The 72,089-nt window shown below is 37.5% G+C and overlaps 3 protein-coding genes and 1 long non-coding RNA gene across 7 annotated transcripts; 1 reads left to right on the forward strand and 3 right to left on the reverse strand.

Moving 5' to 3' along the window:
* Positions 1-388: 388 nt before the first annotated feature.
* On the reverse strand, positions 389-1,150 carry LOC110913243 (secreted RxLR effector protein 161-like). Its single transcript, XM_022158090.1, has one exon. It carries the CDS (start codon positions 1,148-1,150, stop codon positions 389-391), a length of 762 nt encoding a protein of 253 aa, XP_022013782.1.
* Positions 1,151-8,032: 6,882 nt separating this feature from the next.
* Positions 8,033-9,618, reverse strand: LOC110910491 (glutathione S-transferase T3-like). Its single transcript, XM_022155129.2, has 2 exons — positions 9,117-9,618; positions 8,033-8,767 (listed from the first exon to the last, which is right to left on the reverse strand). The coding sequence occupies exons 1-2, from the start codon at positions 9,601-9,603 to the stop codon at positions 8,034-8,036; spliced, it is 1,221 nt and encodes a 406-aa protein (XP_022010821.1). The 5' UTR covers positions 9,604-9,618; the 3' UTR covers position 8,033.
* Positions 9,619-12,209: 2,591 nt separating this feature from the next.
* Positions 12,210-17,080, forward strand: LOC110910490. Of its 4 annotated transcripts, XR_002576209.2 has the most exons (8): positions 12,210-12,714; positions 15,320-15,355; positions 15,459-15,560; positions 15,665-15,703; positions 15,788-15,858; positions 16,311-16,473; positions 16,611-16,707; positions 16,814-17,080. It is a non-coding gene; the product is annotated as an uncharacterized LOC110910490 (long non-coding RNA). The 4 variants fall into 4 exon arrangements; XR_004889732.1 differs by lacking the exon at positions 16,611-16,707 and having other exon boundaries at positions 12,212-12,714; XR_002576208.2 differs by lacking the exon at positions 12,210-12,714 and having other exon boundaries at positions 13,761-15,355.
* Positions 17,081-44,573: 27,493 nt separating this feature from the next.
* Positions 44,574-45,113, reverse strand: LOC110913242 (putative F-box only protein 10). Its single transcript, XM_022158088.1, has one exon. It carries the CDS (start codon positions 45,111-45,113, stop codon positions 44,574-44,576), a length of 540 nt encoding a protein of 179 aa, XP_022013780.1.
* Between the last annotated feature and the right edge of the window lie 26,976 nt (positions 45,114-72,089).

Here is a 72,089-nt window from a genome sequence, read left to right on the forward strand (position 1 = left end):
GCACAACAGTTTGGTTTTACAATACGTCGTATTTGACCAGCTCGAAATTTTACTTGAAAATAGCATGTCTACGTTATTGGAAATTCTTGGTGTGTTTTTCTCAATATCAATGGTTTTTTTTGGGTTATCTCTTTGTATTGAACTACAATAGAGACCTTATTATACAATCACTAACAATTTTATTATGGTAAAAGATCTATTGAAAAGTGAATGATCAGAAAGCTACATACCACCTATCTATATATAGGCATACATAAGAAAAGGAAATAAGACAAAATGGTCAAAACAAGCTAGGGAGAAGGCATGGGCAATGGAGAAGGAAAAATGGGTCAAAGAGAGGATTTGTAGGGATTAGGAGACCACATGTAAATTAGCACATTTCCATCTATTAAAATATATAAGGTTCTTTACTCCCCCTCAAGTTGGAGCGTGGAGATCCGTAATGCCCAACTTGCCAAGTAAAGTGCGGAAGCGGGTTGGTACCCAACGGTTTAGTGAGGAGATCGGCAAGCTGCATTGTTGTATCTATTTTCATGGTTTGAATTTCTTTTAACTCGACACGTTCACGGACAAAATAACAATCCATTTCAACATGTTTGGTGCGTTCATGAAACACAGGGTTGTTTGCAATGTGCCTGGCTGCTTGATTGTCACAAAACAATTGTGTCGGTCCTTCTTGAGGGATATCAAGTTCCTTTAAAAGCCATCTCATCCATATAATCTCATTAACCACGGCCGCCATGACCCGGTATTCAGCTTCGGCTGAAGATCGAGAAACCATCGATTGTTTCTTTGATTTCCAGGATATAGGAGCGCCTCCCAAGAGAAGTAAGTACCCAGTTCGTGACCTCCGTGTGAAAGGACAACCAAGCCAATCCGAGTCACAGTAAGTGATGAGGTTGGTGCCGCCCTGCTTTGGTAGAAGAATCCCTTGTCCAGGAGTGCCATTGAGGTAGCGAAGGACTCGATTGGCAGCCTCTAAATGACTAACTCTTGGGTCACCAACGAATTGACTCAAAATACTGACGACATATGCAACATCGGGTCTAGTAACCTGAAGGTAAAGGAGTCTTCCAATTAATCGTTGGTATTGGTTTGCATTGACTTGAGCTTCTTTATCACATTTATCCAATTTCAAATTTTGTTCCATTGGGAACTGACTCGGACGACAACCAGTCATTCACGTATCCTCCAAGATGTCTAAGATGTACTTGCGTTGGCTAAGCACAAGGCCTTCTTTGGTGCGAGCTACCTCGATACCCAAGAAGAACTTCAATACTCCTAGATCTTTGATGCTAAATCGTTTGTCTAGGAAGGTCTTGACATTTCCATATTATTCCCAACTAGTATGACATCCTCAACATAAATGAGTGCAGCCATGAATACTCCGTCTGTCTTCAATAGGAACAAGGAATGGTCCACCCCCGTTTGTTGGAAACCGATTTCAAGAAAGGACTTGGTAAACTTTTGATACCAATTCCTCGATGCTTGTTTAAGACCATAACGCGACTTCTTGATCTTGCAAACACGTTGGTCATTTTGTTTCACAAAGCCTTGTGGGATTTTCATGTATACGTCTTCATGAAGATCTCCATGTAAGAAGGCGTTGTTGACGTCAAGTTGATGAATGTGCCATCCCTTTTTGACCGCTACGGCTAACAAGGTTCGGACCGTGACTAGTTTGGCTACTGGTGCAAAAGTTTCATGAAAATCAATGCCTTCTGTTTGGGTGAATCCTTTTGCCACGAGACGCGCTTTGTGCCTTTCAATTTCTCCATTGGGTTTATATTTTATCTTGTAAACCCACTTCGAGTCGATGGCGCGCTTTCCTTTGGGAAGCTCTTCGAGGACCCATGTTCCATTTTCTTCGAGTGCTTGAACCTCTTTCTTCATGGCCTCGAGCCATTTTGGATCCTTCACCGCTTGGCTAAAACATTTTGGCTCATGATTGGAAGTTATAGCCGCCAAAAAAGCTTTATGATTGTTAGTAAACTTATCATAGGAAATGAAATGTGCAAGAGGATGTACCGTTGGGGACTCTTGATTGGAGGTGGATTGCTCATGGTCAATGGATGGGGGGAGACGGACTTCATAGTCATCGAGATGCTTGGGACGTGACCTGCTTCTTTTTTCTCTTTGTGGTTCAACGGTTTCGAAAGCTTTATGCAAGCCTTCTAGATTGACACTTTGATCATGGGTCGTACCAACTTGGCCCATAGGATTGGGGTTATGTTGTTCCTCGGTGGGATTAGTGGGCTCGGTTTGGGTGTGTTGATCAGTTGGGCTTGTGGGATCGGTTTCATCGGTGTTTTGCGGTTGTAAAGATGGCCCAGTTTCTGGGTCTAAAAGAGGCCCAGATGGATCTAGCTCAATATCCGGTTCCCTTTGTTGTTTCACAGGTTCACTATCCCACCATTTTGGGGGTATACAAATTTCTTCTTCTTCAAGAGTGGCATTTTTGAAAGGGAAAATGTTTTCAACAAATTTGACATCTCTTGAAATAATTATTTTGTTTTGTTTGACCGAAAAAATTTTATACCCTTTTGTGCCCGGTGGATACCCCACAAAAATACTCGGTTTGCCTCTTTCAACAAATTTGTCACCAAGTGTTTCGATGCTCTTATAGTATGCTAGACAACCGAAAACTAGCATATGTTCGTAATCGGGTTTTTGATTGTATAGAATCTCGTAAGGAGTCTTGTTACCTATAACCTCCGATGGTAACCGGTTTATGATGTATGTGGCGGTAAGAATGCATTCGCCCCAAAACCTTGTGGGTAAGTTGGACTCGAATCTTAGGGCCCGAGCCATCTCCAAAAGGTGTCGATGTTTCCGTTCCACCACGCCATTTTGTTGAGGTGTGTGTGGACACGTTGTTCCTAAGACAATTCCTTCCTTTGCATAAAAATTTAGCATGTGAGTGGATGTGAACTCTCCCCCATTGTCACATCGGATTCTTTTTATATTTTTTTCAAACTGCACTTGTATCATTTTATGGAAAGCGATGAGACAAGTGCTTGCCTCGTACTTGTGTTTTAGCAAGAAGACCCACACAGCTCTATAAAATCGTCTACGATTGTCAAAAAATAGCTTGCTCGTGAAAGAGAAGGTGTGCGATACTTCCCCCATACATCACAATGTATTAGATCAAAGCAAACATTGGTTTTAGCAGTGCTGATAGGAAACGGTAATCTTGCAAACTTAGCCTTAACACAAGAATCACAAAAAAATATTTGTTTCAAATGGGTGTTTTTAAGAAAATCAACATGAGTAAGTTTAGAATTCGAAGCATGACCCAATCTATTGTGCCATGTATCAACCGTGGTAGCCATCGCCCTTCTTTGTTCTCCCGTCATCCCCATCTTGTATAGACCGTTCTCGCAACCACCCACTCCGATCAACGTCCTTGTACTCAAATCCTGCATGATAAAAAAATCTGGAAAAAAGGTTATAGCACATTTAAGGTCCCATGTCAGTTTACTAACAGATAACAGATTGCATTTGAATTCGGGAACATGGAGAACATCCTTTATTTTCATGCCATTAGGTAATGTGAATTCTCGTCTTCCTCTTACGGCTATGGCATCATCGTTTGGTATGACAACCGGTGCTTCATAGTTTTTCTTTGTTGTATTCTCGAGCATAGAGTCGTTACAGGTAATGTTTTCGATGGCACCCGAATCAACAACCCACTTACCTCCAACCCATTTACCTTCATGGTTGATGTTACCTGCCATGTTAACGACCGACGTTTCTTCCTCTTTAGCGGTACTCATTTTTTCACCAAAGTTTTTTTTTTTTTGGGAGAGGGGGGGGGGGGTTGTTTTATGTAGGATCGTGTGTTTGCTCTGATACCATAACAATTTTATTATGGTAAAAGATCTATTGAAAAGTGAATGATCAGAAAGCTACATACCACCTATCTATATATAGGCATACATAAGAAAAGGAAATAAGACAAAATGGTCAAAACAAGCTAGGGAGGAGGCATGGGCAATAGAGAAGGAAAAATTGGTCAAAGTGAGGATTTGTAGGGATTGAGAGACCACATGTAAATTAGCACATTTTCATCTATTAAAATATATAAGGTTCTTTAATCACATCAAAAGAAATGGTTAAATCATTTAGTTATATTAAATGTAAAACTAAACGTTTAATGAAAAGTTACATATTGGTCAAACGAGTTGTCTTTAGTGACACACTTGTTGTACACATTGTTGGGCGCAATTCCCGTCCTCGAGCCGATGAGGCAGTTAACATGGACCGACAAATTCGAGTTATGGATTAGTAGCGTTATTTGGTTAAGTTAATTAGAGATAAATTAAATGAGTTATATTTATTTTATAATAGATAGGTTAGATAAACATGTGGGTTTATTATATTATTATCTAATTAGAAAGTTGAGTCCTACTCTAATCATAAAAAAGTCATGTCCTATATAAACCTAATCAAAGTTGTGATTAAGGTTAAGAGAAGAGTAATCAGTTTTGAAAGTTATTCAATTTAAATTCTTTTCTTCAACTAGTCTATTTGTTTACTTATCGACTGGGACTTAACACATAATTGTTCAGAAGTTCGCAACTTGGTCAGTTGATCAGACTACTCAGAATGCAATACTTGGTCGAATCTCAGAATCACTCAAAGCCGGTAACACCTTCGAGTGATCCCAAATATGAGTAGATGAGATCCTAGGATGCTTATGAACTTAACTTAGTTCAGAGACCTTTGGGTCTTTATGAGTTATGAATATAAACATATCTTCAGAACTTATACCTTAGTTCAGATATGTGAAAGTGACTACACAACCTACAACATTTACAACTTTTGATCATGTTTTTAAATGGTGGTTGACTACAATTCACTCGATTAATAAAGAATAAGACGGATGACCGTCATTCCAAATAAGCAAAAGGCATGAAAGTTGCATATTGTTTAACATACTTTGCCTCCTGATTAAAGCCAACCACCCCTTTTCGTTTAATTTATTTAAGTTTTATCTAATAAAGGACTGTTCTAAAACCTAAATGGCATTTTCCAATCCATATTCTTTGTTATAAAAGTATTTTTTTTTTCACTTCCGTGGGTTCTTAGAAGTCTTCCATCTTTCACAAATTAATTACATCTAGCTGGTTATCATCCGCACTTCGAGGCAGGTTTGAAATGTAGATGAAAATATGCAAAATGCGAACGTAATGATAAAAAAACCACAACTTATATTCAAAAGCCACGTAAAAGTTATATCGTTGTTGTACACGAAAGCCAAGTTATTCAAACATAACTTGCATCAAACCGTATATAAAGATAAACACAGCGGCCGCGGATTACAGTGGACCAGTTTAAACGTAGATAAAAAAACATGTAGCAATGGTGTATTTAGATACGAGTGTTGTGCATTTTAAAAAACCGAATGGTTTAAAAAAAAGTTTGAAAAACAATAGGTTTAAAAACAACGTTACAAAAATTCACGTCGAAACGTAAATAAAAATAACTTGCGTGGAATGTTGGTATAAAAAAAGAATCCCATAAATAAATTACGTAACTGGAAATTCATTAAAAACTCAAAATGGTAACTTTATTAAAGTTTAGAGGTTATAGTGTTAATGAGTTAATGAAAAAGAAAAATAAAATAAAACCATAACTATGTAAGACTTGAGGGACAAAATGTTAAACTAACTAAAGATCATAAGACTATCCGCATCAGTGAAAGGCTATCATTTCTACAAACAGTCTAATCAGCATGCCACATCAGCTTTTCACTTATTCTTCCCACAAACACTTTTTACCCACAACAATAACATATATATCCTTCCCACAAACAACCTTATTATAGTTATTTTATTAAATTTAAACTAAATTAAAAAAAAAGGACCCACCATTCCCCCATTCTTCCCCAAGAATCCTTAAGAATGAACACCCTCCATGTCATCCTCTACAACACCCACTAATCCATCTCTCTCACAAATGCCCTCCACATAGGCCAAGAATCACCTACAAACATCCTTGATGTGGCAAAAACAAAAAGATATAAAGTTAAACAAAAAGATATAAAGTTAATCAATAGCATACGTTTGGTATAATTAAACTCCAATTCAATTTAAAAAGATGACGACGACTCATGATGTTAGTTTAGAGAAGCATCCTTTATATTGTTACCAACGCTAATAAAAGAGAACATTGATATAGTGTGTCACTCACCTGTGTTGTTAAAGAACATTGTCATTTGTACTCTTACTTTGATAGTGTGTCATTAGTGTCATCATTCGTTTAACTTGTTCCTATACTTTACATGTATATACTTTAATACGAATGAATTGCGGCTCAAGCTAGTAGTTTGATAAGAATATTTAGCGAAGTTGAAGACAAGCTAAAGAAGTAACCAAAAGCCCTGAAGTGGTGTAACGTCAAGTTATAAATCAGCAAGGAACGCGTCCACTCAATCAAGGGCGTATCTTTGTGTGGGCGGGAGGGGGCGGCCGACCCCCCGAATTTTGTGCTCATTAGTGGAGAGTATGTGGTTTTCGTATAGAAATTTTTGGATATATACGTTTTTGACTCCCCGGTTTTATAAGAAAATTTGGTATATACTTTTTCGACCCCCCGATCGGAAATCTCAAGTTTCGCCATTGCACTCAATAATGGTTTGAAATGGCCTTATCGATCTGGTCGACCTATGCCATTGGTGCCTGGTAAAAAAACCTTTCTTTGTACTTTTTGTATCCGAAAGTGGATTGATACCGGTATATTTACAGACAATAACACATATAAGCAAGTTGATTATCACAATGTAATACAGCCATTGTTAAAATAAAAACGATGTTACACAACCGGTATCTTTGGTCTAGTGGTTACTCAGACCACCTGTAGTGGGACGCCCAAAAACGCCCCCCCCCCCCCTCAATTACAGTAGGCGTTATTTGGCGTTATTTTTGAAAAAAAAAATGAAATTGGCGTTTTAAATAAAACGCTGAAAATTGCATAGGGGGGAGAGATGACCGTTGCCAACGGTCAATTGTTTAATATTTTTATTTTTTTTAATTCCAAATTTTACCCACTATATAAATAATACCCACTTCTTCCTATTTTTTATAAAAAAAAGTCACACTTTCTCTCCTACTTCTTCTATATTTTATACAAATATGCATCCATTCCGACCCCCCTTTGGTGTTCCCGCAAGACCCATGAACCCCGAACACAACCCAACCGCAACACCCGTATAACCTTCAAGACATGGACCCGAGCGTTTTAACGTACGCGGCTTACTTGAGTGGCGCCACTCCGTTCATCACCAAAAAATTCGAGAAAAATATGGACTCTAGATCATCTTCTTTTTTTTTTTAACTTATTTTTTTTTTGGTTTTTTTATTTTCTGTTTTTTTTCGGGTTTTTTTTTTTATTTCAAGTAATGTAATTTTTATTTTAAATTAATGAAGATTTTTGTGTTTTAAATTAAAAAAAAATAATTGTGAAATGATTGCATGGGCGTTATTGGGCATTATTCCCATTACGCCACTTTTGCAATAATATCCCATGCTGACTGGACTGCCACGTGTCGCAAAACGCCCCATGATAGAGGCATTATTTGGCTTAACCACTACACATGGTCTCACGCCTAACCTGCACGCCCAAACATGTTTTATATATTTCCTATATTTTTTATTGTATTTGGGTCAGTCTCATGGCCTAGTTGCGACATGGCTAGTGCATAGTTTCGTCAAACCACTTATTTAAATCTAAGGGTGTAAGGGGCACTCCCCTAAGAGGGGAGTCCCCTCTCTTAGGGCATGTGTAGTCATAAAGCCCTTTTAGGGGCGTTATGTGACATGTGGCATGCCACGTCACCCCGGGGCTTTATGGGGCGTTATGAATTTTGAGGCCGTAGTCATAAAGCCCCTGTGTAATCATTACTCATTTTTTAATTTTTATTTTTTTAATTCATTTTGTAATTGTTTTAAAAATAAAATTCATTTCATTAAATAAAAAAAAGTACAATAAAATAAAAAAAACATAAAACTAGCATAAAAAACATTACACAATCAAAGATTATATTTTTTTTCAATCCGCTCCTTTTGTGCCAACGCCATTTTCAAAGCTTTTCCCGTTAAGTGGTCATGCGGTTTGGAGTAGAAGTCAAAGTCGTGAGCCCATTGTCGATCCCGCATAATCTCCGTAACTTTTTCGTTCTCCTCCAAACGTTTGTTACCGAGTTCGTGTATGTCTTGAAGCCGCTTGTTTATCTCCGAAAATGCGTGACTCATATCCGTTCCCATAGACATCGACGACGACTCGGGTTTTTTCGCCCGGCTTTTTCTTCCGGGCGGTCTTGGTAGCTCCTCCACCGGCTCGTCATCCGGAATATCCTCGTCCAAGCCGATGTTTCGAGCGTCGGAGGTTGGCGTTTCGGGTTCACCCGACTCGTTTGTTTTGGACCTCTTTGATGGCCGTGTATTTCCCGAACGACCACTAGGAGTAGTTACGACGGCCCATTTGGGGCTATGGCGAAGGATTTGCCAACACTTCATGTACGGGAAATGGCCATTAGCGTTCGTATACTCGACCACTGCCTCTTGCGTAATGTCTTCATCGCTACTTCCACTTTTCCATCCGGAATACAAGCGTTGGTACACGGTTTGAAAGTTTGTGCACCTCTTGTTTATATCGGTCCACTTCCCCGATATAGAGTCCGGTAGGCGGTATTCTCCCCTACCCATGAGCTCGAAAAAGAGTTCTCGTATTCGGTTCCAAAATACGGTTTTACTTTGATTGTTTGCTACACACAAAACAATATTAAATGTTAGCTCAAAATTTAAAAAATAAAATCTGGAAATAATAAAAAACAGAAAAAAAAATAAAAAACAGAAAGTAATTAAAAACAGAAAATAAAACTGGAAATAATAAAAAACAGAAAAAAAAAACATAAAATAATAAACATAAAATAATAAAACAGAAAATAAATAACAGAAAATTATAAAACAGAAAATAAAAAAAAACTGAAAATAAAAAAAACAGAAAAAAAATTTAAAAACAGAAAATAAATAACCGAAAATAAAAAAAAACAGAAAAAAAAATATAAAAACAGAAAAAAAAAATATAAAAACAGAAAAAAAAAATAAACATACCTATGACCGGGTCCTCCGAAACATCGATGAAAGCGCGGGTTAACGCATACTCCTCTTCGGGCTCCCACGTTTGCACATTTTTTTTCGTTCGGGTGTTGGTTTCAACTTTCTTTTTATGTGCCCGTTTTGCTTTTCCATTTCCTTTTTGCGTCTCCGGTTGCGTATCCGGTACCTCGGGTTGCGTCTCCGGAACAACATCGGGTTCGTGTAGTGGGGAGCCGAACGCTTGAGCCGACCCAAACGCTTGAGACGACCCCATCCCATCCATGTTTTGACTTGGGTTCCACCCGTAGAGATTAGGGTCCCATGATAGCGGTTGGTTCAAAAGATTCATGAACCCGGGACTTTGTTGATTGTAGTCGAGAAAACCGGAGCCGAAAGGATTGGGTCTAGTGGGAACCGGTGCCACGGGACGAGTAGGATTGCCACTTTGGTTTGTGTCCGCACTAGATCGCGGAGGAATGAAGCCCCGGTTGAATGGATTCATTGTATAAAATATGAAGAATTGTAAAAAAATTTGGGAGAGATGAGAGTTTGAATGTGTGTGGTAAAAAAATAAAGAGATGAGATTGATTTTAAAGGAAAGTTGAAAAATAAATTGATTTTTTTTTAATGAAATTGACCGTTTGTAACGGTCATAATATTCAAACCATTTCTCTTCACGCCGCTATTATTATCGCGCTGGACAAAAATATTCGAACATAGCGCCCGGGGGGGCGGTGTTCCAGGCGCCATAATGGCGCGATCATGGGCTAAAGCGCCCCAGTACACATGACCTTACGCATAAACAATCCTCGTGTGCCACGTCAACTCCCCTCTTAAACTCACCTAACACCCTAAATTGATGGCGGCACCCCCCTCTTAGGTGACTTGGTTTTTTATTAAAAAAAAAGCAAATTTTTCATTGATCCAACCCTTCCCTCTCTCCTCCCTCTCTTCGGTGAACTCCCACCGATTTTGGTCCCTCTCTCTACCTCACCGCCTTGATGGCGGCACCATCACTAATCGGCAAGCATGTCCCCGAAATGACTCCCCGCATACGCCCCGATCCCCCAAAGAGCTCATTGTAATATTCTTATGTTTGAATTTGTTAAATAAATTTTTAAATGTATAAGTTTAATATATGTATTTTAAAGATGTATTATAATTTTTTATATTTAATACAGTTAAAAAAAAATATGATTCTAATAACGGTTACAAAAAAAATAAAGAAACTAATCCTCGTGACATTTATCAATAAATAAATCATAATGAATAAACAAATGTTAATAAAGGTTCAATAATAAGTAGGGATATTCAAAAAAATCCGTATCTGAAATATTCGAAAATCCGTATCCGAAACCGAATCTGAAATTTTGGATATCCGAAAATTCGGATATCCGATAACCGGATAATCCGAATTTTCGGATTCGGATATTAATTTCAAATTTTTTTTTATATTTTTTTATAAATTCAGATATCCATTTGGATATCCGAATCCGTATCTGAAATTTCGGATATTCGAAAACCGGATATCCGAAATTTCGGATACGGATTACTATCCGAAATTTTCGGATATCCAAAAACCGGATAATCCGATCTTGAACACCCCTAGCCAGTAGCATAATTACGTTTATGTTTTACGAGTTTTTTTTTTTTTTTTGGATCACTAACGGACAACTAGAGTATCATCGTGCCACTAGCGAAACCACCCGATCATATCCATCTCCACTAGCCAATAATGCCTATACACCAATTCAAGACGAAACCCATGACCTAATGGTCATAAGACTTATCATATCACCAAGATGACACTAGGCTATAATGCCATGAACTCTATTTTATGAGTACAGTCTCATATTCTTTGTTGAACTTTTAAGTCTCCAACGAATGCTCACTGTGATCCAACTCCCATTTTGATTCGTCATTTGACTTTGTAGAACCCTTTCGTGAGCAGACAACCACTTAATTTCATGCCATTTAGGGCCAGTAGCATAATTACGTTTCTCGTTTTAAGTGTATAGTATCAAATTCTTTGTTGGTATAAGGACATGTGTAGTCGTAAAGCTCTTGTGGGGCGTTATGCGACAAGTGACGGATTGTGTAAGAGAGGGGCTTTTTAGGCTATACGGTATGGGGATCGGCTTTGGACCGTCCCCTACCGTCGCCGATCCAACCTCCATGCCGCCCCCCTCCGTCTTCATCCCGTCCCGTCTTCACCGTCGACATACCGACGTCCAGGACGATCCAAATGGTGGGCCCCCTTTTGTTTGTTTGTTTGTGAATGGGATTTGTACAATAGGCTTTAATACTTGTACATAATTTTGTGGGGTAGGATCATCTAGGACCATCCTCCCATACCCTCTAGTTTAGTGGGATGGACCATCCTTGGGAGGACTATGACGTGACGCCTACGTGGCGGATCATCCTCCATTGGAGGACCATCACCATACCATCTAGCCTTATAAATTGAGTGAGTAGGGGGTTATATATGTATGTATATGTGTGTAAGAGAGGAAAGATTCATTACGCTGCTATGCTCATCACACCGCTCCAACTTTCTCCCCCATAGTGCCCTCTGTATTGGTGTTGGCAGCGCTATGCCCATTTTTTCCTTGTGATGGCGCCCCATTACGGACGTCTAAAGAATGCTCACTGTGATCCAACTCCCACTTTAATTCGTATGAGTAGTTTGGGATTCTCGAGATCACTTGTCAGTGAAGACATTGAACAAGAGACTGCACAAACACATAATTTGTTAAAGGTACAATTGTTTCTTTATCCCTTTTCTTTCAAAGCGGGTGAGCACACTACTTGTTTTCTTGCTTCCTTCGAGTCCATGAAACAGAGAGTGTAAATTCTGTATCAACCAAAGTGTAACTTTACTCTTGAAACTGATAATGAAGTCCCTGTTGAGGCCCAAGAGATGAATATGTCTTGTTCTGGTTCTCTCTTTTTGTAATTTTGCCCAAAACCCAAAACCTATTTATTACTTTGGTTTGGTTGTAAATGAGCTTTTATTTGGCCTGTTTTTTTTTTTTTTTTCTCGAGTAAACTGCCATTTTGGTCCCTGTGGTTTGGGCATTTTTGCCATTTTAGTCCAAATCTCAAACTATTTAAATCTGGGTCCCTGTGGTTTCGTTTTTGTTGCCATTTTAGTCCAAAAGTTAAATTTGGCCAGATTCCTCAACTTAAACCCTGATATTTTGTCTTTATCCTCAAGGGTATTTTAGTCATTGTAGATTTATTATAACTCAATATTGATTAAAAATAATAAAACCCAAAAATCTTAAACCACTCATCTTCCTCATTTCACCCAACTTCAAAAACCCTAATTCATAACCAACCACCATCACTCTAATCATCCACCACCTCCACCTGTTGTGTCTTCTTCATCGTCATCAAACGTTTTCAGATCTACAACGAATCTGGTGGTCTGTGATGAACGAAGTAGAGAGGGGGAGATGAAGATTTGTGCAATTAACAAATCAGATCTGAAAGTTGTAATTTCCATATGTTTACTTAAACTAATGAGAGGAATTGCTTGCAGGGGAGCAATTGGGCAGCCGCGATTATTGGTCCCTGTTGCCTTAGTCATGATCTATAACCGGTGGAACGAGTAAGCCTTTGTTTCTACTTTGAATCCAAAAACTATTTTCACTTGAAAAAGACTCTTTTTCAGTTACCACATCATTGTACCTCTGTGGAACAAACCCATTTGCAAAACACAATCTTTACCAAACCCCAGATGAAAAAACAATTCAAAAACCAAAAAAATTACAAATTTCAAGAATCACACTTACAAAAAAATAGAATCTTGGAAATGGATTCTAGAATCTTGATCAGTTGAGCGAAATATCCTCTGCAAATCACAAATTTTGCAACTTTCTCTCTCTACAATCTCTCACATTCACTGTTTCTTGTTTGATAAATGATAGACTATTGGGTCATCTTGTTCCGTATTATAATGCAGACATTTGGTAGCTAGAGAATGAGTGATGGACTGTAAAAATACTTTTATGGTCGTGCGTTTTGAAGGTGGAGGTTTGATAGGGATCGTTTTGATGGTGGGTGGGGTTAGAGAGAGAGAAGAGAGAGAAAGAGGGGGGTTTAGAGAGAGAGGGGGAATGCATAGTTTTGAGTTTATTTTATTTTATTTATTTATATATTAATGACAAAATGACTATTTTGCCCCTATGCAAAAGGACAAAACTTAAGGGTTTAAGTTGAGGAATCTGGCCAAATTTAACTTTTGGACTAAAATGGCAACAAAAACGAAACCACAGGGACCCAGATTTAAATAGTTTAAGATTTGGACTAAAATGGCAAAAGTGGCCAAACCACAAGGACAAATATGGCAGTTTACTCTTTTTTTCTCTGAGGGCATGTTTGGCTAAGCTTATTTAAGTTATCGACTTTTGGAAAAAAGACTTATTTACTTATTACTTTTTGAAAAGGAGTTTTTAAAAAAAGTGTTTGGATTAGTTTATGAGGTGGGAAAAGCCAATAAGTCAATAAGTTGTTTTTTTAAAAATTGTTTGACTTAGTTTATTGATGTAAAATGAAGCTAATAAGTCAATAAGTTAGTTCAAAAAGTCATAACATTCTAACTTTTCAAAAATGACTTTTTCTCCTTCTCAAAAAAAGTCATTTTGAAAAGGACTTTTGCATTTGCCAAACACTAAAACTCCTTATTGGCTTTTTGATTAAGTTAATAAATTGGTTGGAAAAGCTTAGCCAAACATGCTCTAAAACATAACTATTATAGTGGCTTTTATATACAAAAGACTAGATAAAACTACATTTAACCAGATCCCTTTTTTACTCTTGTGTTGAATTTTGATTCTGAAGTTTGCTCCAATGTTTCTCCTGTGGATCGGTGAAATTTTTCCCCATTTTCGGGATGAAGTGTAAGTTTCAATTGAAACAACACGTGCTAGGGTTTAACACTGGTTAAAGGCGGTCAAACGTGCATGTGCTTTATACACCGATGTGAATTGTGAAGGCACTGTGGGGGAGGGTGGTTTGTTCCCCACCCGGGGGCGAGACTTCACAGGCTCTCGGCTCTCCCCGGCTGCCTTGTAGTTGTTTTTTTTTTTTTTTTTGAACGGCCAACAAAAACGTTTTATCCCTCGTGTGTGTGTGTCAGAATGAGGTTAGTTTAAAAAACTGTGTATTTGTTTGTTTGCTTATTCAACTTAACGGTGTGTTCCCGAGTTAAAAATCCCTCCCCTCCCCTCTATGTCTTTTCAAATTGGAAAGACTATTTTCAGGCAAAAAAAACCCCATTTTCCCTCCCCTCCCCTCCCCTGTTAAGTGGATCTCTGAAACACAGCCTAATAGTAATAGTAATTAGCAACCACGGCAGATAATTTACGCGTCAATTGAAAGTTTGCAACAAAATCACACCAGGATTGATTTATAACAGGAAGTCTAGTTCAGTTAAAACGAGCTCTAATCTTTTCTTGCTACTGATTGATAATTTGTTCTACAGGATGCATTTTTCCAGTGAAACCGCAATGCGTCACTGACCAACAATGCTAGTGAAATACCCCTGTTTCCCTCAGAATGTATACTTAAGACTTTTTGGGGTTAAACATTCTACTTTTCAACTTCACCGCATATATAAATCTTTTAGATTTTCTAGAAAGGATTTTCACAAACTGCATCAATATATGTAACTAGCACCAATTATATAAAGTTCTTTAATGATATCCACTTGAATCTTGAATCAATTATGTAGGCGAAGAAGACACTCCCTGGATTCCAGAGGAGGAAATATTACTGCAGGATGTCGTGAATAGCTAATATTACTGCAGCATCTGTCATAAATATTTATTCCTAGCTTAATCTTATATCTTTTTTTTTTTGACGCGGCACGAAGCTAACACGAAATCCGTAGGTTTGGGTTGACCCCATTACTTTGACATCTTTTTAATAGTCTGTGTTTTATGTCGTAATTTAAACCAATTAGGTATTTTATGTCAGAACTTGAAAGATAGAGAAATAAGCTGGGTATGATAATCTTTATCTTTATTCACATGCATATACACATGTAGCAAATTTGTTGATCCAATGTAGCAAGTTTGATGAATCTTGATTCTTCCTTTGTTAAAGTTTCTTATTTGATTTTACTTCTTATTTAGGATTTTTTTATTACAGTACCCAATGTTTGAAACCCTAATTACAAAGAACATATTAAAATTGGGCCCATTTGAATGCAGAAACTGAAGCATCTTGCGGTTTTAGGGATTCACCAGGTAATTTTGCTCTTTTTTTTGCATTTTCGGTGGGATTAATCAGCTTTTAGGATTTTAATTTATCATATATTACTTTAATTTCATACGATTTCAACTGTTCTAGAATCGGAATCTTCCGATCACCAGCAACAACTCGCCAACAAGGAGGCGGTTATCGGAGATCTGTACACTTTGGGCAGCTACTATATTCTCCATTTAATTTCAGGTAACTGCCACGAAAATTTTATGCAAAGGCATGAACCCATAAATTGTAAAGGGCTAAACATTTGGGGATATCATTTTTAAAAATGGTACTCGTTTCTTTTGTAGGTCATAAAAGGCACAATGTGAAGGCCATAGTTGTTACATGTAATGTTAATGCTTAAAAACTTGATTGTTTTTTTAAACCATTAGTTGTAATGTGAACTTAATACTTTAATATGATTGGCGCAGGTGCAAAAGGCAAATTTTCTGGTGGTTTTGACATCAGTGCATTTGGTGCACTGCACTGCAGGAAGGGAAAGGTATGAATATTGTATACATTGCGTCCTGTCTGTGTGTCAACTAGATATGGATATTAGGTGGTTTGACGGGTCAAAATGGGTCATTTATATATGAATCGGGCCAAGCTGACCTTACTTTTTGCAACACCTTTTGTCCTAGCTTTTGAATAATTTTTATAAGTTATGATATAGCTTTTGAATGAAATGAATTAGGAGGTTTAATGTTTGATGCATCAGGGGTATTTCCGTCTTTTTTTTGTTAACTTAAAAGGGAAATTCGGTCTTTTCAGGGGTATTCGGCATTTTTACATAAAGTGAAAAAGACTGAATTGTCCTTTAAAGTGCGGGGACATAATTATTTAACGTAAAATAAGCTTGACATTAAACTCTTTATTTATTTTTTTTTCCCTCTAATTTATAAGGGGTTTGTATTTGTCTTACCAAAGTGGCATGTGGTTCCTTCTGTTTTACAGAGATAAAAAGAAAGAATGTGCTTCAAATCAAGCTGCTTATTACCCTATTGGTGTTGACGTATTCTTATCTCCCCGTAAGATTGATCATATTGCACGCCTGCTTGAACTCCCAAAAGTTGAATCATCTGGAAAAATCCCTCATTTGCTTGTTGTAAATCTTCAAGTATGTCCCTTCTAACCATTAATTTTTTATTTCATCTCGTACATAAAAAAAAATCATAAGGTCAAATTTCGATGCGTATGCATTTTTAGATTCGTTTACCTTTCTACTTAACCAGATTTTTTATGTCTATAAATTAGATACCTTTAAACCCCCTACACTATTTCAAAATGAATATGACGGAAAAGGAATGAGTTATGTTTTGAACTTCCGCTTCATTTTAAAGAAAATATCAGGGTAAGATGGTCAATTGGTCATGTCTCATTTTCTCATCGTTCAAGCTTTCATATGGTTATGATAAACATTTTATTTCGAGTATTTATGTGTTTTATAATTTTGATAGAAAATAATTGATGATGAGGTGGAAAGGGTTAGAGGTTTCCCGGTAGATACAATTGCACCCTGCAGGGAAAGATTGAAGATCTTGGGCCGACTCACAAACTTAGAGGATCTTCAGTTGAGTTCCGCTGAAAGGAAGCTTATGAGTGCTTATAACAAGAAGCCCTTTCTCTCACGTCCCCAACATGAATTTTTCTTGGTAGATATATTTATTCCACGTTTTTTTTATCTCATGGTACTTTTTGACGTATATTAAGTATTTTTTTATTAATACTTAAGACCCCATTTTGAGTAACACAAAGAACTGTACATGTGGTAATACGGCACGAGGATTGGCTGGGTTACGGGTCAAAACGAGGTCAGGTTGTAAGGGTCAAACGTTTAAGTAATGTTGAAATGGGTCGGGTCAGCTTGTGCTGACCTGTATACACTTAGTCAAGTTTTATATTTTTCGGGGATGATGTGTTGATTATAAGTACTGTTAAAATATATACACATAAGGGTTAGCCGTAGGCTCAATATCTAAGCCTGGTAGAGTTCTTGGTTCATAGTCTATATGCTATATACATTTACTCGCCTCTCGGTAATATAGAATATAATTATGAATTATGATCTCATAAACACATCTTCACCAAAAAATAATATTATTGCAATAATGGCTTTAATTTAAGTCTTTTAATAAAACCCGTTTGACCCATTTGATATATTTTTGTTTCACCATCTACCCATTTACAAGTAGGTGGATGGATACCAAGTGTCACCTCTAAAGAACGAGTAAATTGCCATTTTAGTCCCTGAGTTTTGTCCAAATTTGCCAGTTTAGTCCAAATAGTTTTTTTTGTGCATCTGGGTCCCTGACTTTTACATTTTGTTGCCATTTTGATCACTTTGCCTAACTCCATCCAAAAACTCCATCTTTAACCAGGGGTATTTTGGGGATTTTCATTTTAAATGCTTTTAATTGCCATTTTGATCCAATTCCAAAAAATCAAAAAAATTCCAAAAAATCAAAAAAAATCCAAAAAATAATAAAAATTCCAAAAAATCATAAAAATTCTAAAAAATCCAAAATATTCTAAAAAATCCAAAAAATCCGTTTTGGCGCGAACCGTTCGACCCGTACCGTTTTGAAGCTGAACCGTTTCGACGCGAACCGTTTCGACCCGTACCGTTTCGAAGCCGAACCGTTTCAAGCCGAACCGTTTCGACCCGTGCCGTATCGAACCGAACCGTGCCGTATCGAACCGAACCGTTTCGAGCTGAACCGTTTCGCACCCAAACCGTTTCGAGCTGAACCGTTTCGACGCGAACCGTTTCGACCCGTACCGTTTCGAAGCCGAACCGTTTCGACCCGAATCGTGCCGTATCGAACCGAACCGTTTCGAACCCGAACCGTTTCGAGCTGAACCGTTTCGACGCGAACCGTTTCGACCCGTACCGTTTCGAAGCCGAACCGTTTCGACCCGTACCGTTTCGAGCCGAACCGTTTTGACCCGTACCGTCTCGAACCGAACCGTTTCGACCCGTACGGGTCGAAACGGTACGGGTCGAAACGGCACGGTTCGATACGGCACGGTTCGGTTCGAAACGGCTCGGTTCGATACAGCACGGTTCGGTTCGAAACGGTACGGGTCGAAACGGTTCGGCTTGAAACGGTTCGGGTCGAAACGGTTCAGTTCGAAACGGCTCTCAGTTCGAAACGGCTCGGTTCGATACGGCACGGTTCGGTTTGAAACGGTACGGGTCGAAACGGTTCGGCTTCGAAACGGTTCGCGTCGAAACGGTTCAGCTCGAAACGGTTCGGGTTCGAAACGGTTCAGCTCGAAACGGTTCGGTTCGATACGGCACGGTTCGGTTCGAAACGGTACGGGTCGAAACGGTTCGGCTTGAAACGGTACGGGACGAAACGGTTCGCGTCGAAACGGTTCAGCTTCGAAACAGTACGGGTCGAAACGGTTCGGTTTGAAACGGTACGGGACGAAACGGTTCGCGTCGAAACGGTTCAGCTTCGAAACGGTACGGGTCTAAACGGTTCGCGCCAAAATGGATTTTTTGGATTTTTTAGAATTTTTTGGATTTTTTAGAATTTTTATGATTTTTTAGAATTTCTATGATTTTTTAGAATTTTTATTATTTTTTGGAATTTTTTTTGATTTTTTAGAATTTTTTTGATTTTTTTGAATTGGATCAAAATGGCAATTAAAAACATTTAAAATGAAAATCCCCAAAATATCCCTGGTTAAAGATGGAGTTTTTGGATGGAGTTAGGCAAAGTGATCAAAATGGCAACAAAATGTAAAAGTCAGGGACCCAGATGCACAAAAAAAACTATTTGGACTGAACTGGCAAATTTGGACAAAACTCAGGGACTAAAATGACAATTTACTCCTAAAGAACCCACAAAATGTTTTAGTTTATTTTCTTTTCTTTTCGAGGTGTTAAAAAGATACCAATCTCTCTTTGGTTGCATTATTTTCATGTTGAATCAAATGTTTTATGTATAAATACTATGTTACTGTGCTGAAATATAGCTAATTGCAATTTAATGTCAAACATAGTTGTTTTATATGTTATTCATACATTTTGTTGTTTTGTTTTTCTATCATGTCTGGGCTAAGGCGTAATGGGCTTAGAGAAACTGAGTTGGGCTAAAGCGTATCGGGTTGTTAAATCATGTTCTGATGCCGGATGGGCTTACGGTAGAGGTGGGCATTTTCGGGTATTTTTATAACCCGGAACCGGTTCCAACCCGGAACCGGGTATGGGTACAAGTGAATGGAACCGGATGGTTAGTGGAACCGGGTCCGGGTATAACCCGGGTACACGTCATTTTTTTTAGAACCGGTAGAACCGGGTTCGGGTACTATAGAACCGGGTCCGGGTACTGTGCAGAACCGGTTACGGGTACTGACCAGAACCGGTTCCTCTGCGTATTTCAGAAAAAGTGGCTGTCGGCTACTGTTGTAACCGGTTCCGTCTGAAAAAGCTGTTTTTTTTTTTAAATTTTGACCGTTATAACCGGTTTTGAATTATAAAAATCGATTATTTCATCAAACTCTCAACACATTTCCAATTTTCATCTTCCATCACTCTTCTTTCCCATTTACATTCAAACAATCAAACCCGGAAGAACACTATGGCATCGGAAGAAGGAGTGGTTTTGATATTAGAAACCAAGCGTAACCCGGCTATTTGGAAAAATTTTGATTTGTGTTTGATGTCGGATAACCATGAGATGGCTCGTTGCAAGAATTGTGGTAAGTTCATGAAGGCGGCGGCAAACTCCACCCTCAAGAAGCATACCGACAAACATTGCCCGGTCACAAAGGCAAAAAAGGAAGAAAAGGGCGAAGGATCGGGTTCTTCTAATATGTAGTTTGGTGGATGCGTTTGTTTAGTTATGTTTGATGTGTTTGATGTGTTATGTTTTAAGTGTTATGTTTGTTTTAAGTGTTATGTTTTAAGTGTTATGTTTGTGAAATAATATCTCGTTTGTGGGAAAAAAAATCGCATATATATTCGTTTAAGTAGTACAAAAAGTCGGTTCTTTCGGTAATCATAATCGGTAATCAAAATCGTTTAACAGAACCGGTTCCGTGGGTCTGATCAGAATCGGTTCCTTCGGGACTGATCAGAATCGGTTACAATAATTTATTTTTTTACTCGTTTGCTTGAGGACGGTGCGACACTTTCACTTCCGCTACGCTTTGGTGCGGGAACTTCGTTACAATCGTCTTCGGAATCATTGGTCTCTACCTCGTCTTCCTCTTCATCCTCTTCTTCAATAATCTTGTGCTCCAACTCAACCTCGTCTTCGAGACTCGACTTATGTTGAACACGATCAACGCCGTCTAAATGGTCTTTTAGGCAAATTGCCATCTCTAGCGACTCCGGGGTTAATCTTGTTCTTCTAATCGACAATACCCTACCACTAAGAGAAAAAACACTTTCCGAAGCTACCGTGGAAGCTTGGACCGTTAGTAAATCACGAGCCATGGTGGCTAAAATCGGGAATTCCGATTCTTTAGACTTCCACCATGCCAAAATGTCAAAATTATTATACTCCTCGGCCGTCATAGTAAGTGCATCATCCCTTAGTTTATATCGGCCGAGTTCACTAGATGGTTCGTTACCCCTTTGTTGTTTCGCCGTTTCGTCTCTAACGACGTTCAACATGGTTATGATGGGGTCGGCAATTGTTTGATCTTTAGAATCCTTGCCTAACAAGGAGCCACAATGCTTGCATTGAGCCTTTTGCGAACCATCGCTCATCTCGACTAAATCCCAATTGCACCAAACATCCATATTGCGGCTATGCGATAATGTTCCCACCACAAATGGAGCATTTGAACCTTTTGGAACATTATTGACGGATGGGGAGTTTGTGCTTTTAGAGTTCTTGGAAGCCATTAGAAATTTGTAAAGAAGGTGAAGAAATAGATAAAAGAAGAAGATGAGTTGTGAAAAAAAAAAAGTGTGTTATTTATAGTATAACCGGTTCCAACGGTCATAAAGGAACCGGTTCCAACGGTCAGAATTGCATTTAATGAGTTACCATATTTCCAAGGAACCGGGTACAACGGTCTGATCCGCATAAGAATCGGTTCCAACGGTAACATACCGGGTACAGATAGGAACCGGGTACGAGTAGGAACCGGGTACGGGTAGAAACCGGGTACGGATAGGAACCGGGTACGGTTGACTTTTTTTAGAAAAAATGGGAACCGGGTAGTACCCGTCGGGTTTTTTAAACCTGGGACCGGTTCCTTTGAGCATCGGGTAGGAACCGGAACCGGGTCCGGGCCGGGTCCACTGGAATCGGGTAAGAACCGGTTTTTATGCCCATCTCTAGCTTACGGCAAGTGTGACCTGCTGCTATATAAATGAGGCATTGTCTTCATTCAAAAAGGATCTACATACCGCCAACTTCTCTCTCTTAAGTCAAATCCCTTATTTAGAGCATCGTGAGATCTTCTAATTCCTAGGATTTCAAGTCCGAGATCTTGTTTTGTTCATACTTCTTCCGGATCATTCGTATAGGGTTTCAATTTCTTTTTTCTCTTTTACAATCTCTTGACTTCTAGGTTTAGGATTGGTTTTGGTTCCAAGTGTTACAGAACCTGTTATCATTCGATTTAGTGAGAGTTGTATTTTAAATAAGTTCATTATTAATGATCTTTGTATGTTGGTGAGACATTATTGTGTGTGGTGATTGAATAAAATATAAGATATACCATTTTCTTGGATATATTGATGTACAAATTACTAAAATCCGTCACTCAACGGTCGCCTAAGAAACATAACTACCCGCAGCAACGCGCGGGCATTCCCACTAATCTTCCTATACTAATAAACGAAAATCTTTTTGTACACGTGTCACTCTCTGGTGCCTCCTCCCTTTTAATAATAGTATTACATATTAATTTTATACACAAAATATAATATAATATTAATAATATAGTTAGAGATAAACGTCTAAATTCAAATTTAAATAATAATTATCTATAACAAATATAAATATATCAAATAATATAATAAGTATAATATTATTTAATATAGTTAGAGATCAAACGTATAATTTCAAATTTAATTAATAGTAAATTACTTTTTGAGTCCCTATGTTTTAATGGTTTTAACCACTTGAATTCAGAATTAAAAAGTTTAACACTTTGAGTCTCTAACTGCTCATTCAAACCCTCTATAAAAAATTCAAAAAACTTTTTGTAAGGTTGAGTTCTCTAAGTTCTCACAACTTGTAGAAGTTTTCATTTTACCCTAACCATATATATTTGTTAAGATAAAATATATTATTTGGATATAAACTATAATTACTAATAAAGTATCAAATTACATGTACAAGTAGCGAAAATACAACTCTTCTTTATTTTTACTAATTTATCTAAATAAGTCATTTCATTATTTTTACTAATTTATCTAAATAAGTCATTTCATTAATAAGGATTATATATAAGTTTATAATTTACATTTTTCGTCACTCAACCCGTGTAATACACGGGGTTGTAAACTAGTATATACTAACTAAAAAATAATTCAAGCCGAACCGAACTGAGTGGACCTCTACTCATGCTTGGCTCATTTACAAACCGAACTGAGCAGGGCGGCTCGTTTACAACTGAGCCTCAAATTAAACGAGCATTTTATGAGCAATTTTCGAGCAAGCGACGAGCGGCAAGAGGGTTGGACGGTCCAAGGTGATAACCCATTTACCTAAGGGCAAAGGCTAATCAGCTTTTTACTTTTGAGTGAAATTACGGGCCGGCGTACCCAAGGCTAATTAGCTTTCATGTGTAGGTTGAGTCAGCTAAACCTAAGCCCAACTAAAGATTGGTAACAAACCAACCAGATATGATCATATGAGACTATGAGTGGTGAGCACGAGCCTGTTGACTGCTTAACATGATTAGAAAAACGATGTTTTATTATAAAAGAAAGTAATCTAAATCATACGGTAAAAAGATGTTATTTGATTATTTCAATCAAAAGTAAGTATACGATAAGTTCCGTAAAAAGATGTTATTTCAATTAAAAGTAAGTATACGATAATTTCATATTGTTTGACTCGCTCACCCCTTTGATCTTTTGCATTTACCTTTTTTAACGGGGGACAAGGTCGGCCCTGAGCATGTGCAGGGTGGGCGTCAGCTCGGACCCAAAACATAAAAGAGCCCGTAAAATATTTTATATGTTATATACATATATAATTAATACACTAGCTCCACATAAACAACAATCTAGTACAGTGATAGCCGGCTTTCCTCTTAAATCTCTGGTCTTAGGTTCGAGGCTGGCTATTTTAAAGTGATACTGCAGCTTGCTAATTGTTTTTAACATTGATACTGCAAAGCTTTACCATTTATTGGTTTATTTTAGTGATGCTCAACTATTTATAATTGTCATCCACAACCCTATATATTTCATTTTGTGTACAAAAGAACCATTGATATATTCTGCTTTTTCTCCTTTTTAACTTATACTTATCATTCACTTAAGTTTTCGTTTTCTTTTTTTTTAAACAACTAAATTCTTTTATTGTCCTAATATTATTATTTATATACTATTAATTTGTAACACACTTAGGCATCATGTTCTTGTACATTGTGTTTAAAAGGTGTTCTATGCTAAAGTATGTTGTACACTTAGTTTAGGTTCTTGTAAATAATAGATAATATGATATTAATTTGTAACATACTTAGGCATCACTTTCTTGTACATTGTGTTTAGAAGACGTTCTATGTTAAAGTATGTTGTACACTTAGTTTAGGTTCCTGTAAATAATAGATAATAGGATATATGTAATATGAAATGTATAACATTTTCAGGCTATAGAGGTTGTACATTGTGCATTGTATCTTATTTACCATCTATGTAGGTTTTATGCTTTTTATTGGATGATTTAGGCGGTGGATGATGACACATGATAAAACAAGGTTTACAAGTGCTAAACGGTTTTATGGTGTTCCGATGGTAATGCCAAAAAGGTGAATGGCCTCTGATAGCGGATTGGATTGCAAATGACCGACCAAATCACTAGATAATGCTGAATGTTGTGCGTCTGTGTAAGCTACATCGCCAGTGAATATCATCAGTAACTGATTGTTGTATAATGTATAATTGAGTTTACATAAAAGTTTTACTTCTTTTGTGTTTCGCTGAGCTGATAACGATCGAATCCTAACGTTTGAGGTGAAATACGAGCCCATAACAATTGAATCCCTCGCCGCAGCGCGTGAGGTAAAATATAAGTCCATAACGATCAAATCCCGGATCACATAACAATTGAATCCCGCACCGCAACGCGTGAGGTAAAATACAAGCCCATAACGATTCGATCCCATTAAGATTGAATCCCGTGCTGCAACGCTTGAGGTAAAATACAAGCCCATAGGGATTGAATCCCGCGCCGCAACCCGTGAGGTAAAATACAAGCCCATAACATTAATGATGTCACACCCCCAAAATACCACATGCATGAACCCCCGCGAGGCGTGTGACGTACCAGGATCTAGCCACTAATCATATTGAACTCATAGGTATATTTGAATAAAATTTTCATTTATTAACATTAAGTATTACAACATTACAAATAAATTACAGTGTACAGCGGAAGCATAATTCATTCGTTAAGTGTTTATAAACCACATGTAAAATCCATTAGTCTTCTGTTGCGATTCCATGTATCTCGACCCATGACCACTCAAGCCTCCCAGACAGCAAGTTCCAACAATATGCACCTAAAGGCCTGCAAGGCATGTAACAACGAGTCAACAACAAAGTTGAGCGAGTTCACAGTTGGTTGTCCAGTTTAAAGTTGTTTCATAAATCATAAGTTCATTCGAAAACCAGTAGTTAATCAGTTCCTTGTTTCCCAAACCATGCCCATAACCAGTGGGGGCTTCCCCATGTGAACCACTAGACCCGTTTACCATATCGACCACTGACTAAAGTAAGTTGGTGCCCTGACGTTAATGTCTATCATCATTGACTAGTGCCCATATCCATTAGTTCACGCCCGTCCTCTGCGGCACGGTGTGAGGCTTGTCAAACCTAAATAGCGCTATCTAACTAATGACCCGCTCGCCATTGGCCCGGCGGATTAAGTCGATATAAAAGGAGGGACTTCATGATAGAAAGTTTTGGTCTATTATCCGTGTTGTCACCCTTCAATAAAGAGGGTGTGTACATAATCTCCAAGCCAGGAGATTACGCAGGTTCCGATTAAATACTTATCACATGTTATCACCCTTCAATAAAGAGGGTGTGTACGTGTTCCAAACCAGGAGATCACGCAGTTTCAGTTTAAATATTTTACCCATTCCCAACCCTTGGGAATCCAATGCCTTGTGGAAAGTGTGAACTCACCTTTGGTTGCTCGGTTTGACTCTTAAAAATAGCTAACAGTCAAGGTCGGTCAATCACGTCCTAATACGATTTTCAGTTAGTCCATTAGTGGTTTCAAATAGGGCACAAAGTTCCTACACGTATCTAGCACGTAGCACATTTAATCATACAATGCTAACTATCACAACATAGTTTAGCGACAACACAAGTGTCACAAAAGGTTCAAAATACTCTTCAATAAAATTCAGCAATAGAGTGCATTTTCGGACAGTTTTCGGAGTGTTATCCGGAATTGTTCGTGTACAGTAAAATTCCCAAAAAATTACAGAATGTTTTAAACGATCCAAATATTATTATGTAAAGATCTTGGGATCCAATTCATCACCAATTATTTACTAAAAATCATTTACCGGGCTGAAATCAGATTCGTCACTTTCTAACTGTAGTCCACGGAAAAATTCTTTTAAAATTCATCGTAAGTCCGATTGACGAAATTTCAGTTGAAGAATTACAACGACATCAGTGGCCATCTACAGTACAAATTTCGTGACCGGAATCTATCCATATTTCAAGTTATAACGAAAAACATAACACACACTTTCTGCAGAAAAACGCAGCTTCAGTTGCTGAAACGAAATAATGTATTTAAAGTAGCAAACGATATCCAAAAATCATGATTCCAGCGCCATTAGAAGCGTATTTCAAAATAACACGTTATGGACTCAAGAAAATCCAGATTTCGTTAAATTATGACCCCGTTACAGCCGATTAAAGTTGGCTGTAACTGTGTAACATCTTACTGTTTTTGTTACCCGATCCCACAAACGATTGACTAGCAAACCCGCGACACAATAATATTAATTACAGTAGGTTATTAGTCATTTACACCAGGTTGAACATGCTCAACACCAAGAATTTAATTAGTCAATGATCAACCGAACTATCAAGATCTATCCCGTGCTCATAACCTTAGCGATTAACCGAACCCTTAATCAAGTATAACATTAGAAATTATATCCAACAACCCTATACTACTAGTATCATCATAGAACACATACACTCAACAAGAATCAGAAAAAAAACGCGGCCGAGATACGAACACTAACAACTGAGATCATGTATAAACTAATAGAGCTAAGAAGCAAAAACTCTAGATGCAAATACCTAGCGATGAGGGAGCTCGGTTACGTTGAAAAAGAACAAGATTCTGAAGTCTCTTGAGCCCTTGTTAGCGTCACAATGGAGGAAAGAAGTCGCAGGTTTTAAGGGGTCAAGGGTTGGGAAGTTATAATATATCTCATACAGTTTACTACGTATTTTATTCAAACAAGGTTATCCAATTGTATTCAAATTAGGTTATCAAATATTGGGGTTAGGACTCATGGGCCGTTGACAACACCAAAAATAGAGGAAAGTGTGGGTTGAAATTAAATGGAAAGAAAGTATTAAAAACAAAGGAAGCTTCACGATTTCTTTTGTTGATCTCTTTTGTTCTTGCCATCACTTACATATTTAAATACATACATTTTTTTCAACTAATAACAATAGAGTATAATGATCATGCTAGCATAAGTTTCGGGTTATGCGAGTGGGTCGAATCGACAAGCAAGATATGTACTTTGGTTCAAATGGTTCGGGTTGGTTAAACACAATATGAATTTGGTTTCAAGTACATGTTTGCACACTATAAATTAGATAAGTGTAAATTTGATTCGTCGAATAAGACAAGTATATAATTATAGCGAAACGAACAGTTTTTACCTCGAAGTTACGGGTTGTCACATCATCCCCAACTTGAAAGAAATTTCGTCCCGAAATTTAGCACGTAGTTACTGAGGAAGCTAGTTAGGTAGCGTAGTTTTCCTGGGGTGTCACATCATTCCCCCGTTGGTTTGGAATTTCGTCCCAAAATTCCGCAGTAGCTTCAGCCTCAGTAGTGGTTTCATTGTTCTCGAACAACTGGAGATATTTGTGTTTCATTTGGTCTTCTCGTTCCCAGGTAAACTCTGGGCCACGATGGGAGTTCCAAAGAAGTCAAACAATAGGTATCCTGGTGCGTATGAGAATCTTGACCTCCCGGTCCAAGATTTCCACTGGTTCTTCGACAAATCGCAACCAATCGTCGATGGTGAGCTCCTTGAAAGGAAATGTGAGGGTTTCATCTGACGGACACTTCAACACATGGAATACGTTGTGAATTCCACTGAGTTCTTCGGGTAGGTTCAACCTGTAGGCCACCTTGCCAATTCTCTCAGTGATTTCGAAAGGTCCAACACATCGCGGGTTGAGTTTGCCTCGTTTACCAAAATGAACTACACCTTTCCAAGGTAAGACTTTAAGTAGCACTCGATCCCCAACCTGGAACTCGAGTGGTTTCCTGCGCTTATCAGCGTAGCTTTTCTGACGGTCATGAGCTGCCGCAATTTGTTGTCGTATCTGAGCAATCTTCTCTGTTTTGTCTACGACGAGTTCTGGGCCAGTGATTTGGCTGTTTCCATCTTCTGCCCAACAAGAAGGTGATCGACACTTCCGCTCGTACAATGCCTCGAACGGAGCAGCCTGGATGCTGGTGTGGTAACTGTTGTTATACGAAAACCCCACTAAAGGTAGATACCGCTCCCTGCCGTTACCAAAGTCGATTACACAGGCTTGAAGCATGTCTTCAAGAGTTTGGATGGTGCGTTCAGTCTGCCCATCCGTATGTGGATGTTATGCTGTGCTCATGTCTAGACGTATGCCAAAGGATTTGTGCATCGCTTGCCATAAATCAGATGCAAATCGTGGGTCGCGATCAGAAATAATGGAGGTTGGCATCCCGTGCCTAGCAACCACTTCTTTCAGGTAGATGACTGCAAGTGTAGAAAAACTTATCCGTTTCCTTGATGGCTTGAAAGTGTGCTGGTTACGTGAGACAATCAATGATCATCAGGTGATAATGTTTCCATTTCGAGTTGTAAGTAGCCCAGTGATAAAATCCATGGCAGTCAGTTCTCATTCCCATGTGGGTGTTTCTGGTTGCTAATACTTCACCTTGACTTTCTCACAAGTCAACATCATTCCCATACCCAGCTAGGTGAGCCTTCATGTCCGACTACCAGTACAAGGTTTATAAATTCTAATGCCTCTCATCGAACCCAGACGGCTAGAATATCGAAGCCGATGTGCTTTGCTCAACACGAGTTCCCTACAGTTGCTGTATAATGAGACCCACATTCGTTCCATGAGGTAACGAGTATCGTCCGACCGGTCAAAGGTTGCTTCTCCACGCCCCGCATGGGTTCAACTTAAAAATTCCTCTTCCTTCAGTTCTCCAGTTTAAACAGAGCGAGTCTGATCCGGTAAGTTAGAGTCGATAGAGAGCTGCAGAGCTCGTGTACGTTCAGGTTTCGCAGTCGTATTCATCCATAGGTTCCATCTAGCAATGTCATTGTATGCTTTAGCTCTTTCGAACATCGGTACATGGGAGGCCCTTGTGATCGGTCTAAATAACGCATCTGGTACCGTCCAAGTGATGCCTCCAAGTAAATACGAAGACCACGGTCTTCACCGCCGGTTGTGTAGTGCAGTTCCTCTTGTAACTCCATTACGTAAGTCATCACTCTCTTGTGTTGCGTCGACGTGTAACTGGGACTCTGATTCGAACCATAAGGATATACCACGGAATCACCCGCACCCTCGGGTAGAGACGATGCTCAGTGCCTTGCAGAGTTGGGATTCGAAAGCTGAAAAGACGTCCTCCTGTTCTGCCTTTCACGAACACAGCACCCTGCTGTGCTAGAGAGATTTAAGCTGCGCGACCTTCGAAAATCCTGTGATTTATCTGCGATAGTATCAAGAGAGACCAAGAAATTGTTGTATCCTCAAAGGACTCTTTGGTGTCAATCAGTTTCCAACCCAGACAGATCTTAGCGAGGTCCACGTGCATTCCCACTTCGCTGATTATATGTCCAAAAGGTACCTCTCAAACCCAGAAATTACATTTAACAAGACTTTGGGCGGTGTGGCTCTTCCCTCAGGAGCTCTCAAATAAGATACAAAGCTGTCCATGACGTTCTTTCCTCCCCAAAGGTCATGGAATACAAAGTCGAATGGCCGAATTGTGTCTGATAAGCCGCTTTAATAACATTCTCCCCTTGGACTTCCATCTGATATTAGTTCGCTCGTAAATCGATCCTCGAATAAGAGTTCGTCCCTTGCAACTAGTCGACAGGTTGTCAATACATGGTCGAAGAAAATGGTTCTCTACTGTCGCCTTGATGAGTTTTCGATAACCAGTACTCATATCCAATGATAACTGGGCTCCCCAAAGTGAAAATTAGATCCAACAAAACTTCTGTCCAACAGTTCCTGTAGTTGATTAGGCAGTTCTTGCAACCCTCCTGGTGCAAGACGGCACGAAGTATAAGTAGTCAGGGTTGCCTCTTGCGTGCGATCAAGCTGAGATTCTGCCTAACAGTTGTAGAGATGATCCTGGAAGTTCCTCGGGTAGCACATGGAGAGTAATCACGAATAACTGGTGGATCCTCGATCCCCTTTTCCTAACCTTACGTCTATAACAGTTGCTAACATTGTGGGGTAATCCCTCCGTAGACACTCCTGGCTTTCCTTGCTGAAATGACGCTAACCGTTGCGCCACTCTGACGTGTTAGAACAGATAACAATCCTCCACGAAGGAGAGGGATACGTAGAATCGTCTCCTCACAGGGTACATCTATCAAGAACACAGAAGAAAGGTCGATGTCGAACACTTGTCCCACAAGGTTGAGTTTGCATCCCAATGATCATATGAGGTTTCCATTGTCTTGCCATCAGCCGATTCCACAACATGTTGGGTTTTAAGAAGCATCAGGGTTATAGAGAACAGAGACGAAGTGATTCGTTACCAAGAACGTGTATGCCACCATGTTATTACAATCCTGGCGTTGCCCACACCAATCCTAAATGCCCCTCCATGAGCATCATTTCCCCTGTGGTTGTTCTCGTTGCAAGGATTTCCAGTACGACCGTCATTTCCTTGGTTGTTGTCGTTTTGATTTAGCAAGAGCCACTCCATGTCGTAGGCACCTTCACTTCTATACTGTTGGTCGCCATTCCAAGTACCTTGATGTTGCCGTGACTGTTTCCTCTGATGTTGTTGTTTGAAACGGAGCTCTACGATCTTTCATCAACAGGGTCCATCCTTTCATATTCCATGCCACGTTCTAAGGCGCTACTCACTGTGCTGGCAGTTACCCACTCCACATTTAGTCGATTGTCGTTGCTTATGTCCCGATTGATTCGTAAGAGTTTACTCCCATGAGTTGCTGACAAGGGTAAGGATTCGATTGAAGCCAATTCGCTGGTGCTCGTTACCGGTAATCAAGGTCGTCAAAGTACCGAGGTCGGTCAAGTACTACGCTCATCCTCCGGTCCATCGATGTTGCAAGTTGTTTGAGTATACACGGTATGTTACGAGAGTGTTGCAGAAGTGAATTCACTTCGGGATCCAAGGCGTCAATACGTTAAGTTCCAGCGAACGAAGAAAGGTGAGAAAGATATAGACCAATCATTGTCGTTGCAACACCCAACTCGGGGATGTCCGTAGAAGCACCTAACATTCCACACAGTTCGCTAGGCGTTCAGACGGGTGTTCAGGTAATACTCGATAGCGTCAAGATTCGAAAGGATCCAGAGAGGATTGGAAAGTTCACGTTCGAGTAGGGGATAATCACTGCTATGACCCCTATAGGTTTGTTATGTTTCATATCGATCAAATAACGGAACGAAACCCCTTTTTCACTTGTTAAGCCTCACTGGGACTCACATGCACCCCACGTTATTATTATTATTATGTGTGCACCCACAATAATATTATGATTTGCATGCTCATCTCAGCTCCTCTTAACTCATGTCAAACGGTTCCTCAAACTCGAGTAGCTAACAAAGAGCATCACGAAGCGTAAGTCATGAAGGTTTAGGGAAATACCACCCTATGAGTCACATAACACATGCAAGTAATACGTGAATTCATACTGTTGTGCTAAACGTGCAATCACATGCAATATCATATGTAAGTGTTCACTAGTTATGCAGTACAATGAGTATACGAGAGACGAATCTTGCAATCTAGAGTTGAGTGTCATGGTCATATTCACGTTTTCAGAATTGTTCGGTTATAGTCTGGTTTTACAAAAACGTTTTCCCCTTTTTAAAACCAAGTTCACTATAACCCATGGCTCTGATACCAATCTGTCACACCCCCAAAATACCACATGCAGGAACCCCCGCGAGGCGTGTGACGTACCAGGATCTAACCACCAATCATATTGAACTCATAGGTATATTTGAATAAAACTTTCATTTATTAACATTAAGTATTACAACATTACAAATAAATTACAGTGTACAGCGGAAGCATAATTCATTCGTTAAGTGTTTATAAACCACATGTAAAATCCATTAGTCTTGTGTTGCGATTCCATGTATCTCGACCCATGACCACTCCAGCCTCCCAGAAAGCAAGTTCCAATAATATGCACCTAACGGCCTGCAAGGCATGTAACAACGAGTCAACAACAAAGTTGAGCGAGTTCACAGTTGGTTGTCCAGTTTAAAGTTGTTTCATAAATCATAAGTTCATTCGAAAACCAGTAGTTAATCAGTTTCTTGTTTCCCAAACCATGCCCATAACCAGTGGGGGCTTCCCCATGTGAACCACTAGACCCGTTTACCATATCGACCACTAACTAAAGTAAGTTGGTGCCCTGACGTCAATGTCTATCATCATTGACTAGTGCCCAGATCCATTAGTTCACGCCCGTCCTCTACGGCACGGTGTGAGGCTTGTCAAACCTAAATAGCGCTATCTAACTAATGACCCGCTCGCCATTGGCCCGACGATTAAGTCAATATAAAAGGAGGGACTTCATGATAGAAAGTTTTGGTCTATTATCCGTGTTGTCGCCCTTCAATAAAGAGGGTGTGTACGTAATCTCCAAGCCAGGAGATTACGCAGGTTCGGATTAAATACTTATCACATGTTGTCACCCTTCAATAAAGAGGGTGTGTACGTGTTCCAAACCAGGAGATCACGCAGTTTTAGTTTAAATCCTTTACCCGATCCCGCAAACGATTGACTAGCGAACCCACGACACAATAATATTAATTACAGTAGGTTATTAGTCATTTACACCAGGTTTAACATGCTCAACACCAAGAATTTAATTAGTTAATGATCAACCGAACTATCAAGATCTATCCCATGCTCATAACCTTAGCGATTAACCGAACCCTTAATCAAGTATAACATTAGAAATTATATCCAACAACCCTATACTACTAGTATCATCATAGAACACACACTCAACAAGAATCAGAAAAAAAACGCAACCGAGATACGAACACTAACAACTGAGATCATGTATAAACTAATAGAGCTAAGAAGCAAAAACTCTAGATGCAAATACCTAGCGATGAGGGAGCTCGGTTGCGTTGAAAAAGAACAAGATTCTGAAGTCTCTTAAGCCGTTGTTAGCGTCACAATGGAGGAAAGAAGTCGCAGGTTTTAAGGGGTCTAGGGTTGGGAAGTTATAATATATCTCATACAGTTTACTACGTATTTTATTCAAACAAGGTTATCCAATTGTATTCAAATTAGGTTATCAAATATTGGGGTTAGGACTCATGGGCCGTTGACAACACAAAAATTAGAGGAAAGTGTGGGTTGAAATTAAATGGAAAGAAAGTATTAAAAACAAAGGAAGTTTCACGATTTCTTTTGTTGATCTCTTTTGTTGTTGCCATCACTTACATATTTAAATACATACATTTTTTTCCAGCTAATAATAATAGAGTATAATGATCATGCTAGCATAAGTTTCGGGTTATGCGAGTGGGTCGAATCGACAAGCAAGATATGTACTTTGGTTCAAATGGTTCGGGTTGGTTAAACACAATATGGATTTGGTTTCAAGTACATGTTTGCACACTATAAATTAAATAAGTATAAATTTGATTCGTCGAATAAGACAAGTATATAATTGTTTTGCAAAAGCGAAACGAACAGTTTTTACCTCGAAGTTACGGGTTGTCACAAAGGATATAATGATTGAATCTCGTGCCTCAACATATGAGGTAAAATACAAGCCTAAAAGGATTGAATCCCGCACCACAACGCGTGAGGTAGAATACAAGACCATAACAATCGAATCTTGCGCCGCAACTTATTCGTAATAGGGTACTAAAGTATGTATATGTTTTACAAAATTCTAAATATAGCGTATGTTCGGTTCGTTATATATAGTACTTTTAATGTAATAGGGTATTAATGTATGTATAGTGTTTCACAAAATTCTAAATATAGTGTTACGACGTGCTTATATTTCTTTACTTTTCGACGTAAATTTTATTAGAAACTTACTCGAATTTGTTTGGTTCATTACAATACCCGAATCGGTTCAGTCCAAAGTAAACCCAAATTGGGCCCTCGCCAATCTGTTTAGTACTTTAACTGGCTGAAATTTGCTTGAGTTTTTTAGTACCAATAGGCCTAATCTGTTTAAGTGGCCCAAAGTTGATTCAGATTTTAAATGCCATTCTGTTTAAACAACTAAATCCAACCCCCAGGCGGCTCAAATGTTCAAACATTCAAACCCAATTAAAATAAACACTAAATGTTGATTAAGGTGGGAGGGGCGGTAAAAAAAAAAACACAGTGACGTGGGGCTGATTGAGGCAACAACAACAATGATGTGAGATTTTGCAAAGGGTTTGATCGAATGATTGAGTGACGCAACAACGACCCTAAATTCTTGTTTTACTTGGGCGGGTAGGGCCCGAGTTTTTTTTATCTCGCACAAGGCCTAATTTTTTTTAACATTTTCGGAGACGGCCCTGATAGGGAACAACAACATTTTATGACCGCATAGAAAGAGCGACACGAAAGATATATATTTTTTTCGAATAAATGAAAACCAAATGTCTTATAAACCTTGCCAATCGTGGATGATGAAAATACATCAATAATTAATCTTCTATTCAAACACGCGACAAAAGAGTGAAGCAAACTTAGAAATAAATGATAAATCATATTATAATATGATAAAGTCTGTTAACATCTCCGTTCAAATTGGATGTCCGAAGCAGCAGATAGCCTTACATGAACAATAGAATCGTGCATATGAGAAGCCAAAATAATGTTACACATGTCAACTTTTTTTTTTTCCTATAAATGAGTTGTTCCAATATTCAACCTATGAAATTTACGGATAGTAATCTTTGTTTGTTATGGTATAAAACTAGAGTCAATTACGTTTTTGCCCCCTGTGGTTATATCACTTTTACTATATTAGTCCAAAATAAGAATTTTTAACATATATACCTCAATGGTCTCTATAACTAACCATTTTGGCTCCTAAGTCTAACCATTTTGGTCCCTTGTTCTTTATAACTAACCATTTTGGCCCATATGATCTCTAGACTTAGTGGCCAAAATGGTTAGTCATAGAGACCATGAGAACAGATATCTTAAAAATTCTTATTTTAGGCTAATATACTAAAAGTGATATAACCACAAGGGCCAAAAACGTAATTTACTCTATAAAACTATAAAACTTATTCTACATACATATTATAATGAGTCTGCTTATAAATGAAAGAGAAAATCATAAAAATATTCATTTATAGTGTGTTATACTTTTGTCAGAAACAAATCACTATTTTTTTTTTCACGAAACTTTAAAAGGTTTCCCACCGATAATGATTTAAACTAATGTTAGACGTATTAAATCACAAACAAATTCCCTTATGTATTGTTTTGCGCTTATATATTATGATATTATCATTCGTCTATAGAACGCAAATCGTTAGAATCCATATAAGTAAAAATAAATATGCTAGTAAAAGTAAATACGTTACTGTAAACCAAGTATTTTTAACAATATAATCAGAAAAAAAAAAATTGTAAAGAATGCAAGACGTACAACATGGAAAATATAGAATGGAAAAAGGAAACGGAGGTGCTGACACATACCCATTACATGAGTACAATTTGCATAGTTTTGGGTTTTATTCAATTTGCCAAGAAAAGCACCATTTAATTCACTCACTTGCACGCCAATTGACCTTTTGCTCATACACTGACTCAATCCACGTACCACTCCTATCCTTCCTATCCTAGAATGGGTCAGGTATGGAGCGGGTATGACTGATTCCATACCCATAGCCGGTTGTAAAATCTTACATACCTGACCCATTATCCGTCGGGTATCGGGGGTATATCCGTTAGTGTTTTAAAAAATTCCTTTTAAAATTTTCATGTATAAATTTTTTATTTTCCTTTATAATTTTATGTTTTTAAAATCTATACAGTATACTAAATTGTGATAAATAACATACATATTATCATCACCTTAAAATTCTTTGAAATAATTAAATATGTAAACATATTATATTATTTATCTAAAAAATAATTTTGTATTTGTAGCATATAAATATAAATAATGTAATCAAAATACATATTACAAAATAAAAGTTTATTTTTTAAGTAATGAAACTACTAAAATGAAAAATTATAAAATAATAGTTAAGAAATTATAAAACAAAAGTTAAAAGTTTCAGGTATATGTTTCAGAGGGTAAACGTGTATAAAGTTTCAGGTAATCGGGTCGGGTATCACCTAATCTCATACTCGTCATATACCCGCAAAATATTTTTTTCCCATACCAATATCCGTCCCAAATACTTCGGGTTTCGGGTTGTACCGAGCGGTTCAACCGGGTTGACTAACTAACTCTATAATTTCATAAATTACAACATTAACTCAAAAGTTATTCCAAAAATGAATGATTACGTATTAAAAGATGATCCAAAAGTAAATCCATAATAAAAAATAATCCAAAAGATAATCGAAAACCATTCAATTTCCCAACAAGTTTTTTTAAATGAAAGTGTACGATATATTTAATCCATTTGAGTGTTGAATACATCAACTATTTTCGTTTCATACAATATTAAATAAGAACTTTTAGTTACGAATAATCATAATATATAAAATTACATAAGATAAGTAACATATATATTGAAAATAAGTATCAACTCAAACTAAAATAACCTTGTGCCGGTACCGGTATTACGTTTCAAACCGGTATACCGTATTTTACCGCCGGTACAAACCTTATGCCGTTTCACTTATTTACCGGGGTGTTTCGTACCGGATTTACCTCTGGAAACGGTAATACCGGTATAACCGTATAGTATTTACCGGTTTTTAAAACATTGCCTATCGGGCTCGGGTTTTGTTGACATCCCTAATCCTTTCCTTTTCTTACTAGTATTTACATTTCCAACAATACAATTAGAAATCATATCATATAATTTAATACTGCAATTTTATAATTAGAAATCTTATAATTATTGCATTTTGAAGATCCCAGAAAAGAATAATTCTGATCCAAATGGAACGGATCCAATCCAACGCCAAGTGACAACATGCATCGGATCTACATAGGCCCATAGTTTTTTTTTCTTAACCGATGCACGTGAGCACTGAGCACCTTCGGATTGACACTAATGAAATGTGGTTTGGATAGGAGACTATAGTCTTCGTTGACAGAATTAATGGGTATATAGACCAGATTGGTAAAGTAGGGAATCATTCGGTCATTCTCCCTCACTCACTTATCACTTACAACTCTATTATCTCGATTCATACTGATCCTCATGTTGGTGAGTAGTCACACATAGATCCATCGCTTTTTGGAGAGGCTAACCGTGGTTTATTTGTGTACGTATTTCGTTGGAGAAGTTGCATTATGTTATTAGAGTAGAAATAAATCAACATGAATTGCTATTGGATGGTTTTTTTTCTCTTTATTGACGTCATGCGTTACATTAATATCAATGTGACATCATACCTAGCTCCTTGTGTTTTTTCTTTTGCAAATTAAAGTGTATTTTAAACACAATAAAAGAAAACAATACTATTTATTGATACCAAATTAAAAGTTGATGTGGTTGTCAACAATCTCTAGCTCAGCTGGTGGGTTGGCTGGTTGTCTCCATTGGAGGCGTCGGTTTGATCCCTGGCTGCTGCAGGGTGAGACATTCGGGTGAAGGCTTGGCTCGGGATTCATCCTGGGTTCGAGTCCAACGGGGGGCGAGGGTTTACCCATTCTACGGGGTTCCCGCACATAAGGGGTGTGCTACGTTTTCTAGCGGTGGTCGAGTAGTCGGCCTTTGGATATAGCTCCGAAAGGGTGGGTTTACACGTAGAAAGCAGTTAGCCGTTAAAAAAAAGTGGATGTGGTCACATGTAACATTTATTTAGTAACCTAACGAAGTTAATTAGGTGTCATCTTCTCGAGTGAGCAATCAATTTACCATACTTGAAGGGTGGCTCATGCATTTAGCAGATAGCCATGGGTGTAAAGTGAAAAATTAGGAAATGTACAATGAAAGAAGTTGGCATTAAATGGGGGAGGACCATATGAGATTGACCTCACACCACAGGGACAATTTGACGATTCAAAATAGTTGGTATCTCAGTCTGCCTTTTTAGCTTCATTATTACTTATTACAAATAAAGAATAAAGAATGTTTGTTAGGGTGTGTTTGGTATTAGGGCTTGTACATTAGCAATGAGAATGGAAGTAAAAGGACATTAGGGTGAACGGTGTGGTAGAGAAACACAGCCGGTAAACAACTTTACCGACGCAGTAAACCACCGCCAACCACAAGTTTACCGATTTTGCATTGCTTGTTCGGTGAATCTACACCGATTCGGTGAGAGGGAGGGAAAGTGGGAAAGTGATGGGTGTGTGGTGAGGTCCATTCCTTCTCAACCAATCACACATTTTTCCCTCTTTTTTTTAAATAGTTTACCTAAACCCCTAGGTAAACCACCGCCAACGTTTTTGAGCATTAGGTAAACAAATTAGGTGAATTGATATGGCACTGTTTGATTGGGTGAATTGGATTTACCTATTCCAAATGTTTAACCACTCTCTTCACCCTTAGTGATAAGAGCCCTAAGTACTGTATAAACACAAAGTTTTCTTTAGGGATATTGGATTTTAATAATCCAAACTATTCGTTATTGGCCGTCAACAGTCTTAACTTTAAAAATAACTACTGACAGTCCCAACTATTTACATATTGGCCACCAATGGACCCTAACTAACAGAACCTTAACGTCGTTAGTCTCTGGTCGCCGGAAAACCATTTTTTTGGTAGAGAAAGGTTTCTAAAGGTCTGATCTAAAGTTACAAAGAGGTCTGGGATGAACATGTTAAGTTTTCCAGCTAAAAAGTTGAGTTTTCCGGCCAAAAACAAGTTTTCCGACCAAAAAAAGAGTTTTCCGGCGACTTCAATAATTTGGGCTTTTACTAGAAAAATGTTCCTAAAGGTCCGTAGGGTTACAAGAGGTTTGGGACGAAAATGTTGAGTTTTCCGGCTAAAAAAGAGTTTTCCGGCCAAAAACGTTTTTCCGGTGATCAGAGACTAACTGTGTTAGGGTTCTGTTAGTCAGAGATCCATTGGAGGTCAATATGTTAATAGTTGTGACTGTCATTGGTTATTTTTGAAGTTGAGACTGTCATTGGTTATTATTGAAGTTGAGACTGTTGACGACCAATGGCAAATAGTTAAGATTATTAAAATCAAGTATTCTTTTTCTTTAAAAGTAACTTATTACCATTACACAATGGTATAGCCTTCTATCTTTACCTCATGTTACGCTATCTCCTTTCGTTTCACGCCCCTTCACTCCACATCACAACCACATCATAAAATTATAACCACCTCAGTAACACATTACCCATCCACTTTTCTTCACTTTCTTTCACTAAGAGACCTACTCAGACCTACTATCGTTTCACTAATCAATACCCATTAAAATGATATGTATACTAAATAAAGTTAAAAACATTAAAAAGAAAAAAAATATGATTGTTGGAGAGATATGGGACCCGCCATCACACACCCCACCACGCCGTTCCCCGCTCCATACCTTCCCCAACTCCGCCCCATTCCTCGCTTTCCACGCCAAACCCCTTTGCCACATGGTAAGTGGCGTTAGATTAGATGATAGCACACAACCTTATATCTGTAAAACACTTCGTACAAATACATTTTGCAGTTGTCTTATTTATCTACTTAAAAGTGGTTCTATATTAAAGTCTCTCAACTCCTTTTCAAAAGTGGTTCTATACTTCTATGTTAAAGGTCTCTCAACTCACTTTTTAAATACATAAATGTATTTTCAATTTTTTTTATAAACCATGCATACCTTTAGTTGTTAAGGAGTATTTGATCCTCATGAGTCATGACTAAAGGTTAGGGAAATTAACCAAAATAACGTCATTGATCAATAGAATTATGAATATAGTCTTGACTTTTTTGAATTGCTGATATAGTGTTGACTTTTTCATCTCCTGCGTCACATAACGCAACACATTACTCATCTGCGCCATCTATAATATGCAATTTTGCTCCTGCACCAAACCCTTCACCTCCTACGCCGCACCATCTTCTTGTGTGCCATTCTCTCCGGTGCAACTTTTTCTCATGCGTCATTTTCGTCTTCCTACGCCAAAAGGACACGTGTTTCTGTATCTGGTTAAGCGGTAACTTAATAATACTTATGGCTATTTTAATAGTTTTCTAGCCAATATGGCTATTTAGGTGATATTCCCTTAAAAGATATGATAAGTTTGATCTTAGGTTTTACTAAGCAAAATTATTTTCAATAGCATCTATACTATATAATAAAAGAAACCACTTTTGGGACACTTGTCATCATATTAGGGCATCTCTTATAGATAATTATTATTTTAATTTAATTTTTTTTAATTAATTATAGATAACCCTCCTATTAAATATTATTTAATATTTAATTAATATCTTATGGATAATTATTATTTAGTTTAATGTTCTTCTTATTTATAATATTATTTAGAGAAAATTACGATTTTGACCCCTGCAGTTATATCACTTTTACCCTTTTAGACCAAAAATCTTTTTTTCAACATCTGAACCCCCAACGTCTTCTTTTCTAACCCTTTTGACCCCTAACACTAACTCCATCCATTAAATGTTAGAGGCCAAAAGGATTAAAAAAGACGTTATGGGCCAAAAAGGTTAGAAAAAAAGACGTTGGGACTTAGATGTTAAAAAATTCTTTAGAAAAAATTACGATTTTGGCCACTGTAGTTATATCACGTTTACCCTTTTAGCCCAAAAAAGAATTTTTTAAACATCTGAGCCCCCAACGTCTTCTTTTCTAACCCTTTTGGCCCCTAACACTAACCCATCCATTAAATGTTAGGGGCCAAAAGGGTTAAAAAAAGACGTTAGGAGCCAAAAAGGTTTGAAAAAAAATCGTATAATACACGAGGTTTTTTAAGGATATATATTTTTTATTATTTAGTATAGAAAATTACATTTATTCAAACCGTGTAATACGCATATTTTTAAAGATGTAATTTTTTTATTATTTGGTATATGAAATTACATTTATTCAACCCGTGTAATAAATGAGGTTTTTTAAAGATGTATTATTTTATTATTTGGTAAACAATATTACATTTATTCAACTCGTGTAATACACGTGGTTTTAAAGATATAACTTTTTTATTTTGTATATAAAATTACATTTATTCAACATGTACAATATTGTTTTTATAGATATAACTTTTTATTATTTAATATATAAAATTATATTTATTCAACTTGTGTAATAAAGAAGGTTTTTAAAGATATATTGTTTGATTATTTAGTATATAAAATTTATTTATTTAACCCGTGTAATACACGGGGTTATAACCTAGTTTGATCATATTTAAACATTATCATCATACGTATTTGATCATATTTAAACGTTATCATATTACCTAGAAGAAAACAAAGCGACTCTCATCATTCTTTCTGTCCCTGTCCTTTTATGTAGAAAGCGACATATCAAAACACCATCCTTTATTACACAACCAACTTGAGTCAAAGTCAAACCCACATTAATATTTCTTTGTTGACACAAAAATGATCAATTTCAGTACATCAAAATTGTACTTCAATGCATTATGAGTTGTACTCTTCGTGGTGGTTCAGAAAAAGATCCACACAAAGTCACAAACTATCCTCTACTTTCTTTCAACCCTATTATCACATACTCTCCAACTCTATAAATAGCTGAACCACTAAATCACCTTCTTCATAATATGGTGGTTCACACCTAAACCCATTTTCTCTAAACCATTTTCTCTTTGGGTCCTAACCATGGTCACATTGGCTAACCACCGGGTTTATTGCCTCATGGTCATTTGTGATCTTGGTCCAAGTGACCATGTTAAGTTGATAGAGCAAGAAAAAACAATTTAATCGTAGTGTTGGCGGTATCCCTCCTGAGCTTATCCTTCTTATATCGTTTCTTTCTTTCTTTGAACTTGTAAATACTCGTTTCTTTTTTCTTGACCTTGCAAGCCCGCACCACCATCAACTTCTTCAAGAAAAGACACTCGCTCTGATGTGAATGGTGGAAGTTTGGTTTTCTTATTTATATTTTATTAAACATAGTTCTTTAGCCATTGTGTTAGTATGACCACGAGTTTTTAGAGTTGGACATTGTTATAATATTTCCAATATGATGTGTATTCTATTGATAAAACTTATAAATAAAGTGTGGGATAAATTGTTTTGATATTGTCAGTCTGATGTATGTTTTATCGACCTGTTGGCACTAGAGGTGCACAAAAAAACTGGAACCAAAAAGAAAAACCGGATCCGGGTATTAAAAACCTGTTTTTGCGTACCCGAAACTGTACCCGATCCTACCCACTAGGTACACATAAAGTATAGATTTATATTGAAAAAACCCGGTTTGTGCACCTCTACTTGGCACGTGTATGAAGAATTGAAGATATTTGGATGTGCAGCCATGTTCAAACCCGTCTTAACTTTCAAATTTTCAGTTGATTCGGAAATTATTAATTCTATTTTTCGCTTATGATTTTATTTGAAATTTTGGATTACTAATTTATTATTTTACATTGATTTTAGAGGTATTAAATTAACTCTTTTTACTTGTTTTACCAAGCATGGGCTTTTTAGGCCCAGTCTAGGCTCTAAGCCCATTTGTACACCTTTTTGTTTTAGTTCCATTAATTAATACAATAATAACAATAATAATATATACCCGGTTAAGTGAAATCAACAAATAGATGAAGAGTGAATTCATAAGGTTGAAACCAGTGAAGCCAAACAAAACTATTAAACTAATACAAGGATTAGTGCTACACTCAATGGTAAACTATCAGAAACCAGGCATAGCCGCATAGCGTGCGGGTTAGGTCATGTAATAGGCCATATCGGGTTCGGGTTTGAATTGGCTCAAGACGTAATTGGCCCTTGTACAATAATATCGATTTGGGTCAGTAGTGTGTATAACCATAACATAAAGTTATTTTTCTTTCTTCAATATGGGCATCGCAAAACTATTGAATGTCACGACGGACACGTGTAAGTTAAATTGACAATTATGCTTAATGAATGTCGGGATTAATCTACAGTTATTAGAACCTAGCTCGAGAGAAGTTGGCTCGAGTTTTGGATTGGCCTATAAACGAACCTAGCTTGAGAGAGCGTTGGCTAGCTCGTCGGCTCGTTTAAATTCTCCCCACCTTTTAACATTTTATAGCCCAAGTAAAACACATTTAATCTTCTAAGCCCAACTCTCTATAACTATATTCGGTCTAGTTCACACTTCACATGAAGACCATTTTTTTCTTGTAAGTTCTAAAAATCTAACCGAGCTAAACCAAGACATTTCTTTATAAAGCCAAGCTGGAAATCAAGTTTTGAGCTTGATTAAAATTTGAGACGAGCTCGAGCTCGCTCTGGCTTGGCTCGTGCACAGCCATAACAGTTACACATGTACACTTCTAACCTAAAATTCATATATAAAGATTAATGTTTTATTAAATTGATTTGTGATTGTTATAGTGGTACGATAGATGTGAACTTTTCGAACCATATTAAAATGTCCGAAATAATTTGATTAGTAGAAATGCAACAATCTGCCAAATGAAGAAAAGAAAGAAACTAAACCATAGACATCAATTTAAAAAGTACCAAGGTCAACACAATAACCGAAAAACAATCAATCATAACTAATGTCATATTCCCCAAATTTATGTCTGTGAATGTGATCCCACCTGCCGTGCACGTATTCTTTCCTAGACTCCTTCTGAACAAGTATAACCAGAGTAAGTAAGTTCATTAGAAGACCAAAACTAACTAATAATGTAATCTAATTCTATTGATAGTCATAGAAATTTGCAGGAAAATTAATATGGACAAGTAAAAACAACAAGGAAGAATTTTTCCATACCCTATCTTCGTATATGTCAGCAAGTACACTCTCCGATCCAAAGTTGTCGAGTTTAACAAAGCTAGGACGATAAGTCGTTACCAGCCGATAACGATCGAAGCACATCATATTTAGAGGTAGAGTCTTATTCGTGTCAAGACAATGCGCCATTAGTTCATCTTCATGAGAGACCAACAAAATACTAGTACCGTCTATACCTTCTATGAGGCACACGGGACGTGAATTATGATCAAGCAAATGACTTATATTTTCTTTGATAGTTCTCTCTTTATACCAAGATGTTTCCTTCATCACCCAAACCTCCAACCCTAACGAACACCAAGAAACTCCGCTTAACCTACCTTTCAGGACTCCCAACATTTTCATTGATGCCCGGCTATCCCCCGGAGGGGATGGAAATAACTCAAATGTCTCTGTATTCAAATCAAAATCGTAAATTTGGTCATGGATAATCCAATACACATGACTATTCACGAATATACCATTATCCACTTCGCCCTCTATTGATTTAAGGCGGAAAGGGGTTTGTCCCAAAATTCTCCATTTGTCAGTGAAGGGTGTAAACCTCAATCTCAACCGTGTAAAGCTCGTCAGAATCTAAGGATATTTTCCTATGGAAAATATGTATCAACTTGTATTCTCCTGCCCTTGAAACTCCTAAACCATAACTTAATGTCTCATATTCTTGTGGTGGTGGAGGGACGTGCATGCATTCTTCCAACACAGGATTGTATATGAGAAACCCCCGGCAGTGGTAGGCGGAGCATATCAAACCATTCACTGAGCCCACTTGACTTAGCCAATAACAACTTACATGAGCACAATATTCCGTAAGCACAAGCCTTTTCACTTGAACGAGTGCTTTGTGTCCTATCTCTACCCACATTAAATTCCCTGGCCTAAATGGCTCATAATAATTAAAGATCATCAGGGCCTCACGCGATCTCGAGAGATGAAGATTAACAAAGTAAGAATCGGAGACAAGATCACGCCACTTTTTGCACACACACTTGTAACGGATGATTGTTTTCACCGGTAGTCTTGATAATACGTTGTACATCAAATCGTCAGGTAATAAGTCTTCCATTGATGAATGATGATGCCGTTGGAAAAACCTAATTAGGGTTTGGAGTTTGTGAAAGGGCTAATCTTCAATCGATGGATGCCGTCAGAAAAACGTAGTTAGGGTTTGTGTTTCTGGAAGGGTTTGAAGGCATTGTCTTCCCATGCAGAATATATAAGATGGTCTTTTAGGGTTTGCTAGGCCCAATAATGTATTTTCGGCCTTTGATAATTTAGATAAAGATGTTTTTTTAATAATAAATGATTAAAATCATAGTATTAGTATGTAATGGCACCAATTCGTTTACTCTTTTTATTATTCTTTTGAGTAATTTTAATATTTTTATACTAGGTTATAACCCCGTGTATTACACGGTTTAAGTAAATAAAATATCAAATAGTTAATAACGAATATTTAACAATTATAAAACGATATTTTAAGACACTTTTCTAAATTTTGATATCCGAACAAAATGTTGTTTTATGTATGATCAAAACTTGTGATGTTTGTCAAGTTTATAAATATGAAAACATTTGAACCATCAATTAGAAGACAAATTGTATCATCGACTTTCTCACGACGTGAACCCAAGTTTTATTTAAAATAACAGTAGTATTAATTATTAGTTCTAAATGTATCATCGACATTCTCACGACGTGAACCCAAGTTTTATTTAAATAACAGTGGTCTTAATTTATTAGTTCTACAAATATTGTTGAAATGTTTAGATTAGGCATATAACAATTAGCCAATTAGATAAACTTATAGCTACAAAATAATATTTAAATTAATTAGATAAGTATAAATTATCGGTAACTATTAAGTTATATAGCTTTAAAATTTAAATATATGGACTTGAGTTGCATCTTAAAAGGATGATTGTTTTTGAATAAATTTATTAGTATGATAAATGTAGTTATTATTCTTCTTGTATTTTAAATATATTAAATAAATAAATTATTTGTTAAGCAAGAAAATCGTTTCCTCCACCCTCGTTATGAAAATGCTTGATATTTGTTTCAATTATTAAGATATAATTTCTATCCTAGCAATTAATATAAATAAGAAAATCGTTCCCTCCACCCTCGTTATGAAAATGCTCGATATTTGTTTCAATTATTAAGATATAATTTCTAACCTAGTAATTAATATAAATAAATAATAAGATAATTTATGGAATTTTATCCGTAATTTCTTAAATGTTTGAAAAAAATATTAAATTTAATAATTTAAACTAAACAATAATTATCTACAATTAAGTAAGAGTAGATGGTTTAGAATAATAACCCAGTAATTAATATAAATAAATAATAAGATAATTAATGAAACTTTATCCGTAATTCCTTAAATGTTTGAAACGGATATTAAATTTAATAATATAAATTAAATAATAATTATCTACAATTAAGTAATAGTAGATGGTCTAGAATAATGACATGTGTCCTTTTATTGGTTTCTTTTATTATATAGTATAGATATAGATTATTTATTAAATATTATATTTTTTAATGGATAAACTTACATACCATGGGGATTGAACCTATGACCTTCATTGGGCTGGTTTAATTGTTCAAATTTTAAGTGTTGTGATTGGTTGGTGAAACTAGTATACTTTTTTTGAACGACCAACTAAATCACCGGATAAGCATCCTGGGATTCCCTCAATTGAGCAAATACATCCCCTCCTCCATAACGGTCAGAGTTGTATGCATACCTGAGCCACTAAGCCACCAGTTCCGGGGAAAAGACGCCGCCCGAAGGCCCACTGCAGTAAAACCCGGTTCAGCTCGGTTTCGAACTGGCGACCTCCATATAGGCCTAGTTCTAAGCTTCATTGCCACCACCAATGTCCTTCAAAGTGATTCTAGTGGGAATTGAACTTGGGACCTCAAGAAGAGAAACCAAGTGACTAACCACAAGAAGACAAACTTGTATACTAATGGGTAGATGTCATTTGACATCCACTAATTTTTAAAGCTATGTGTGCAAGCCACTATTTCATATAAACATTTATGTTTCCTACTCTTGGACTATTTCTAAAAGTAAAAGATCTTCTCTTAGGTGTTGTTTGTTTTTCAGAGGTAAAACATCTGCAGTCTGCGGACCACATTTGCAGACATCTGCAGCTGAAGAGGTGGACCAAATCTCTGCAGTCTGCAAGAAGAAAACTGTTTGTTTTCTAACTTAACAAAGCAAAGATCTGTTGAAAATTCCGAACAATTCTCATAGTTTAACATGATCAATTTCCGAACAATTCTCTTAGTTTAACAAACTTATGAACCTAAATTATAGGTCAAAAATAATTCCGAACAATTCTCATATGAACATACATACATCTTCTCAACAATACAACAGATCAATTTTTCAATCAATCATAACAAAACTCTCAAAAACAAGAACCTAATCGAACAATTCAACAACCAAATCCACAAAACATAATTCAATCACTAACCTGAAACCCTAGCTTTCGACAAGAACATCCGAAGACGATTATGCTGAGAAATGGAGTCAAATGGAAAAAGGACAGAGAGTTGACCAGAAGGAGCATAAACCTGAAGAAGAATGCAGATGGATACTTTATGGGGTCTAATTACAATGATGTAGCATATAACCTTTGAGCGGTGGAGAAGACGTCGGATGAGGTGTCGACCAGAGCGGAGGGGCGGGGGAGGTGGAGGGCCGGCGGAGGTGGAGGGCGACAGAGGTGGATTGCCGGCGGAGGTGGATGGCCGGCGGAGGTGGAGGGCGACGGAGGTGGATGGCCGGCGGAGGTGGAGGGCGAAGAAGGTGGAAGGCCGATGGAGGTGGAGGGGCGGCGGAGGTGGAGGGGGTGGCGGAGGAGGTGAGGTGCGGCTGGAGGGGAGATGGGTGCTAGGCTTTTGAGTGTTTTGAAAGAGGGAGGATTTTGGAAGAGGACTGAAAATGTTAGGACATGTCTGCGCGATGAAGTGGTGGGGAAGAGGTTTTTTAGTGAAATTTGTTCCAAAAAACAAACAGGCTGCAGACCCGTACGTCTGCGCGTGGTCTGCGTGGAGAAGACAAAAGAGGTTATGAAGTACTTTTCCTAAAAAACAAACACCACCTTAGAGTATAGTATAAGTAATATAACCCTTATCGTTTACTTTTGTTTTAATAAACTCTATACTTTATATATTTATTTAACTATTATTTAATGTTTTTACATCTAATTTTTGTTCGGTTTAACGATACAGTCGCAACGTACTTCACCTTTTACATAAGATCAAGTACTGTCAACGTCTTTCCTATAACGCATGAAAATTCTTTTTCGTTTTACGTTTCGGTATAAATTTTGCGGTTCAACATTTTTACGTCTATTTTTTTATTCGGTATAACGGTTTCGCCGCAATGCGCGAGTCCTAACTACCAGTAATGTATTATAACAAGCTAGCATGGTTGGTTTTAACTGTTCCAGCTCCAAAAGGGTTGTGTCACCATGCCACCGCCAAACACAGTCACCATCTTTCTACCTCTCATCGACACACACAGGTTTCTCTTTCTTCAACTTGGGATTTGAGGAACATAGGAGTGTGGTGATCACCGGTGGTTATTTGATTTGTCTGGTAAAAAAATGTACCTTTTTCTGCATTGATCAGCCGTGACAGAAGTTTAGGTGGCGGAGGTTTACAAAATCAGCGGTGGTGGTTGAGATGTTTTTGGGTGGTGGGATTACTAGCGGTGGTGATGTTGAGCACCTGAGTGGTGAGTTTACCGTTGTCAGATCTGGTTGGAGGGCATGACCGGAGTTGTTCTTTATCTTTAGCAAGTTTTTATATAAGGCCTAAACTATTCGGACACCCTCTGAAGCTATTTGGACACTTTTGGTGCCCTAGACGCCTCATATAGGGCTATACGAGGCGTCTAGGCACAGAATTCAAGGGGGTCTTCAGGGAATGTCAGGCACAAAGTTTAAGAAACCCTATGTTGGTGCAGTTGTCTGTCGACTACATCTTCGTCGAGTCTTAGAATAAGAATGGTTGTAAAATGTACGAAATACGAGAAATAGTGATTGTATAGTATTAGGTAAGCTGGATCGCTCTTTAGGTCATTAATGGGCTGAACCGCTCGAACGGCAAACCAGCTGGATCGCTCGAGTGGCAATAGTCTTGAACCGCTCGTACGACAAATGTACTGGACCGCTTGTGTGTCAAGCATGTGGACCGCTCATTGGGCATGTCCAATAAGCGGTCCCAGATCCCTATAAATACCCTAAAGGCGATCTCAATTGTAACGTGGCGTAGAAATCGTGCCGAAGTGCTGCCGGTGCGAGATTTAAAGTGTAACCAGCGTCAAATCAGTAAAACAAGTAGTTAAAGTGATCTGTGTGCTATTTCTACCTTAGTTTCTTGTAATTCCGCACCTGAAACCAAGGAGAAAGCCTCTGAACGACTCTTTTGGGTCAGAATACGATCCTACAATTGGTATCAGAGCTCAGGAGGAGGTTCTCTGCAGAAATTAGCCGGATTTCGTCACTTTTTCTTACTTCTACACCATCTTTTTCTGATTCGGGAAGATTTCACGGTCGGAATTCGCTCAAATTCTCACAGATTGTGCGAAATAGTACCGAGACAAACCTGGAAAGTTTCAGATTAAAATTCGAAGTTTAAGTGGGTCAAAATTGGATTTGAAATTGTGGACCGCTCGTTCGAATTGCTCTTGAACCGCTCATACGGACGAGTGGTGGATCGTTTTTTTTGGACCATCTGGAATCGCTCGAACGGACAGACCTTGAATCGCTCGAGCAGACAATTCTTGGATCGCTTATTTGTCATCCGGATCGCTTATCTGGATCGCTTATTTGGCACAATTACTGATTGATCCGATTTTCGGTCACACTTAGTTCGCTTATTTGTCAACAAACACGTGTCAGGTTTTTGCGAAACATGGCAATGATGTTTGACGAACAGGAGAACTATTATTTCGAAAGATTTAATGATTGGAATCACGGATTTCTAGATGAGGGGTATAGAAAAGTGAGCAAAGATGGTTGGGCAAAAAGGTTCAAATATTTTGTGTGTCTGAAAGACGAAACGTTGGATGATCTTAAAGACCGATATAGTGTTTTACTGAATTATATGAAAGATCATGAGATATATCCGTCAAATGTTGAAAATTGGAGAAATTTGCAGATGCATTACCGATTGAATGGGGTGAATGTTTGAAGAATTTAAGGGAGAACTCAAATTTTTCAAAACTACCTCTAAATCAATTCACCAGGAAACTTAAAGCTCATGAACTTGAAGTTAGAAAGAAAAAGAAAGATTTGATCAAGGTTTTGGAATATAATGTGCTAGATCTAAGTTCAGATGTAATTGAAGAGATGCACAAAAGGGTTACTAAATGTATCAGGACAAAACATGTGCTGAAATACGATTTCAAACGAGGTTGTTATATTGATAATAATGGAAATCCTTTTGATTTCGTTAAAATGTTCTGTGCAGGTACATTAGTAGCAAAGGAAGAAGAAACTTCAAAAGCTGAAGAATCGGTGGAGAATGAAACAATGTGCTCAACATGTGACAACTTTAAGACAGACAATGACAAACTCGTGAAAGATATGGCAAGTTTGGCATCTGAAGTCAAAAAGTTGAAAGACGAGAAGCACGTTGTTGAAAATCATATTCTTATTTTGAAAGAAAATTGTGAGAAGTTGAAAGCTGAAAATGACAAACTGTTGGTTGATTTTAACAGTTTGACATTGAAAAATCAAGAATTTGAAGGGCAAATGAAAATTCTTGAAGATGGGAGAAATGTGTTCAGTAAAAACAACATTGAAAACAGAAAATGATAAATTCCCATCTTCAGAAGATTGTCGAACTTGAAAAAGAAGGTGAAAGCGCTCAAAAGAAAATCAAAGAGTTGGTAAAAGAGCTTGAAAGCAAACAGAAATCTTTAGAAGATTTAGATTTCTGGATTAAGCTTGAAAACAAGAATCTGAAAGCGAATGAATCAAATTTCAGGAACAGATAAAAGTTTTGATGAATGAAAAATCTGTTCTTGAAAATTTGAAGAATGATAATGAAAAAACTATCAAGTCTCATTTTGGGATAATATCTCAACTTGAAAGTGAAGCTGAGAATTCGAGGAACAAAATTGATGAACTTGAGAAGAAATTGATAGGTTTTGTGACTAAATCTGACAGTTTGAATTTTCCCTGTCCAAAACCAATCAATTCAGTTCCGATAAGTGAAAAGGCTACAAACTTTGACAAAGTCAAAGTCGAAGATTGTGATGAGAAAACTGATGAGGAAAATGAGAAATTTTATTCAGCAGATGAGTCTGAGACAGAGTCTGATGCTGAAATTAAGAAAAAGAAAACAATTTCAAAATTAAAAGAAAAATTTCAGAAAACTGTTTTGCAATTGACTGAAAAGGGAGAATGCTCTAAGCAAAAACCTGTGAAGAAGATTGTAGAACAGAAACAAAAATTTAAAAATGAAGAAAAAAACTCATCAGTACGATCATCCAATCAAAAGAAAAAAACACGTAAAGTAGAAAATGAAAATTCAAAATTTGTTGTGTGCAGGACGAACCACAGTGCTAAAGCGTCAAAACCAGCAAATTTGAGGAATGAGTACCACCAGGCCAAACAATGTTACGATTTGAATGTTTGGTACAACGGTGGTAACTGGTATGATAACAGGGTGTGCTACAGCTGCGGATATCAGGGGCATATTGCTGTTAACTGCCAATACTGGAGTTATGAGACCAGGAGGTGCTATAATTGCAATATCAAAGGTCACATTGCCAGAGATTGCCCAAGAAGATCGAATGACAGATTGAGGGCTAATTCTCAGAAAATGGCAAAGAAGATACCAGTCGTTGTCAAGCCCAAAGAATTGAAAGCTTCGGGTCAAAACGTCAAAGAACAATCAATTCAGGAAAAGAAAGTTAAACTTTCACAGGGGCAGAAAGACAGACTGAGGAAAAAGAGAAAGAAAGCGAGAGAATATCTCGAAAATATTTTGTCCTCGGGTTCACCCGACAGCTCGAAGAAGAGTTCTGATGAATCAACTTCCTCGACTGCAAAGTCAAGCAAGATGAATTCTTCAGATACAAATCTGAGGACTAAAGAGGATAAGAAGAAGAAGAAAGTGAAGTTTTCACTTCCTGGCGATGAATCTGTTTCTTCGGAAACAAAGGAGCCACATGTCGGCAATGAATCTGACAGGTCAAAGTCAGACAAGCCACATTCAGGCAATGATTCTGGTTCGTCAAAGCCAGAAGAGCCATTGGTTAAGGAAAAAATGTCGAAAACACCCAAGGCTGGTCGGGCTTGGGTGGATCTTTTTAAATGAAAAACCTGACTTGCCGGAGCTCCCAGGTTTGTTAGAGTGGAGCATGAATCGGCATCTTTTTAAATCTGTGTTTGAAGATTTTGCAGGAATTGCCGGAGCTCCCAGGTTGGTAAGCGTGGAGCATGAATCGGCATCTTTCTTGAATTTTATTCGGTAACGTCAATCATGCAAACGGTAAAGAGGTTTGGTTGTGTTTGTGAATGTTTTACAAATGGTACAGAGGATTCTAGACTGCATATGGTAAATCAAGGACATTAACTTGTACTTGGATTTTCCTACTTTTGTGTAGAAAACAAGATGATGAAGTAACCCCGTACCTAAACTGTTTGGTAAACAAACTAAGTTTTCCGGAAAAGCCATTTTGATTAAAACAAACTTAAGTGTTTTGAGATCATAATGGGAAAATAGTTTGTTGTGAGGGGGAGTTCTGATTGTTTATGCCAAGTGGATGGAGAATTGAAGTGATTCTCATCAAGTTGTCAATTTTGTACAGTTTGTTTCAAATTTTCCCAGAAAATCAAAATTGAAACATATTTTGATTTTAGGGGGAGAAAAATTTTTAAAAAAATAGAAAATTTGAAAATGTCAAAAACATTGAAAAAGTCAAAATGAGTTTTGTTGTGAAAAAGAGGAAATGATTGTAAATCAGTGGACTATCACAGCATGCTAAAGAAATGTAATGTAAAATGTGATAAACGGTCTCACTGATGATGTGACGATAGGTTTTTGTACATTTACTAGATTTATTCGGGATATAAACCTAAAATTTCAAACTTATGAAATTCGTGGGGAACACTACTTGGATATATAGGTAACCCCTGAAATCTCGTTTGAAAGGTCTCGTATTCTGATATACTAGGTGTTAATACTCTATGATGTCTGGGGTATTATTCCGGGACTTCTGCTGAACGGTAGTTCTGACCTAGTCCTTGGCTAATACTTTCCACAAAATGCTTGAAATATAGCATAAAGCCCTCAGTTGATTAGACAATAAAATTGATAATCATCTGTTGTAGCTGAAAAGATCCTCTAAAGGGGACACACTGCTAAGTCGAAGCTGATATCTCTCTGCTGAACGGAAGTTCTGACCTGAGATCCCTCAGTTCTCGCATCTTTCCCCTAATTTATGTACAGACATCATTGTAGTGTTCATACCTGTAAGACTGAATATTGGGATTCTGGATACGGGAGTATATTCAAGAGGTGGGACACATGAATTGAACTAAGTTCATAAAATACCTAAATAGTATCCTGAATAGATTGAAAATTGTATGAAAATTTAAGAGGACAATTATATCGTCAATCTACGTGAATCGTTTAGAACTTAAAACGATTAGAAGCTTAATGGTGCTTGTGATGTGTTTCAAAAACTGATATGATCCTCTTGCACAAACTCACAAAAATATGTTTGTTTTGCATTTAAATTTCTGTCTTTGCATTTATGTTTCATATTTTCAAAAATCCAAAAAGATTTTCGACAACTGATGGTGAAGAGCTGATTTTTAAAATCTCAAAGGCTAAACTTGATGAACATACAGGTTGGTTAAGACATTTGAAATGTTTAAAATGATTCATTAATTTTTTTATTTGAATTAGAAATTGGAATGTTTCAAATTTGTGATCAGTGTTTAATTTGTAAAAATTCTCAAATGATTTGTTGATTCATTAAGTTGAATCACAACTTTATTTGTTTGTGATAGAGAATTTGAGATGTATGCAGATGATGCAGATGATGAGCTGAACAAAGAGAAGCCAGGAGATAATTTCTATGGTGGTAACAAATCCCAGACGACTATCCTAGCAGGGTGATAGGGGAGTCTGATGAAAGTTATAGCCAAAGAAAGAAAGATCTAGGCAGAATTCTTGAAGAAGATCGAACTATATCTGAGAATGTCTTGTTGAAGACTCTCACTGAAGATTCCGTCAACATTCAAGGGGGAGTCTGTTGGTGCAGTTGTCTGTCGACTACATCTTCGTTCGAGTCTTAGAATAGGAATGGTTGTAAAATGTACGAAATACGAGAAATAGTGATTGTATAGTATTAGGTAAGCTGGATCGCTCTTTAGGTCATTAATGGGCTGAACCGCTCAAACGGCAAACCAGCTGGATCGCTCGAGTGGCAATAGTCTTGAACCGCTCGTACGACAAATGTACTGGACCGCTTGTGTGTCAAGCATGTGGACCGCTCATTGGGCATGTCCAATAAGCGGTCCCAGATCCCTATAAATACCCTAAAGGCGATCTCAATTGTAACGTGGCGTAGAAATCGTGCCGAAGTGCTGCCGGTGCGAGATTTAAAGTGTAATCAGCGTCAAATCAGTAAAACAAGTAGTTAAAGTGATCTGTGTGCTATTTCTACCTTAGTTTCTTGTAATTCCGCACCTGAAACCAAGGAGAAAGCCTCTGAACGACTCGTTTGGGTCAGAATACGATCCTACACCCTAGACGCCTCGTACCAGCCTAGACGCCCCGTCTGATGTGACTGATATGACGTTGTACGAGGTTCAGCGGTTGGTCGGATAAAGTAACCCTAGACGCCTCGTATAAGCCTATACGAGGCGTCTTGAAGGGTGTGGAAATAGGGAGTTGGGTGTGAATATGTAGACCCTTATATAATTTCAGAGTTTATATGTGTGTTTAGGGTTGCTTATATACTTTCAGAGTTTATATGTGTATTTAGGGTTGCTGAGATGCCTTCTTCAGGTCTCAAGAAGGGTAATATTTGTTTCAAAATGAAAAACAAAAAGAAAATGAAAGAATAGAAACAACATATTGAGATTTGAGTTAAAAATACACAGGATTCAAAACCTACTATTTAATACAGTGACTTTTACAGTTGTAGTGACACATTTTCTAAGTTAATAAAGTCCTCTATTTAATTACTAACTAGTGGTATCAACGGGAGTTCGATTCGGTTCATTGTGATTTGTGGCAGTACAGGCACTTGTAAAATTAAAAAAAAAACAATTGTACAAATCTATTTAATTAAACCGTTACAAATATATAACTTATAAATTGTTACAAATAGAATAACTTTTATACATGTGATGTGACGCTGCAGACACATGTTTACAAAAAATACCAAATACGATGAGATCGTGACAAATGGGATAGGCAGGTCGTTTGAGGCTCAGAAGTCAAAACTCGTTACGGCTGCAAGAGATTACCCATATGTTATTATACCATAATGAGAAACTGAATTTACATTGACATCACGGATGCCATGCCAAATATAGATTCAAATCATGAAACAGTACTCATGGATTTTAATTTAGCTTCACCGGTCAAGTTTTCGCCACATAAAGAAGTCCATTTTGACCCAATTTGGTTTATCCATTGTCTGAATAAATCTTTTTGTTCAAAATATCTGAACTTTTTTGACAACAAATTTTTCGGGCAAACCCAGCCTTACCGGCCCGTATTCCCTTCACAAAAGCCACCCATTTTTATATCATTTTACTAAAATAAAAAAAAAGACTTTTTTTGGCCAATAAGTGGGACAACCTACACCAGCCAATAATTAGGACAACTTACACCAGCCTGTTTTCCCTATATTATATCAAAAGGTCACCCATTTTGTACCAAACTCATTCCACCCAATGCGCATAGCCCAATTTTCAACCTCTAGTTCTCAATATGTGACAGAACATACCTGGGTGGTGTCGGCAACACCCACATTGTTGATTCTGAAAGAGTGGACAGCCCAGTCCAAGTAGAATGCCTGCTCGGCCTTTTAGCAATCCTTCACTTCAAAGCAGCCTCATGAATTTGGGTCACCGTGATTCCAACTTTTCAATTATTGTGTCACCTATTAGAGCTAATGACACATGGAATCAACCGATAAAAATTAGGTACAAAATTATCGTGCCTTGGCTACTTCTAATCATCAACACATTATAAACAAAATACACACACATTTTCAACTTTCAAGCATACAATAGTAAAAATAAAACTTGTATGATCACTTGGATACAATACTTTAAATCAAATCTATCCAGTCCAAACTGCATAAACATAGGACCCGCCCGCCCTGTTAATTGTGATCTGGAATCCTAGATTTGCTTACACTTTGAAACCAACCGATACAACTCAAAAAATCATTTATTAGTTCTATGTGTTACTACCCTAAATAGTAAATAAAAAAGAAAACACAATCAAACAATCTGAATAAACTGTAAGGTTTGTAATAGATTCACATTTGTAATACAATAGAATTCCAAAATCTAATTAAACATAATTCAGATTAACAATGTTAACAACTTACTCTAACAAATAACAAACATCCTATATGACTTAAGAGATTGAAACTGATTAATTTCTCTCTCTAAAACACTTACCATATCGTAAATGAATTCAGAACTATTAAAACATACATTAGAGATTGAAACTATATACCTAGTTGTTAAAAACACATTAAATGAAAATAAACATCTAGTGAAAGCACCTCTTTCAGCCACGTGTGATATTTTTCTCTGATATCTGTCCTTCTCCATGCGCACGCAAGTCGAATGTATTCATCCCATAAGCCCAAGTACATTCTTCTGGATCAATATTGTTACATATCTAAGGGTGAGAAACGTTAAAATAGGTTCTGAACCACTTAGACATCACCTACGTGTCATCACCTATGCAGGTTTCAACTACTCCGTTGACCTTTCCACCAAGGTGAACTTCCCAAAGTTTCGACATTTCCTTTTCAACCTCCTCGTTCTCTTCTTCATCCACTTCAAAACAAAAATGCAGAATTAGTAAACATTAAATCAGCAAAAAAATTGTTTGAAGAATTTGAAAAGTGAATCCTGATAAGTGTTACAGGGTTGATCAATAAGCCACCTCACTAATATGCGTCGTGCTAAACCGAATCATTCTTGGTGTGACAACATGTACGTTATACAATACAACTCATAACACAATCGTGGTAAACCGAATCATTACATTACAACTTATAACCCGAACCACTTATCAAAATCTAATTTAATAGAACTCTCGTTTATATAATAAAAATGTCATGTTTTTTTAAGAAAATATGTAATTTAAAACAAAAACTCATTTTCAAAGGTTGCGCGCGATGCGGCGGCTAGCAATGTATGGAAAATAAGCACACATTTACAGATGATTACTTTTATAATCATCAATGACCAAACCAATACGTTCAATGATGTACATACGACGACAAACATAATCTCCATGGGGGTTAAGATTAACTAAAAGATCATATAGGGATCAATGAATGGTAAACCAGTCATATTTAACCAGTCTATAAGAAATAAAAATGGAAACCCAAGCAGGTTTCGATGATTGAATTTACCTATACGGCGGTGTGGGCAAACAGGTGTTGAAGACATGTTAGCAAAGGACCATTCTGTTAAGCTTTATTTTTACATTTTGTGCAGGTGTCATGATGCCAACTTTGGTTATAGCTAGCTTCAATTTCTACGATACGCGCTTTTAATCCATTTTCTCCCAATCATAATGCACGGGGAGAGGCTTCTGCTTGGGTCAAACTGTCAAAGTTGTGCCTGCAAAAATCACATAAATGAACACCCATGACCAAGTATAACCATAAGACTAACCTAATGACTCTTAACTTCAAAAATCAGGGCTGTTTGTATGTAATGTGGGTAAATCGGTAACGAAATCTAATTAAAGCCCTAAATCTCCAAATCATACCGACATTCCGTGGGGTGACGAGACCACCATGGCCAAAAGGCCCAATCAGCCATCACCACCACATCATTGACCATTGAATAGAGTTATTCATTCTATTTCCCTATCACAACCACATCACTGACCATTGAATAGAGCTGTTTGGCACTATTCATTCTGTTGCTCTGTTATCATATAGTAACCAGCAATGGAAGACATGCATTATGAGGTTAAAACAAAATCATCAGAAACCCATAGAAAATCACAAACATTTCACAAATTAATCATGAAACAGAGGATTTCATTTCTAAGCAAAGAACGACATACCCATTGCATATTAATTGCGTATGATCTATATAAAGCTTCAAAATCAACCAATCAAACAAACATATACAGTTTCAAAATCAACCAAACAATCAAACAGAGCACAATTTGAAACTATATAAATCCATAGTTTACTTGTGTGAAACCCAAGAGACATTAATCTGTTGCCAGTAAAATTCAGAGCACCACACCACCATTGACAACCGAAGTCGACGGTGCAGCGGAGGTACCAACACCTACAGCGCCACCGCCGAAAGCGGCACTCAATCCATCCATGGTTCGAAAACATCTTCTCCCTTTGGTGGCAACCGGTACTAACTGTCACACCCCGACCACGTAAAACAACAAAACGTGGCGGAAACGTCGGGGAGTGTTGTAACAGAATCATTGTTTCACAACCATGGAATAAATAGTTTCGTTTTATTGAATTATTGAACTAAATGTTTTGATACAAATCAGATAAATACAACTATTATCCTCCAAGTTTTAAAGTCGCTAAGGCCTTGTCCATTCCTATGTGAGAATACACCAATATCATCATCAAATGCCATCAACTAATGTACCTGAAACACATGTGAAAATAGGTACGTCAGCATAAAAATGCCGGCGAGTACATAGGTTTTGTATGAGTTTCAGATTCATGGCTCGTTTTACATATTGCAATACTTATTTAAAAACCTTGTTTTGAAAAGTATAGTATTGCGACACAAATAACCAACTCAAATCAAATTGGTTATATTTCATAAAAAAAATCTCGTAGCCATGATTCTTAACCCCAAAACATTTGTTTAATTAAATCCAGATTTGTAAATCGTTTATGGAATAAAACTCGAATAGTATAATATATTGTTGGAAAACCTTGTATTACAACTTTGTTTTGTTTACCATTGCCCAAGTGATCTAGATAACGCAACGATATATAATGTATTAAAAGCACTTATATATAGGAAGTACCAGCGGCGTATCCACCATGCTTTTAACACATTATACCCGCCCCGTTACCTAATCACTTCCCTAACCCAACGGTTCAAACAGATTCAAACAGTTCGTGTCAATCAACGGTTACAAACGGTTCACATAATCAAATAGTCACAAACGGTTCACATAGTCAAATGGTTACAAACGGTTCACATAATCCAACGGATCATCTAGTCAACGGTTACAAACGGTTCACATAATCAACGGTTACTAACGGTTCACATAGTCAAATGGTTACCAACGATTCATATGATCAAATGGTTACAACGGTTCAAATGATCATATGGTTACAACGGTTCAAAATGTAAAACAATGTGTCCATATGCTGGATGAGCATATGCGACAAAATGTAGTATATGGAAATCAAAGTGCTAGCATGTTAAGTGAACATACATAACAAAACATAATGAAATCGTGTACTAATAATGTACTATTGAACATAGTAAGTATATGATATAAAAACATGGGAAACATGAAAGTATCAAGTAGGCACATGTGTTCCACCCCAAAACAGTTTGAAAACAGTAAAAGAGGGGACTATGTACTCACCTGAGGGTGCTTAGAAGTCTTGAACAACAACCAAGCAAAGCTAGAGTGATTAGGGAATCAAACGGCACCCTATATAGGTAACTATGTAAATAACCGGACCTAAATCGGGAGATAGGATAGAATGAGGTTCTATAAATCAAATGAGTAATTGAACTCATATGGTATGATTTAATAGACCCTACATTCTGATTGAAAGGCCTACCTAAGTGCTTTTGACCCGTTTCGACACGTTATGGTAACATAAGCTACTATAAGGCGTCGTTAGCGTAAAACTATGTTCGGATGGTTAAATATGTGCTATGCCAAGTCTTACATGCCCAATTATCCCTAAACATGTTACTAAATCAGATTATATGTCAAAAATAAGTTCACATAGGCAAAAATACGGATTTTAGCTTTAAAAGGGCATTTTGGTCATTTCCTATAGGCATACAAGCTAACTAGCAAATGACTAACCAATCCTATGTGATCATAAGGTATAACCTCAGTGGTTATTCCCTATGCAACTATGATCACTAACTAAGCTTGGTCGGATCCTAAAGATCGACCAAACGGGTCGGGTTCGAAAGGCTAAGCGGTGGTTTAGACCGCTTACCTCACGACCCTAAACAAGCACAAACTAGTAGTGTCGTGTTAGACATGTCAAAACATGTCTAACCTACTGATTTGGTATCAAAACAAAGTGTTTTGATACCCTAAAGTAGTTCCGAGGCAAAATGCGTGCTAAAACGCATTTTGACCGAAACTTTGACTCGACACTACAACTAGCTAACGTGGTAATCAGTAGCTATAACCGCGAAGGATTATAACTATCGTGATTACAATCACGTTTCAAAGTTCAATTGAACTTTGACTTGACCAATTGATGGTCAAAACCGAAAGTCAAACTGTTGGCCAAACTGTTTGACTTTCTGCACTACATAAGGAAAAAGCAAGAAAAAGAATGAAAGAAGCTCACTTAAGCTATCTTTTCTACAAGAAGACAAAGTCCCAAATGCTTGAGAGAGAGCTCCAAAGCAGATGTGAAGAGAGGAATGAGGTATGAGCATGGAATGAATGAAAGGCCTTGCTATTTATAGTTGTGGTAATGCTCTAGGATCATTACAAGTGGTTTTCTTGGTCATTAAGCATTAAATCACAACCATACATGTGTTTAGGGACAGCTAGCATGCCTTGGAGAGGTGGTAACTTGGTTACCACACAAAGAAATTGCAAGATTGGCCCCTGAATTTACAAACAGATGCTGAAAACACACTTTCTGCCCAGATATGGCGCTCGCGTAGCGCGACTGCATAGGCCATAGGGCTCGCGCTACGCTACGGTGTGTCTGATTCAGCAAAGTTTCAAAAAATGGCAGAAATGGTCCCTGCACGTGTTTAAAGCCTTTTTCGATGCGTTTAAACCCCGTTAACCTCATTTCAAGGCTCTAAAATGAAGTTAAAGCATAGGGGACTCAAAACATGCTCAAAAATATCTCGGATGTCGGTTCGTTTGGTCGTACGGTCACGTTGTTCGGTTATTTACGACGAAACTCGAACGGACGCGAAAACGATCCAAATTAAGCGACGAATGGAATTTTTGCATGGCGATCACTAAAACAAAAATATTTTAGTGTGTACAAAAATTTTGGATGTCCAGATGTGTCCAGAACGTAAGATATGCGCGAAAATGCAAACTTACGCCGTTTATGACACTTTTAGTCCCTGTAATATCATATAAGCATGTTTTCACACACCGAACCTATCAAAGCTTATTTCTAAGCCATATCTAGGTTATATATGGTATGTTTAACTTATGATCAAGTTCCGGACTGTTCGACACCATACGAATCGGTATAGTTTCGCAGTTTGACACAAATAGTCCCTGCGATCGAATAAACTTGATTTCGGCATACCAAACCATCCAAAACTTATTTCTAAGTTATGTAAAGGTTATTTAAGGTATGTTAAGCCTATGTCACTATTCCGGAGTGTTTGTTGCATTAAACTGGTTATATTTACGCATCAGATCGTGTATAACCTTCCAGAAAGCGACTTAAAGCCCGAAATCGAACAAGAATTGATATGTGCAAATGATACACATATTTTCACAATTCCCAAGTATGAAATACAAAATTTCATTGGTTTGGCATTTGTTTGACGGTCACAGTGACACAGGTGTCACAGTCTCCCCTACTTTAGGAAATTTCGTCCCGAAATTTATTCGTAGGAGTCTGTCTGTGACTTTGTGTCAAATAACCCCTAGAGATATGCAAAGCATAATCCTATCATTTCCTTAACGGACATTCTTCAGAAACGAAAATGAACAGACGGAGTCATTTTCAACAGATGTTTCCTCAGAAACGGAAATGAAAAGGATAATCAGACGGATATTCATTTCCTTCAATGGATATTCTTCAGAAGCGAAAATGAATGGATGATCCATTTTCAACAGATGCTTCCTCAGATTCAGAAATGAAAAGGATATTCAAACGGATATTCATTTCCTTCAACGGATATTCTTCAGAAGCGAAAATGAATGGATGATCCATTTTCCTCAACGGATTCTTCATCAGAACAGAAATGAAAAGGATATTCAAACGGATATTCATTTCCTTCAACGGATATTCTTCAGAAGCGAAAATGAATGGATGATCCATTTTCCTCAACGGATTCTTCATCAGAACGGAAATGAAGGATTAAACAAACGGATATTCATTTCCATCAACGAATATTCTTCAGAAGCGAAAATGAATGGTTGATCCATTTTCTTCAACGGATTCTTCATCAGAACGGAAATGAAGGATTAAACAAACGGATATTCATTTCCATCAACGGATATTCTTCAGAAGCGAAAATGAATGGTTGATCCATTTTCTTCAACGGATTCTTCATCAGAACGGAAATGAAGGATTAAACAAACGGATATTCATTTCCATCAACGGATATTCTTCAGAAGCGAAAATGAATGGTTGATCCATTTTCTTCAACGGATTCTTCATCAGAACGGAAATGAAGGATTAAACAAACGGATATTCATTTCCATCAACGGATATTCTTTCAGAAGTGAAAAATGAGTAGCTAGTTCATTTTTCTTCAACGGGTGCTTCATCAGAATTGGAAATGAACAAGGTTCACTCAAGGCACATGACAAAACTCGCTGTGGTTTCTGTGCACTAAATTCCATAATTATGTAGGCCTCCATAATTACGTAATTCCTTGCACAGTCTGCACAGTTCATTTCATAATGTGTAGGGGAAGAAAAATCAAACTTGTGATGAGTGTGGCTAGACTACCATAGGGTCCTTTTAATTAGATCAACAAAAGATCTCTTTAATTAGACCACTCAAGGAGTCTTTTCAGCTATATCATCACATGATATTCCTAACCAGAATTTTGGATCAATCTGTTTAACTAGACCACTCAAGGGGTCTAATTATGGAATAGTACTTCATAACCCAAGGGACTCAACTCCAACGTAGAAGTCCATTAAGGATTTAAGATAGTACCTTTGGATATCCTACTATGAATCCCTTATATGAAGATATGGAAGATTCTACGAGGATTTGGATAACAAAATTGGATCACAAAAACATAAAAGGGAGAACATAAGCATATAATCACATAATTGTTTAATTTGGCCTTTAAATTGTTATCTTTGAACGCGGATACTTAAAGCATACCAGGAATCCAATCCGTGGATTTCATTTGGCACTTTAATCATTTTCAAGAATCTATCTATGAAGATAGGAAAATCTTAATAGGAATTCGGCTTTGTCCTTATTGAATTGTAATGTACGTATTGAATCATACAAAGAGTTCAATTAAGGGCTCCGATGAACGATACCCATCCACAAGGATCTAATTATGAGGATAGAAAGATCCTATTTTGGATTTTGGAATTTTGTGTAACGAGAGGTGTTCCGACACCTAGCACTAGGCGTGCTTAAGTCGATACACAAGGCAGAAAGTTCATGAGGTTGAGGCACTAGATATGCCAAGGCGGCATATGAAGCAGAATTTGAAGGTTGAGTAGCAGCAGGATTGGTAACAACTTTGCTTTGGATCGCAAAGCGGCAGATGTTAACCAAATGTCCCCATCGTCCGCCGTGGGTACACTTGAAACAGGGTATTTGATTCGGATGATGACGGCTACGTTGATTTCACCAAGGAGCAGCTCCCTTATACGGTTTCATCCCTGAGGCGAGTCATGGTGATAGCTAAAACAATGGTCCTCTGGAGTACGACGCCTATTTGCTGGGTAACTGCAGCACCTGGTTCGGACATTCGTGTGTTGTTGCGATGAAGAGGCATCTTGAAGAATATGGAAGGCATAGGAGGGAACAAGCGAAAGATAGCCAAAAGAGAATGACAACACATGAAGATTGTGACCATTTGTTTGTTACCAAAGGCAAACAAATGAGACAGTGACTAATCAAAGTAAGCGGGTCAATATAATGTATCGCGAAGACATGCTCGCCTATAAGTGGACACTCACCCCAAGAGTTCCCAGGTAAGAGTGACTGGTCCGATACTGCGGATTTGTACGAACACTCTAGCCTTAGACAGAAGACCCAGGGTACAGGCATCCACTCTTCCAGTTTGCACGTGTTCACATTATTTAGACCCAAACTTTGACGAGTTTGAAAACTCAAGAGGCACTAAGCCAAATATGAGTCAAACTGGAAGGGTTCAAAACCTTATAATAAATCATCCTAGAACAGATGATTAGTTTTCAAGGCAGATCAATTTATGTTCTTATTGTGGTTGTCACTTAAGGATAAGTGACGGTATTGTTTTATGACTAAACGCAAGTAAACTCGCGTTAGGGTCCTAGGAAGGTTATAGTCTAGGTCAAAGCATTACTAATAACCTAATTCCCTATAACCATTGGCTCTGATACCAACTTTTCTGTCACACCCCGACCACGTAAAACAACAAAACGTGGCGGAAACGTCGGGGAGTGTTGTAACAGAATCATTGTTTCACAACCATGGAATAAATAGTTTCGTTTTATTGAATTATTGAACTAAATGTTTTGATACAAATCAGATAAATACAACTATTATCCTCCAAGTTTTAAAGTCGCTAAGGCCTTGTCCATTCCTATGTGAGAATACACCAATATCATCATCAAATGCCATCAACTAATGTACCTGAAACACATGTGAAAATAGGTACGTCAGCATAAAAATGCCGGCGAGTACATAGGTTTTGTATGAGTTTCAGATTCATGGCTCGTTTTACATATTGCAATACTTATTTAAAAACCTTGTTTTGAAAAGTATAGTATTGCGACACAAATAACCAACTCAAATCAAATTGGTTATATTTCATAAAAAAAATCTCGTAGCCATGATTCTTAACCCCAAAACATTTGTTTAATTAAATCCAGATTTGTAAATCGTTTATGGAATAAAACTCGAATAGTATAATATATTGTTGGAAAACCTTGTATTACAACTTTGTTTTGTTTACCATTGCCCAAGTGATCTAGATAACGCAACGATATATAATGTATTAAAAGCACTTATATATAGGAAGTACCAGCGGCGTATCCACCATGCTTTTAACACATTATACCCGCCCCGTTACCTAATCACTTCCCTAACCCAACGGTTCAAACAGATTCAAACAGTTCGTGTCAATCAACGGTTACAAACGGTTCACATAATCAAATAGTCACAAACGGTTCACATAGTCAAATGGTTACAAACGGTTCACATAATCCAACGGATCATCTAGTCAACGGTTACAAACGGTTCACATAATCAACGGTTACTAACGGTTCACATAGTCAAATGGTTACCAACGATTCATATGATCAAATGGTTACAACGGTTCAAATGATCATATGGTTACAACGGTTCAAAATGTAAAACAATGTGTCCATATGCTGGATGAGCATATGCGACAAAATGTAGTATATGGAAATCAAAGTGCTAGCATGTTAAGTGAACATACATAACAAAACATAATGAAATCGTGTACTAATAATGTACTATTGAACATAGTAAGTATATGATATAAAAACATGGGAAACATGAAAGTATCAAGTAGGCACATGTGTTCCACCCCAAAACAGTTTGAAAACAGTAAAAGAGGGGACTATGTACTCACCTGAGGGTGCTTAGAAGTCTTGAACAACAACCAAGCAAAGCTAGAGTGATTAGGGAATCAAACGGCACCCTATATAGGTAACTATGTAAATAACCGGACCTAAATCGGGAGATAGGATAGAATGAGGTTCTATAAATCAAATGAGTAATTGAACTCATATGGTATGATTTAATAGACCCTACATTCTGATTGAAAGGCCTACCTAAGTGCTTTTGACCCGTTTCGACACGTTATGGTAACATAAGCTACTATAAGGCGTCGTTAGCGTAAAACTATGTTCGGATGGTTAAATATGTGCTATGCCAAGTCTTACATGCCCAATTATCCCTAAACATGTTACTAAATCAGATTATATGTCAAAAATAAGTTCACATAGGCAAAAATACGGATTTTAGCTTTAAAAGGGCATTTTGGTCATTTCCTATGGGCATACAAGCTAACTAGCAAATGACTAACCAATCCTATGTGATCATAAGGTATAACCTCAGTGGTTATTCCCTATGCAACTATGATCACTAACTAAGCTTGGTCGGATCCTAAAGATCGACCAAACGGGTCGGGTTCGAAAGGCTAAGCGGTGGTTTAGACCGCTTACCTCACGACCCTAAACAAGCACAAACTAGTAGTGTCGTGTTAGACATGTCAAAACATGTCTAACCTACTGATTTGGTATCAAAACAAAGTGTTTTGATACCCTAAAGTAGTTCCGAGGCAAAATGCGTGCTAAAACGCATTTTGACCGAAACTTTGACTCGACACTACAACTAGCTAACGTGGTAATCAGTAGCTATAACCGCGAAGGATTATAACTATCGTGATTACAATCACGTTTCAAAGTTCAATTGAACTTTGACTTGACCAATTGATGTTCAAAACCGAAAGTCAAACTGTTGGCCAAACTGTTTGACTTTCTGCACTACATAAGGAAAAAGCAAGAAAAAGAATGAAAGAAGCTCACTTAAGGTCCTTGCTATCTTTTCTACAAGAAGACAAAGTCCCAAATGCTTGAGAGAGAGCTCCAAAGCAGATGTGAAGAGAGGAATGAGGTATGAGCATGGAATGAATGAAAGGCCTTGCTATTTATAGTTGTGGTAATGCTCTAGGATCATTACAAGTGGTTTTCTTGGTCATTAAGCATTAAATCACAACCATACATGTGTTTAGGGACAGCTAGCATGCCTTGGAGAGGTGGTAACTTGGTTACCACACAAAGAAATTGCAAGATTGGCCCCTGAATTTACAAACAGATGCTGAAAACACACTTTCTGCCCAGATATGGCGCTCGCGTAGCGCGACTGCATAGGCCATAGGGCTCGCGCTACGCTACGGTGTGTCTGATTCAGCAAAGTTTCAAAAAATGGCAGAAATGGTCCCTGCACGTGTTTAAAGCCTTTTTCGATGCGTTTAAACCCCGTTAACCTCATTTCAAGGCTCTAAAATGAAGTTAAAGCATAGGGGACTCAAAACATGCTCAAAAATATCTCGGATGTCGGTTCGTTTGGTCGTACGGTCACGTTGTTCGGTTATTTACGACGAAACTCGAACGGACGCGAAAACGATCCAAATTAAGCGACGAATGGAATTTTTGCATGGCGATCACTAAAACAAAAATATTTTAGTGTGTACAAAAATTTTGGATGTCCAGATGTGTCCAGAACGTAAGATATGCGCGAAAATGCAAACTTACGCCGTTTATGACACTTTTAGTCCCTGTAAGATCATATAAGCATGTTTTCACACACCGAACCTATCAAAGCTTATTTCTAAGCCATATTTAGGTTATATATGGTATGTTTAACTTATGATCAAGTTCCGGACTGTTCGACACCATACGAATCGGTATAGTTTCGCAGTTTGACACAAATAGTCCCTGCGATCGAATAAACTTGATTTCGGCATACCAAACCATCCAAAACTTATTTCTAAGTTATGTAAAGGTTATTTAAGGTATGTTAAGCCTATGTCACTATTCCGGAGTGTTTGTTGCATTAAACTGGTTATATTTACGCATCAGATCGTGTATAACCTTCCAGAAAGCGACTTAAAGCCCGAAATCGAACAAGAATTGATATGTGCAAATGATACACATATTTTCACAATTCCCAAGTATGAAATACAAAATTTCATTGGTTTGGCATTTGTTTGACGGTCACAGTGACACAGGTGTCACAGTCTCCCCTACTTTAGGAAATTTCGTCCCGAAATTTATTCGTAGGAGTCTGTCTGTGACTTTGTGTCAAATAACCCCTAGAGATATGCAAAGCATAATCCTATCATTTCCTTAACGGACATTCTTCAGAAACGAAAATGAACAGACGGAGTCATTTTCAACAGATGTTTCCTCAGAAACGGAAATGAAAAGGATAATCAGACGAATATTCATTTCCTTCAATGGATATTCTTCAGAAGCGAAAATGAATGGATGATCCATTTTCAACAGATGCTTCCTCAGATTCAGAAATGAAAAGGATATTCAAACGGATATTCATTTCCTTCAACGGATATTCTTCAGAAGCGAAAATGAATGGATGATCCATTTTCCTCAACGGATTCTTCATCAGAACAGAAATGAAAAGGATATTCAAACGGATATTCATTTCCTTCAACGGATATTCTTCAGAAGCGAAAATGAATGGATGATCCATTTTCCTCAACGGATTCTTCATCAGAACGGAAATGAAGGATTAAACAAACGGATATTCATTTCCATCAACGGATATTCTTCAGAAGCGAAAATGAATGGTTGATCCATTTTCTTCAACGGATTCTTCATCAGAACGGAAATGAAGGATTAAACAAACGGATATTCATTTCCATCAACGGATATTCTTCAGAAGCGAAAATGAATGGTTGATCCATTTTCTTCAACGGATTCTTCATCAGAACGGAAATGAAGGATTAAACAAACGGATATTCATTTCCATCAACGGATATTCTTCAGAAGCGAAAATGAATGGTTGATCCATTTTCTTCAACGGATTCTTCATCAGAACGGAAATGAAGGATTAAACAAACGGATATTCATTTCCATCAACGGATATTCTTTCAGAAGTGAAAAATGAGTAGCTAGTTCATTTTTCTTCAACGGGTGCTTCATCAGAATTGGAAATGAACAAGGTTCACTCAAGGCACATGACAAAACTCGCTGTGGTTTCTGTGCACTAAATTCCATAATTATGTAGGCCTCCATAATTACGTAATTCCTTGCACAGTCTGCACAGTTCATTTCATAATGTGTAGGGGAAGAAAAATCAAACTTGTGATGAGTGTGGCTAGACTACCATAGGGTCCTTTTAATTAGATCAACAAAAGATCTCTTTAATTAGACCACTCAAGGAGTCTTTTCAGCTATATCATCACATGATATTCCTAACCAGAATTTTGGATCAATCTGTTTAACTAGACCACTCAAGGGGTCTAATTATGGAATAGTACTTCATAACCCAAGGGACTCAACTCCAACGTAGAAGTCCATTAAGGATTTAAGATAGTACCTTTGGATATCCTACTATGAATCCCTTATATGAAGATATGGAAGATTCTACGAGGATTTGGATAACAAAATTGGATCACAAAAACATAAAAGGGAGAACATAAGCATATAATCACATAATTGTTTAATTTGGCCTTTAAATTGTTATCTTTGAACGCGGATACTTAAAGCATACCAGGAATCCAATCCGTGGATTTCATTTGGCACTTTAATCATTTTCAAGAATCTATCTATGAAGATAGGAAAATCTTAATAGGAATTCGGCTTTGTCCTTATTGAATTGTAATGTACGTATTGAATCATACAAAGAGTTCAATTAAGGGCTCCGATGAACGATACCCATCCACAAGGATCTAATTATGAGGATAGAAAGATCCTATTTTGGATTTTGGAATTTTGTGTAACGAGAGGTGTTCCGACACCTAGCACTAGGCGTGCTTAAGTCGATACACAAGGCAGAAAGTTCATGAGGTTGAGGCACTAGATATGCCAAGGCGGCATATGAAGCAGAATTTGAAGGTTGAGTAGCAGCAGGATTGGTAACAACTTTGCTTTGGATCGCAAAGCGGCAGATGTTAACCAAATGTCCCCATCGTCCGCCGTGGGTACACTTGAAACAGGGTATTTGATTCGGATGATGACGGCTACGTTGATTTCACCAAGGAGCAGCTCCCTTATACGGTTTCATCCCTGAGGCGAGTCATGGTGATAGCTAAAACAATGGTCCTCTGGAGTACGACGCCTATTTGCTGGGTAACTGCAGCACCTGGTTCGGACATTCGTGTGTTGTTGCGATGAAGAGGCATCTTGAAGAATATGGAAGGCATAGGAGGGAACAAGCGAAAGATAGCCAAAAGAGAATGACAACACATGAAGATTGTGACCATTTGTTTGTTACCAAAGGCAAACAAATGAGACAGTGACTAATCAAAGTAAGCGGGTCAATATAATGTATCGCGAAGACATGCTCGCCTATAAGTGGACACTCACCCCAAGAGTTCCCAGGTAAGAGTGACTGGTCCGATACTGCGGATTTGTACGAACACTCTAGCCTTAGACAGAAGACCCAGGGTACAGGCATCCACTCTTCCAGTTTGCACGTGTTCACATTATTTAGACCCAAACTTTGACGAGTTTGAAAACTCAAGAGGCACTAAGCCAAATATGAGTCAAACTGGAAGGGTTCAAAACCTTATAATAAATCATCCTAGAACAGATGATTAGTTTTCAAGGCAGATCAATTTATGTTCTTATTGTGGTTGTCACTTAAGGATAAGTGACGGTATTGTTTTATGACTAAACGCAAGTAAACTCGCGTTAGGGTCCTAGGAAGGTTATAGTCTAGGTCAAAGCATTACTAATAACCTAATTCCCTATAACCATTGGCTCTGATACCAACTTTTCTGTCACACCCCGACCACGTAAAACAACAAAACGTGGCGGAAACGTCGGGGAGTGTTGTAACAGAATCATTGTTTCACAACCATGGAATAAATAGTTTCGTTTTATTGAATTATTGAACTAAATGTTTTGATACAAATCAGATAAATACAACTATTATCCTCCAAGTTTTAAAGTCGCTAAGGCCTTGTCCATTCCTATGTGAGAATACACCAATATCATCATCAAATGCCATCAACTAATGTACCTGAAACACATGTGAAAATAGGTACGTCAGCATAAAAATGCCGGCGAGTACATAGGTTTTGTATGAGTTTCAGATTCATGGCTCGTTTTACATATTGCAATACTTATTTAAAAACCTTGTTTTGAAAAGTATAGTATTGCGACACAAATAACCAACTCAAATCAAATTGGTTATATTTCATAAAAAAAATCTCGTAGCCATGATTCTTAACCCCAAAACATTTGTTTAATTAAATCCAGATTTGTAAATCGTTTATGGAATAAAACTCGAATAGTATAATATATTGTTGGAAAACCTTGTATTACAACTTTGTTTTGTTTACCATTGCCCAAGTGATCTAGATAACGCAACGATATATAATGTATTAAAAGCACTTATATATAGGAAGTACCAGCGGCGTATCCACCATGCTTTTAACACATTATACCCGCCCCGTTACCTAATCACTTCCCTAACCCAACGGTTCAAACAGATTCAAACAGTTCGTGTCAATCAACGGTTACAAACGGTTCACATAATCAAATAGTCACAAACGGTTCACATAGTCAAATGGTTACAAACGGTTCACATAATCCAACGGATCATCTAGTCAACGGTTACAAACGGTTCACATAATCAACGGTTACTAACGGTTCACATAGTCAAATGGTTACCAACGATTCATATGATCAAATGGTTACAACGGTTCAAATGATCATATGGTTACAACGGTTCAAAATGTAAAACAATGTGTCCATATGCTGGATGAGCATATGCGACAAAATGTAGTATATGGAAATCAAAGTGCTAGCATGTTAAGTGAACATACATAACAAAACATAATGAAATCGTGTACTAATAATGTACTATTGAACATAGTAAGTATATGATATAAAAACATGGGAAACATGAAAGTATCAAGTAGGCACATGTGTTCCACCCCAAAACAGTTTGAAAACAGTAAAAGAG

Source organism: Helianthus annuus, chromosome 3, assembly GCF_002127325.2.
Source record: "Helianthus annuus cultivar XRQ/B chromosome 3, HanXRQr2.0-SUNRISE, whole genome shotgun sequence".
Classification (NCBI taxonomy): domain Eukaryota; kingdom Viridiplantae; phylum Streptophyta; class Magnoliopsida; order Asterales; family Asteraceae; genus Helianthus; species Helianthus annuus.

Excerpts from the sequence above, each read along its gene's own strand:
- LOC110913243 (XM_022158090.1), bottom strand. The coding sequence starts at position 1,150 with ATGGAACAAAATTTGAAATTGGATAAATGTGATAAAGAAGCTCAAGTC.
- LOC110910491 (XM_022155129.2), bottom strand. The coding sequence starts at position 9,603 with ATGAATCCATTCAACCGGGGCTTCATTCCTCCGCGATCTAGTGCGGAC. Across the intron at positions 8,768-9,116 it reads TTCGGAGGACCCGGTCATAG|CAAACAATCAAAGTAAAACC; the intron begins GTATGTTTATTT and ends TTTTGTGTGTAG.
- LOC110913242 (XM_022158088.1), bottom strand. The coding sequence starts at position 45,113 with ATGGAAGACTTATTACCTGACGATTTGATGTACAACGTATTATCAAGA.